The sequence below is a fragment of the Pleurodeles waltl genome, chromosome 7 (assembly GCF_031143425.1).
Source record: "Pleurodeles waltl isolate 20211129_DDA chromosome 7, aPleWal1.hap1.20221129, whole genome shotgun sequence".
Classification (NCBI taxonomy): domain Eukaryota; kingdom Metazoa; phylum Chordata; class Amphibia; order Caudata; family Salamandridae; genus Pleurodeles; species Pleurodeles waltl.
The window spans coordinates 1,056,392,191-1,056,464,279 of NC_090446.1; the positions used below are offsets into that span (position 1 = coordinate 1,056,392,191).

The 72,089-nt window shown below is 44.6% G+C and overlaps 1 protein-coding gene across 7 annotated transcripts; it reads right to left on the minus strand.

Annotated features, from left to right (window-relative positions):
- Nucleotides 1–8,893: 8,893 nt before the first annotated feature.
- ZNF207 (zinc finger protein 207) lies at nucleotides 8,894–46,029 on the minus strand. Of its 7 annotated transcripts, XM_069199947.1 has the most exons (12): nucleotides 45,784–45,936; nucleotides 38,251–38,377; nucleotides 36,299–36,437; nucleotides 35,847–36,005; nucleotides 35,565–35,643; nucleotides 35,197–35,267; nucleotides 28,001–28,164; nucleotides 24,699–24,791; nucleotides 21,225–21,467; nucleotides 18,874–19,048; nucleotides 9,447–9,629; nucleotides 8,894–9,224 (listed from the first exon to the last, which is right to left on the minus strand). In XM_069199947.1, the coding sequence occupies exons 1-11, from the start codon at nucleotides 45,822–45,824 to the stop codon at nucleotides 9,469–9,471; spliced, it is 1,452 nt and encodes a 483-aa protein (XP_069056048.1). In that variant the 5' UTR covers nucleotides 45,825–45,936; the 3' UTR covers nucleotides 8,894–9,224; nucleotides 9,447–9,468. The 7 variants fall into 7 exon arrangements, with proteins under 7 accessions (XP_069056048.1, XP_069056044.1, XP_069056047.1 ...); XM_069199943.1 differs by lacking the exon at nucleotides 38,251–38,377 and having other exon boundaries at nucleotides 45,733–46,029; XM_069199946.1 differs by having other exon boundaries at nucleotides 8,894–9,629.
- Nucleotides 46,030–72,089: the final 26,060 nt, after the last annotated feature.

Sequence of the window (72,089 nt, forward strand, 5' to 3'; positions counted from 1 at the left end):
ATTTGGGGCAGAAACGGAACGGGGTCCGTTCCATCGGCGTTCTTCAGCACGCGGTCGGGCCGACCAGGCCCCGACGGAGGATCGAAAAATTACCCCGAAGGGCACCGGAGCTCTTCGATCTTCGATGCGGTGTTGAATGTAAGTATGCCGATCCCGAACGCAACAATACCGACGAAAATCTTCCGAAATTAACTATTTTTTCTGTTCCGAAACTCGGAGCGACAGGAACACGTCCGAACCCGATGGCGGAAAAAAAACAATCGAGGATGGAGTCGACGCCCATGCGCAATGGAAACAAAAGGAGGAGTCACTCGGTCCCGTGACTCGAAAGACTTCTTCGAAGAAAAACAACTTGTAACACTCCGGCCCAACACCAGATGGCGAGCTATTGCAGAACATGCGTATCTACAGCGACAGATGCCATCGAACACGGCCTTTTCAGGAAGGGTCCTCTCTTGCTGCAAATCCATTAATTTGGGAGGGTTCATTCCAGAAATATGGCCCATGTGGTTGTATTTGTCATCTATCTATTCAAGTGTGTTGGGTCAGTTTGTATGATCGCCCAAACTCAAGTTTCCCGACGCAATAAATACTTGTGCGCATTACTGGCAGGGTCTTGTTCCTCGTACTTTAAGTTGTAGCACTTGCGGTGGTGGTTTTATGGAGATTTAAGCTACCTTTTACTTTACTGACTGAAAGGTCTTTAGTACCTGCTCCACTGAAAAGTTGCAGTGGGGTGGGTACAAGTGGTCTTTGAGAGGGTCTTCTTTTAGGTGAGTCCTCTAGGACATTGCTTGTTACCCGTATTTCATTCATCATATTTGTGTCTTAAGGAGTGTGAACTTTATTTCTCAACAGTGTTCTGCCACAAATGCACTTCTTATGCAATTAGGAATAGGTTACTGAAAATAAACCTATTGTACAAAGTTAGTGGTCACACAGTACTACATTTGTGTCAAGCATTTCATTTGACTTCTATTAAGCATAGTAAATGTCCCACGGCACAAATTCCAAAAATAATTGTCTTAAGTTCATAAGGCAGTGGATTCCATTTTATACTACTGGTCTGTGTCACTATAGCAAGAAATGCTGCTAACTAGACAGTACATCAAATACTATTGTATGAATTTTATGAATAACTGTTCGTTATCCAGTGGAAGACTGGGATGAAAACATTGTGACAATTGTCACCTTTACGAGGTCTGTCTAGGTTAATACTTTAATGAAACCAAGGGATTGTTGAGGTTATCTACTCTTGAATTCACTAATCTGACTGCTGTACAATTTAAATACCTAATGTGCAAGGGCTCCATTTAGTGTCCAAAACGTATCCTAGTATCCCAAATCAAACCTGTGTGGGAGTCTACATGCAACTTCAGTCCCATGCTTTACAGCCTAACCAGACCTTCCACAGTTGACTAACCCAGCACAGCACCATCTCTACTTAACAGTATGGTCCCACTCCAGCTACTGCCCCCCCCAGTCTTATGGATGCGCTACTGCAGTTCTTACCTAGCCAAGCCCTGCATGTATGGCAAGTCTCTGCCACATACTGAGCGCTGTATGTAGGTCATTATGTAAGCCACACACAGTATCTGATCTTCATGAAGCTGCAATTTGAGTGCTTCTGGTTACAATCTCAATGCAGTTTAAGAACCACAGGGGACAACTCCAGATTGCCAAAACCACCACCGGACAGCACCACTGCACCCAAGCCCTTGTTGAAGTGGGCCAATGGTGCCATCCAGGTACCCAGTCTCTCCAGAGAAAGTCCATCATGGCTTCCACCACTGCAACCCTTGTGGCTGCAATCTTTGTGCCCACCTCCCCTCTATCCAATCCCAATATGACCAGTGGCACCAACCGCAACTGTCCTCTACAGATCTGCACCCAGACCAAACAGAAGAGGACCACTGGTGTCTGCATCTCCCAGGCTGGTGAGACTTGAGCCCACTTGTTGGTTCACCCAGGCTGCTCCCCCAGCCCATGCCTGCAGTCTGTTTCTGCAAACCTCCACTCCCGAGACTGCCACCGGTGACAAACACCCAAAGGTCCAAAAACCTTCTGCACCTGGGCGTGTCAGACCGAGGAGAAGAGGACCACTGGTGCCCCTACATCTCTGAGCATTGCAAGACCTGGGCCCACTCAGTGGCTCACCAAAACTCAACACCTATTCCTAAAATGCAGCCTCTTTTCAACCGGACTGATCCCTATTGACATATTGGGCATCCATCACCATACCACACCTCTGCACCCAGCCACCCCAGTGCTGCCCTGTGTGATCTGCTGGTGTGGACAACATTTTTACCAGAGGAGGATGACAGAAAGAATGTTCAACCATCACATGCAGACAATGGATCCACCAGCAGAGGGCTGCCTCCGTGAACTTTTCCTGACAGTCCCAGGCACTTGCCTTTACTATAAGGAAATGTCTTCCATCAGGGGCCACGTAATGAAAACACCATCAGGCAGGATTACATGAGGCCTGGCAGGCTTAGGTAATCACTTTAGCATTATATAATAGCATTTCTATAGTGCTTTCACACCTATTGCGAAGGTGTCAGAGTATTCTGCAATTGGACAATTAACTGATTATCCAGTGCATTGATGAAAAGGTGTTATTTGTGGTGTCTGTGTCATCCATTAGTGTAAACATTTGGTGTTGTGCATGATGCCCAGTGTGTTGTGGAAACATCATGCATAGTGTGCTGCTTCACCTGCAATAAGAGGAATGCAAACTAGTCACTGGAGATCTACGGACATTTAGGGGAAGCACAATGTTTCTGGCAAATATGAAAGCAGTAGGCTATTGGCAGTCTTTATGGCAACATGTTCCACGGTATGCAGATTTGAACATACTAGGTGCTTCTTTGAGGGATATATGGCCAGAATCCAACCAGGTGCAACAACAGCCTAACCTCCATTGACACTGTTAAACCACCAGTAAACTGCTACATGGACTTCAACCTAGAGGCACTTTTGTCATCTGTAAATTGGTGTATTGCATTCACCCAAGAGTGATGGGAACAAAACTACAGACACTGTAAAGCCATGAGTAAATTACAATACAGCATGCACCTATGAGTGATATGGGTCCCACCTTAAGAAGTACAGACGTTATGAGTAATCTAACAATTACTCTTTTAGTTGGGCATCTCCTCTAGGGGTAAGCCGCATAACAGTTGGAAGAAAGGAATGGGACAGGTATTCAGAAACAAGGTCACTAAGTCCTTGCCAGATCCTTAGCCTAGCACTCAGGTTGAAAATGCTGCTAGAACTGGTTAAATAGGATAGGCTGGACATGGAGGAAATGTGCAACTCCAGCACAGCCTATTGGAAGGATGCAGGTCAAACACAGCAATAGGCTGAAAAGTAATATCAGCTAATGAAGAATGCCATAGAGCCATACATTGCCACTAGCCAAATGTAAGCTGTTTTCCCAGTGCAGAGAGTCAACTATGGGATGCAAACAACATTAATCATAACAGCAAATTCCACATAAATACATCATGCATGTAATTGCCACAAATGTCATCAAAAGCTAAGTCAAAATCTGAGACACCGTAAGAATAATCAGCTATTCTTGAGTGCAGCCTATTAAAGCACCTTGCATCTTGGTGGGTTCTGAGGATGGCCATCACCTGAGGTGAGTCCGGGGGAACTTCTGGAAACTCCAAAGCCATGAAACAGTTGTGTGGACCATATTGCCTCCACAAGCAACAGTACCTTAACAAGTCAGTAATCCAAACAGGAAAAGACCTGGACAGAATGTCTGCAAAGATTAGCTTAATGAGAACAAACCAGCTAAACAGCTCTATGCCAGTGGTCATGAGCCAATAGAAACCTGGAGAACCTCCAATATTTCCTGGAGTATTGTGACATGAAAGCAGGCAGCGGCAGCAGTGTTTTTTGTTGTTGTTGAAGACACAGGGAATTACTTTCAAATAAAACTGCTCACTAAAAGCAGGTCTACTACACCAGGTGAGGCTACAGCTCCACGACGTAACCTCAATTCAGAGAAAGATGCCACACCAACTGGTCTCCCAGTCTTAGAAATACCAGCATTGGAGCAGTGGCTTGTCTAATTCCTTCATAAGGGGAAGTTTTTTAGTAGGATAGCATGTTCAGCACTCGTTTGTACCTGCAGAAGAAGTGTACACAACCTTGCATGACATCCGAGCACCTGCATTAGATGCACATGATTGACTTCTATCACCATCCAGTGGACCTTTTAGCAGCTTGTTTGGAGACTAGTCCACTCCCTCACATGTTTTTTCTTGGCTAGTCCATCCAAGGGGCCAGAACTCTTCACAACTTTGAACACGAAGAGCTATAAAAGCTACATTACTATACAAAACATTCAGTATCATCAGAACAGTGGCAGTACACGTCACTAGCAAATCATCTTTAGAACCATCACCTCCTTGCATAAAAACATTGGATAATACCAAGACACTAAATCACAGCTAAGAGATTTCTGTGGGCACAAACTGTTAGTCCAACAAAAGGAAGTGACAGAGTGAGGAATCCTTGCAGTTCAGCAAGGTATGGGTAGAACTAGACCACTGAAAGGGTATGATTAAAGGCTTAACATATTTGAATGGGTTTTTCTTTCAGCACTGAATTTTTAACAGATCAAATGCTGGGGAAGCTATGTTTCTGAGCCATAATGTTCCCTATCAGGCCCACACTAGAGTAGGCATGCATCTTCCAGCAGCTCCAACTGTTTATAACGTATGTAAAAAAAATAAGATTGACTTTTCAAAATTCAGTACTTCTGGCAACATTAATAAGTAATTTAAACATTTTCACGTAACGCTCTCCTCAAACTTATCCAGTTCAATCTGCTCCACAGGACATGGCTTACCCCCAAAGAGACTCCAGGCCATATACAGTGGGGAGCCACCAGCCTGCCCTAGGTGCCAGGTGCAAGACACAGACTTTGGGCATATGTTGTGGGGGTAGCCCTAATCTGGCAAACTACTGGGCTGGGGTGGTGGCTCACCTTAATCACACCCTAGATAGATCACTGCCAGGGACACTGGAGGTCTGCCTATTAAGTCTCCTGATAAGAAACTCTCCCAAGAAAGTGGGGAGCAGGTTTATAGACCTGGCACGGCATAGGATAGCATTAACTTGGAAAAAACCCGAGGGACCTCGACTTACCACATATGGGCACACAAAGTCACACACCGGGCTGGGGGTGGAAGAGAGGACTTTAAGGGAAGAAGAATCACAGGGGCTTCGATGCCAACCCATAGCACATCTCTGCGCAGAGATCAGGGCAGAATGGGAGGCAACTGACCTCCCCGACGACTCGCATGCAGGACCTGGCACTGAAGACGGCCAGGAGTAGGACCCCTATCATAAATGAGACATATCGGAGGCCGCTGAGCATCCCGGATTTAGCCTGTGGCTCCTATACCAACAGCGACTGATAGTGTACTATTACCCAAGTATTGTTGTAGAATAGGAGGTGGTCACAAGATACGGTTAACCACTTGGTAAAGATGGCTGAACATTAAGAAAAAAGGACAGTGCAGATGGGCAACACACTGTAAAAGATTAATCATACTAAAGTTTGAGGGCTGAGCCTGCACGTGCATGCGCTAGCACATGCGTCTCAGTTACACAAGACTGTTGTGTTCAGTATAGGGCTTGGAGCCTGCCTGTTGCTTTGTTGGTTTGTGTGGCACTTTTTGCAACCTTGTAATTCGTCAAGGCACACCTAGCATCTCTTCCGTTTCTCTGTGTGGAGCAGGGATCAAGCACTAATTAATTTGTCCCATCCGCTGCTCCCTATATGATTGAGGTACTATTTGTTGTTTGTAACCTTGAGCATCCTGCAAACAGAAGGCTTGTGACTGGCAAAAACATACCCAATGACAAAATTGAAAAGTTTTATTTTTATAAAGCGAACCTTGTTAGCTTGCTAAATAGTCTTTTTTCAGTTTCTTTCATGATTTTGGCTCATGGGTGCAGTTGTCAGAAGATGACAATTCACAATTTTTCGAAAGATGCAAGACTTATTGCAATGCAAATGCTTGCTACAATAAGGCAGTATTTATTTGCATATTGTTTTAATCAATAGTTATGCTGCAGTAATAGCTGTTAAAAGCACAACATATGAAGATAAGAAAGGCACTACACAAATCACGAAGTCACTATTGTAAAACAATCAAAACTGTACCACCAAAATATCATCAGTTTAATTAGAATCTACAGCGTTCTGCAGAGTACTATATACTGACATTTCCCTGGATAGTATCATGTGGATACATTTTTCAGTAATGACTGCAAGGCAAACCTCAAGACTTAATATATACAGATTTATATATACGCACACACAAAAGAAATTGGCAATTCAAGCACCAACTCATTTTATTGCAAGATTAGTAGATATTGGCCACAAATGACAGGATTCAGTTTATTTGAGAATGGGAAAATGTTTAATAGAACATTGCATCCTGTTCAATGTGACAGGAATCTAAAGATTCACAAAAGTGACAATTTAAAAAAAGGCAATACTTTCAAAAGCATAAGTTAAATGCTACCAAGTTGTCATGTCACATTTGCCGTAATCATTTTGTGAAAGGGTTGTCAATTTACAAATGCAGTCATTAGAAAAGTTAGTCTGTGGTGAGGCAATTTAAAAAACAAATATGGGATGCCTAATGAAGACTTGCATTTAGTAGGTAATGATTAGATATTAAAACAAATTGGAAGTGCTTCTAGGTCTGTGCAATTACCAAGTTTAAAAGTTGCAGCAACTGAAATGTACCTCCAAAAACAAATTACAATTATCCATAATACCTGCAGGTAAGACATTACTTTGAAGAAAAAAAAAGGGGGGTGAAGAGGCATTAGAACCACCTTTGAACATTTCAGAGCGTCAAGATTTCCTTCAATCTCAAGTTTACACTACATGAATGACAGCACTGTAGACCGAACGCAAGTGCCAGCCGCCAAAGAAAGAAAAAAAATCACAACTCATGTTTTTTTCATATTTTAAAATGCCCAAAGGACTTTGAAGAGGCAACACATCTAAATGTACAATGTATTCAGACTAAAGCACATTTTGAAATAAAAGATAAGTGACTGTGTAGAAGGTGAAATGGTGATGTTATAACTAATTTCAGCACATTCAAGAAGGGCACTTAAATCCAGGTCAAGCAAATTCATTGTTCAACCAACACCTGCTAAATCTCACTCCAAAATCTATAGTTTATGCTGGTTATGTTGGCTCTACATTAATTTGTTCAGATGTGACAAAATGCTGCATAAAAAAGGGTAACTTTTCCAGCAATATTTTACGTTTAATGCCCCAAGTATACAAGTAAGATACTAGTTAATCAAATTAAAGACCTAATAAAACGAAAAATTTCAAACTATTGACACAGAAATAAAACAGTGGAAACAACCGAGTAAGCTAGTCGAATGGTTCTACAAATTATGCCTGCAAAAGATTATAAAATTCAATTCATCTGCCCCCTTGGTAGAATTTTTTCGGGCAAGCAAAACTGGGTCCATATGAAGGTTTACAGTATGCCTACGCTCACACCATAAAGTAGGCCAAGAGGGAACCCAAAGAACTAAGAAAAGATTAAAAGCACTGATGTTGCACAGTTAAACTGTCGTTCAGGCCCCTCCCATATCCAAATACGTAAAATAAATGACACAGATGAACATTAATGCAGAGCCAAATCTACCAAAAGATAAAAAGAAATCCTACTTTAAATTAAAGAGGGAGGCTTTCACCAAACTTGCTGCAAGTTTGGGGACATAAATATCCAACAGCCATAAAGCTGTGAAAGCCTCCAGAATTAATAAAATAAATCCCACTTGCCTCAGACTGAACAGGGCAACACTGAGACTCAGCCTCAGCCTGTCCTAGGGCAGTGCTATAGGAAGAAGAAAAATGTTTATTTTAGATCATCTCTAGATCGTTCTCAACTGAATGATACATTTCAAAAGAACACATTCCCCACCGATGAAGCAGACAGAACTACTTAATTACACCATCACCATCCTAACTAATCAACAGTCACCTATGCGCACATGAAAAATGTACTGCAATCACATTTGGCTACTAAACTGTTCCCACAGCTAACACCATGGCATCCAAACTCAACAGAAATTAATAAGTTGATAGTGCAATTTTAGATAATTGCCTTTTAAGATAACATATGAATGGCAATTTACAAAATGTTACATGGCTTTAAAATGTTTAGACTGTAAAATTAGCAACATGGTTTGGTTTAGTTATCGCATTTCCATTATCTGGCGCAGGGTGGCAACAGATCCCACTTTCTTTGTACATCTGAAAATGTATTCACTTTTGCTCAATTTTCCAAGGATCCTGAAAAGAAAGTTTAAATTGCGCACTATACTTAAGAGTACTGCAGGTGGCCTGCCCTCCTCCCAGTCCTGCCCAATTGTTAGTGAGATCTCGCCCAGGTAAAGAAATACTTATTTGCTTGAGGCCAGATTTGGATCACTACTACTTTCTGTAGATTTAACATAATATGCCATGAGAATATTGGATCACGCTTAAAGTTTAGCATCGTATTTAAACAAGTAGTTTACCAGGTTAAATTTATGATGTCATGAGCACCAATTAGGAAGTCTATTTACAAAGCGATTTGAATAGAAAGGATAACAGAAAATATCCAATATGGAGTGTACTTTGTTTGGAAAAATGTTTCCTGGAGTTAAATATACAGGTCCAGATCCACTTGTTCAAATACACAATCATGCAACTAAAAGAACAATTGTTGATCAGACAATGCCCAGAATAGTTATGAATGCATCAATAAATCACTAGGTGGCATGCATTTGTACAAACCTTTTAGGTACTGGAGCTACATCTAGTCATGAATAAAAAGGCATCATATGTTTTCGCTCATTTTATTACAATGATATTCAGTACAGTACAGAAGTCACACGACCTTAGGTCAGTATTTAAACCCTGCAACAGGAGAAATCTAAATACATTAAATATTGGTACACGTTTAGCCTTAATGTACAAGAGTTGCAAACAGCAAAAGCCCTCACCAAACTCCGTTGGGGACATGAAGTCCAACAGCACCTGATGTGCTGTGAGGGCATCATTTTACAAATAGCAACATAACATTACAGAACTTGCCTTCAAGATGGTATGTTCATGTAACTCTGCGCCTTCACAATTTAACGAACCATATTTACTATACTTCACGTCTAAAAACCTAGATGAAACATGAAAAAGAAGCCATACAGTATAAATTGCAATACCAGGAAAAGTTCCTGTTCAAAATAAAAATATTGCCCACCCACCCCGCCCAGTAAAATATGAATGTCCAATAGTTCCAAGTAACTTGGGAACATACTGTTTAATGTCACAATGGAGCTTAAATTGAAGGAAGCTTGGGTATATTAACATCACAAGATAAAAGGTTTAATCTCCAAACCTATTCAGATAGTGAAGCGACCTCAATATCTGCCACCTTGCGACATTACAGGAGGTCTCATGCTCATCGGAGGTCGGGGAGGTCCACCTTGATATTGGGGCACCATTGGATGTCCTTGTCCATATGGAGGCATACCACCATGATGATATCCCTGCATGCCCTGGTGAGGGCCACCATACTGACCTACAAAAGAAAAATTACATTTTATGAGCAAGCAATCTGTTAAGACGAAAGTCCATACTCGGGGTACTTTAAGTGAATGAGGAGCTAGATCAAGGGAATGTTCAATTACTTATATCTGCAATACCCCTGCAAAAAAATCCCCCTCTCCAATGATTTCTATGAATAGGGACAACTGCTAGTGGCGTGTCGAACTGGTAAAAATAAACAATTAAGAGGGGTTTCAACTTAATATTTCACCTAGGCTGCCTCATATAGCACCAAATATAATGGGATTGTGAAAGCACACGTGAACACATTAATGTACAAGGTTCTCCATGGCCTTCAAACATATGCAAATACTTTTTTCCTTCAGTAATTCCACTGTGCTGGTTGGTGGCAAGGAGTGTTTCAATTACAGAAGGGTCTTTGGTAACCCATAGAGAGTAGATGCGGACTGATACACGAGTTTACTGATCAAGTCACTAGAGGGTTTGTCCACCTTATGTGACTATCTCACCTCACCTGTAAACCGGGGTTTCCAGAACAATCTGCAGCAATCATGCTTCTTGCCTACAGAGACAATTGTCACCAACATACTTGCATTTTATATCTAATAACGTAGGAGCTTATGGCTACAATGAGATCCACACCTGATCTTCAGTGACCGAGAACGAAAACCCTTCAATAACACTTTCAGTAGCCTGCCATTCAAATTGTGATCCTTCGACTGAATCGGAAAGTAAATTTAGGTGTGAAGTGGTGCTTTCACGCCCCTCTCTGCAACCACTTGAGATTCATGCTAAGGACTGTTGTAATAAGTGCTTACTATCCTGTCGAGGTGGCCCTTCCACTGCTTCACCTATTTGAGCTTAGGTACTTTACCTTACAAAACCCTGTCGAGCTACTTGCTTCCTAGCAGGTCGGGAGGATCCACCACCCAATGGATTTTCAGCCCTGATAAATACTTAGCAGATGATACATGGGGCAGTGTCCTTCGCATTGCGCAATAAATGCTAGGCCAGCAGGAACAGCCTACCGGCTTGCAGCCATGGGAGTGGACAGTGGGAATAACGAGGAAAGATTGAAGTATTGGGAGCATTGGGCCTGTGCTAAGCCTCTGCCACAGACAGTTTGCTTGTCATGGGTATTAGTGTTTAGTGTTCTCCTTTCTCACCACCATTTTGAGGTTGACCTGCCTCCTCAACCTTCTATGATCTGGTATGTGACAAAATTACAAATCCGCTCACTCCTATGTGCACCGGATGGACTAGGTGTTCAGTCTTTGCTTGGGACTGCGGTGGACCTCTTGAGAAAGGGTCAGCAGCCTGCCCAGTCCAGCTCACAAACTAGCATTGGACAACAAAGTGCCACCTGGAAATGTATGCATTGAACAGCAATTTTTCAACACTGTCAAAGGTCTGCAAAACAACCTTGCAACTGAAGTTTGCACGGGTCTGTTGCCTTCTACCTGTAGCATCTCACGCTACTGATGTCGATCACCAATTTAGGGGCAGTAAAGCTACACTAAGACTCACTTGAATAGGTCGGTGGGAAGCAAGAACATCTCAGAGGAATTTAGAAGTATACTACATACTTGGCCAGTATACTTCATCTTGGTACTGCTTAATGTACAAATAGCCAACATCCAGGAGAGGACCTGGACGAACAAGAGGCTTGCACCACTACTCTCTGGAGTTGGCTGTCTGGAGAGAAACACTGGATCACCATGCGCCGTCCTATAGCGACGAGCCACCGCTCTGTTGACCGCAGCGGTGGACACAGGTTTCATACAGATGTCCTTATTGGGGTCCAACAGTGCCTCATTGAAGGGCAAAAGAGGTTCAGCAGAAGCTGGGTGCAAAACCTCGGTTAATAAATTTCTTTTGACTTTCGCAGTAGGAAGGGGAAGGTCCAAAAAGTCTGCAGCCTTCCGAATGACTGCGTGGAATGAAGCAGCTTCCTAAGTGATCTCTCCAGGGGAAGCTAGATCCCATTCCGGGGTAGTGTGCAAGCCACTGGCTGCATCCAGTCCCTGGAAGTCACCAGAGGGCTCCAAAACTTGACCTTCCTCCAGGTGAGGTCTCGCATACTCTTCCTCCTCCAAAAGTCGTAGAGCTAGACGTCGTGATCTAAGCCTTGACTCCAGACCTGGCGTCGATAAGGCGTCGGCCGACGCTGAAGATCTTCGTCGGCACCGAACCTCGGATCCGCCAGAAGCTGGAAGCTCCGGCTCCACAGGATTCTTAACCGTCGATCAGATCCGAGGTGAATCCAACGGCGCCGTAGCAGGTGTAGACTGCCTGGGCGAAGTCATGGGCATCGGCGCTGCTTCAGGTGCAGCAGATAAAACTGGGGTGAAAGGTACCGATTTATAAGACGCTGGTACGCCCAAATTGTAGGCCAGGCGGACCTGCTTGACTTCCACCCAGCGTCATGGAAGTAAAGATGTTAAACATTGCGTTTAAGAACGCTGCAGGATCCGTTCCCAGAGTCGGGAAAGCCGGGTATTATGGCTGCTGCTGCACTGCCGCCGGCATAGATGCCGAGGAAGGTCAAGGTAACTCCTGGCCAGGAGAACCTTCTGGCCTCTGGCGAGGCTCGACCTCAAAAACCGACCCGGGTGACGTCGGGGGTCGTAGGAGGCAGAGGGGTGACGGTCGGGCTAATCTCCCACGTCGGACGGCACCAAGCTGACAGAGAAGCAGATCTTGACCTAGACCGTCCCTTGCTCGATCGGCGCCGTCATGGACCCATGACGGCACCGAGAGCCACTATGATGGTGATGAGACCGAGGATCGCAAAGAAGACTCCCTCCGATGACACCTCTCCTTTTTCTTGGATTGAGCCAAGAACAATTTCGCCTCCCTCTCTTTAAGTGCCTTAGGGTTCATGCGCTGACAAGAGCTGCATGACTGCCTCATGGTCGGAACAAAAGGCACCAGAGGCAATTCTCATGGGGGTCGGTAACCGATACCCGACCCCCGCACTGGTTACATGGTTTAAAGCTGGATTTTCTTGGCTGCGACATCGTAACTGTCGTTTGGAAACAGTAGCTCCCTGTGAGCTTTGAAGAATTAACCGTTACTCGGGCACGGAAAAAAGGGAAATGCACGTTGGTGAGGGCTTCTTATTGCCTGGATGACGTGTCACAGTGTCGCGTGGAGTCGGGCGATTGTGACGTTGACGTGCAGAGCTAGAAGAAATTGCCATCGAAGCTGGCGCGAGGGGAGAATTCTTTTGGTGAGGAATCCACAGGTAGGTGTATCCATCAGAAATATCAATTTGGGCACAAACACTAACAAGATTCAGTGTTTTGCAGCAAGAAAGTTACCCCCTCATTCTGACCTGCAGAAGGCCTAATGTAAGGTGATACTGTCCCCTGGAAATACCACACAATGTGCTAATGGTATTTCTCCTTCACCCATAAAACTCTCCTGCCAATGGGAGCAAGGACCAAAGTGACACCGATCTACTCAAATTCTCTCTAGACAAGTACTTTCACATTTCTATGCATTGTGGTCTTGGGGCATCTAAATATCCCATTGATCTACCTTAGGGCACAGGTGTTCTGATTCATTGATTTATACTAATGTATTTCCCCCCCAGACCTAAACACACCCTTAAATTTAGTATTTAAGGGCTCCCCAGCACCTAGGAAACTAGATTCCTGCAACCTAAGAAGAAGAGGACTGCTAAGCTGAAAAGCCCTGCAGAGAAGACAGAGACACCAACTGCTTTGGCCCCAGCTCTACCGGCCTGTCTCCCCACTTCTAAAGACACTGCTCCAGCGACGCTTTCCACTGGGACCAGCGACCTCTGAATCCTCAGAGGACTGCCCTGCTCTAGAAGGACTAAGAAACTCCAGAGGACAGCGGCCCTGTTCACCCAAGACTGCAACTTTGTAACAAAGGAGCAACTTTAAAACAACTTGCGTTTCCCGCCGGAAGCGCAAGACTTGCTACTCTGCACCCGACGCCCCCGGCTCGACTTGTGGAGAACTATCACTTCAGGGAGGACTCCCCCGGCGACTGCGAGACCGTGAGTAGCCAGAGTTGCCCCCCCCCCCCCGAACCCCCACAGCGACGCCTGCAGAGGGAATCCCGAGGCTCCCCCTGACTGCGACTGCCTACTTCCCAGATCCCAACGCCTGGTAAAGACACTGCACCCGCAGCCCCCAGGACCTGAAAGATCGGAACTCCAGTGCAGGAGTGACCCCCAGGAGGCCCTCTCCCTTGCCCAGGTGGTGGCTACCCCGAGGAGCCTCCCCCCGCATCGCTGAAGAGACCTCTTGGTCTCTCATTGATTTCTACTGGAAACCCGACGTGTGTTTGCACACTGCACCTGGCCGCCCCTGTGCTGCTGAGGGTGTACTTTGTGTGGACTTGTGTCCTCCCCCGGTGCCCTACCAAACCCCCCTGGTCTGCCCTCCGAAGACGCGGGTACTTACCTGCTGGCAGACTGGGACCGGGGCACCCCCTTCTCCATTGAAGCCTATGCGTTTTGGGCACCACTTTGACCTCTGCACCTGACTGGCACTGAGCTGCTGGTGTGGTAACTTTGGGGTTGCTCTGAACCCCCAACGGTGGGCTACCATGGACCCAAACTTGAACCCCGTAGGTGGTTTACTTACCTGCAAGAACTAACAAACTCTTACTCCCCCTAGGAACTGTGAAAATTGCACTAAGTGTCTAGTTTTAAAATAGCTATATGTGATTTATGTGAAAAGTATATATGCTATTTTGATTATTCAAAGTTCCTAAAGTACCTACCTGCAATACCTTTCATTTAAAGTATTACATTTGAACCTGTGGTTCTTAAAATAAACTAAGAAAATAAATGTTTCTATACAAAAACCTATTGGCCTGGAATTGTCTGAGTGTGTGTTCCTCATTTATTGCCTGTGTGTGTACAACAAATGCTTAACACTATTCCTTTGATAAGCCTACTGCTCGACCACACTACCACAAAATAGAGCATTAGTATTATCTCTTTTTGCCACTATCTTACCTCTAAGGGGAACCCTTGGACACTGTGTATACACTATTTCAAAGTAAGGAATAGAAGGCAGAGCCAACTTCCTACAAGAGGCACCCCTTGTTTCAATAGGTCAGACAAATTTTCAGATTTGCTCCATTTTGGCAAGAGGGCAAGGTTTAAACTCAGTTTTATTTTATCTGTGGTTGGATTTCTAAACAGAACTGTACTCAAACATTAGAAAGGAAGACAAATACCTGGGGGACGTTTAGCACGAGTGGCAGATTAAAATCAATCAACACTACCGAAACAGACTAAGATAAGATAACCACCAAGATACACACATACAAGATTTAATACTGTAGTTCATGTACTTTAGATTGTAAAGCTACACATTTTACATTGACTGGAATAAAGAAATATTTTCAAAAGTACAGTGAGGCGCAATGCTAATCCCTGCATCTCTAAAGATTTTTTTATTTTTATTTACTGCACCAAGTATAGTACAAGAACACAGGTCACAGCAAGAAAAGAAAAAAATAATCTTGCTTTATTATTCACCGGCCTTAAGTAGATAGGACTGCTCTTTGTCCAAATCAATACAACAACAGGGATACATTTTCACCTTCAACATTCGTGCTTGTCATGGGGTACCTGTAAAGAAATGCTTTTTTTGTGTGCTCACTGCCACTTTAACTGATGCTGCTTGTTTTTTTTTTTTTAATGCTAACCAGTGCCTGGACACTAAAGTGCACATCAAATCGGCTATACCAGATTGGAAATGGTTAACTTACATTTAGGTTCAGTAAACTGTACCCATGGCATGTATTTTAGAGAGATACCCAGTGGGGACACACACCTTTTTTAAATAGAGGGTATTCTGCCCCACGGTTGAGGTAAATTGGATGGCACAGGGAGCAGAAGGGAAAGCTATTACCAAACAGATTTTCGCAAAGGTCTGTAGCCATGAGGCTGCCACCCCATGGTTTATTTTTTGGGGTTATTTTTGGGTGTTGGGGGGTGGTGGGGGGGGGGGGGGGGCTGCCCTGCAACACTGTGGGACCAGCAAAGAGGCTTCCCCAAGTACTGCACCCAGTGGCTAGCAAACAAGGACTCAGCCTGCCATATCCTGCTCATAGAGAGGATGTCTCCATAGCCCAGTCAAGGTAGGAGAACTCCATGGGGGCAAAGAATGGCCTGTTCACAGCTTAGGGACACAAGAGCCAAAGAACCCTGCTGGGGCAAGTTGTTAGACTACATCTTTAAGCCACTATGACTGTGTTGGGTCTTTTTTCTTTGTGTTCTATGGCAGCAGAGTTCGCGGAGCCCGGAAGTTGAGTCAGTTTTGGTGGGACCCTCAGAAGGCATGCTGTTGACCCAGGAAAGATTGGGCTGTGACTAGTGACAGGCAGTCCAGGTGTGACTGGACTTCGGGCAGAGGAAGACTACCCTGCCATAAAAGATACCCCTACCCCATCATCTTCGGGGACAGAGGAATTCCTGCAGGACTCCTGTCAACCAAATTGTATCCACAGCATCCTTCATCTCTTGCATCAGGACCAGTCCATAGGAATCCATTGCAAAGCATAAAAGGGTCTGGGTCTGCTGAAGGACTCCTTTCTCTGAAGGTAACTGTTCCAAAGGACCTTGCTGGCCACGCCCGACTAGCTCCTGCATGCTGTTGGTCCCTCCAAATACTTTTAATGGACAATACTGACACTTACGTTTTCTATAGCGGTAGAGTGAAATTGCACCAAATTGCTTGTAAAATCATTCCAGTGTCCACATTTTTATAAAAATAAAACTTATTTTAATAAACTGGTGTTGGATTTTATGAGTTTCATATTGATCTTTATAATGGGTTTGGTGCTGTTAAAATGCTCAATGGTTGTTCCTCTGTTTAAACCTTGCTACTCATTGCACTGCTAACCAGGACGGAGCTGAGGGTTCGACAGTTTCTGGAAGCGAGTGATGCCCTTGGTTATCAAATCCCACTGGTAGCGTTTTCTGGAATTCTAGGATTGTGGCAGAGGTGAGCGTAGCAGTTGTGAATCAATCACAAAATAATAAAGTGAAGAGCAAGATGAGACACCCATCTGATGCAGAAAATCATCAGGAGGATGCGCAATAAAGGTTCTCCATGGCAACACTTAACGAGCATCACATCCTCCAAGGTTGTAATCTGTCCCTGTCACAAACAATCACCACAGATATCCCCACCTATTGTTTCACAAGTTCCATAGTTTATAATGGATCTTGTAATACGGTGGACATGTCACGTTTGTGACTGAGTATCCAGAGGGGTCTAGAGTTTTTTTTTCTTCTTTTCAAATCTTCCTAGATGTAAAAGATACTTGAAAGGAGACTTCTGTGCAGGCGCTCCCTTCAAAAGCAACTTGGAGCGTGCCAGAAGCCTCGTTGTTTGCCTGAAGAGGTAGTCTGGCGAGATGAAGAAGCCTTGTGCCTTCTTAAGAAAATGCAGTAGTCTCCTTTCTCGGTCTCACAGGGTTTTAGATCAGTGGTCTCCAAAAACTTTTTTCAATATCATCCCCCCCCCCCCCCCATCCATCCATCCAGTTGAAAAATAAAAATCGTTGGGCCCCACCTCAATTTTTCACAATTATTTTATAAAGATGGCAGTGTTTAAATATGTTCAGAAGTAAACATTGCAGGTAAGTACTGTTATCTTTTTAAAAGTGCAATAACATGTTTCTGCTTGAAAAAATACACTTATCTGTGTAATGCTTCTTTTAGCCGGAGCCTGGCGCCCCCCCCTCCCCCGGGATCACTTGATGCTCCCCTAGACCCTCCCTCCCCAGTTTGAAGACCACTGTTTTAGATGGTAAGGTCTTAAACACCACAAGAGGCAGCCACCAAGAACCACTTAAAGTTGCTATAAACTATGCAAGGGAGAGGGAGGTAGAGGTCTATCCAATCAAACTGAAACCACAAAAGCGAACACCCAAGATGCTACCAGGCTAGAAAATACATGGAGGCAGTAGGCAGAGCTTTAAAACCAAACATCCCCCTCACCACCCCACCCAGCCATTTCTAGGAGTTGGATGACAAATGGGGCAACCTTTAAACTTGATTAAAAAAAGGACATTAGTCCCAGCAATTCACATCTGAGTAGGCATGATCTAGACAGACAATAGCAATATGGTTTCTCCAAACAGAAACCTATAAATACTTGCCTTAGAGAGCCTGGCATTTAGAATTCCAAGGCTTAAGACCCTAATCCTATGAACGGTACCCACATCAAGTAGGCAACGGCTGTTTGATGAAGCAAAAATTCAAAGCTCATGCCCAAAAACCCAAAGAAGCAGCCTTTAAGGACTTTTGGGGATCTCTAGACTTCCCTGAATAAGTTTATTTAATAAAAAGTAAAAGTTCAAGCTCAGTCTGGTGAATCTGCAATAAAAGCTAAAAGTTAGCCATGTTAGAGTAGGGTGCATTGTGTTCTGTGATAAAAGGGCACAAGGCGATCTGTTTTGGGTAGGGATTACTGTATGTGGGTGCAGTTGAAAAAACTAGCTTAGGTTAGTTTAATATTGTCTGTCCTCTGAAGAAGGACGCCCCCCGGTCTTCCTTTTTTTTTTTTTTTTAATAGGAAATGTAACCACAGGACCCAAGATCTTGATACTTGGGCTTTCCAGTAGAATCTCTCCTTCCACAGTTGGACAATGGAGTAAAGTAAACCAGCCTATGAACATTTTAAGAAGGCAGAGCAGCTAATGGTAATGTTTGGTAGCAAAGGCCTTCTCCCTACCAAAAAAAATAAAAAAAAATAAACGGTCATTAAGAATTCCATATGCTGCATTAACTGATCCTTATTACCCCTAAGCAGTGTTGTCAGCAGCATCTGAATTTCAGCACAACAGAGGCGTGAAAGGCAGGTGCAGTCTTGCCATAGAATATTCACAGAGGGCAGAGTAGAAGCAACCCAAAGCAGACGATCTGCTCAGAAAGGGGAAAGAAGGATTACAAATGCTAATGGTTAAAAGTGTTCAAGTGTATAACAGGATCAAAATGAGGAAGGCAGCCAAAATATCTGATCACCCTTCTGGCTACCAGTTCAAAAGAAGTGAAAACTGTACAAGTCCCTTTGGTCAGGTGAGGCAAGTCATACCGCAGAGACAAGCATAATGGGAAAGCTGACACACAGATGCAGTGATACTTACCACATATGCGTTAGATAACAGTCTGTCTAGTGACAGCTATCCACTTCAGGACTTTGATATCAGGACTCTGGCGTAAAGAACGTCAACCAAGCTAACAGACACCAACTTACCATGTTGTGGTGGTATTGGATGCCTCATCCCTTGCTGGGAGGATATTCCTTGTTGTTGTGGTGGCATCATCCCCCCCATTGGTCCAACTGTTTGATTACCCATGTTCCCTAATGGTGCTGGAGCAGGACGAGGAAGATTCCGTTGATATTTAGGCAATTGTGCCCTTCTTTCTTCCTGGAATATAAGAATGCACGAATTTCATTTAAGAATTTACAATTAGATCTTTAAGACCAACAAATTAAATAACAGTTACACGTTTATATTTAGTAGCACAGAGGTACATTTATTGAAGGTTAGTGCTCTGCTCTAGTTTCGTAATTTTCACGCAAAACTGAAAGCAGTAAAAACAGTTTAATAAAGCCTCAAAAGGAAAATACTACTCACTTGAGGTGCATGCTTTAAACAGTTCGAAGATCATTAAAAATATAAAAATCACTGAGGCACAGAAAAACTGCAACACCTTACTCAAATGCTTTCGAGTGGCATGGACAGCATGGCACTAAAGAGTTTTCTTTTTTGCTTTAAAGGCAAACATGTTAGTTATGTCGTGCAGGCATTCATTTACACAGCATTTACTATTAACTGGCTCTATTCTTGCCATGCTTTTAGCTCAATAAGAACATTAGCATTTATCAGAATACATCGAAGTTTGTTTGTGTCTAGCTAGGACTACAGATCCAATTAAAAATATCCGACTCCAAAATGATTTAGTCATAGTTTAAGGTGTGCATTAGGGGTAGGGGAGGCTGTTTGTGCCATGCAAGAGCTCTTTGGGTCCGAATGTGTTCCTTATGTGATCAGGTCAAGCCCTTTCTTAGATCTCCCTCATTCACGAAGTAGAGATAAAGTGCTACAGAACGTGAGGGTCGACCATGATCCCCGTAGATTCAACTGGGCTGTGTCAAAATCCAGTTCAGAAAGCTATTTCACCTGCTGATGAACCCTTTCTCCTTCGAAGACAGGAGGGCAAAATCTTGTACTAGGGTATTGATCTAATACTTCAACAGTCACTCCGTTTAAAAGTACAGGTATTGTAGAGCAAGAAAACCTTCATCTTTACCTTTTGTAGAAGGTCAAGAAAGTATTTTGCTCGTTAAGTGGAGTGTAAGGATACACCTACCTGATGCTTCTGCTAGTAGTTCTGCGTGTGTTTAAAGTTGTCTGCCATGCTTGAAAAATTCCAACTTGTGAAAGTCACACCCCCAGCTGGGAATAAGTAATCCATGCAAATTCTGGCTAAAGCTAAGGTTTTGGCTCATTTTTCTCCACATTCTCATTTTTTTGGCTATTGTGCCACATTCAGTGCAAATGGTTTATATAATTATATTAATAGACTTACTTGCCCCAGTATGTGCAGTACACGCTGGCACGGTCTTGTCAAGTTAAAGAACCTCACTGTAAAGCAGTCATGGTGGTTATGCTCACTGTCTTAAGTTGATGGCTGAACATTAGAAATTGCGATATAATCATCCAAGGAGTTATCAGGTCTCATCTTGTTTAAGATAAGCCAAATACTGAATCACCTGTGAGCTATGCGTATTGTAAAGCTTACTAGTGCTGCTTTCACAATGAGCAATTTTAAGTTTTGTCATTAATATAGTCCTACGTACTGGGCCATGTACACCCAAACATGTCTTTCTGAATGGTCTGGCCGAAAAAAAAAAAAAAAAAAGGAATTTTGCAGTGAACTAACAAAACAAACTGCATCGCAGACTAGACAACTGCCAATCCGTTCTTTTGGTCATGTCATTAACTGAGCTCTCACGTAGTATTCCTCCACCATATAAAGGAGGCACTGAATGAAGAAAATATCAAAACCAAAGAGAATTTAAGTGAGGAGTTGATGGGAGTTAGATGAAGGGTTTAGAGCAACAACGGTAAGGGGGCAGAAGTAATCAGGTATTGGCTTGCAGACAGCCACCTCAACCCTTTTAAGAGACCAGTCCACACAGACCTAAATCGCATTCCGCTCAATATAAATGTCAACAGAACGGTAATCAATCTCAAATAATGGGAACAAAAACATACAAAGGATAAGGGAGCAAATACTGCTTTTTAAAGAAGCCTACAGAACAGACTGCAAATTTAAAGGTACTTCAGAAGAAAGTAAGAAAGAAAAGCTGGTGTAGGCACATTATGGTACAAGTGCATTTCTTTGATTAAAATCTCTAACTAGAACAATAATTTTTAATCTGCAATCACAATAAGCCAAGACAAAGTGCAATCACTTGTGTAAAACAGACGCTTTCCTGGCTCACATATTAAAGCATAGGTTTAATTGAGAAGAGTATGTCAAAGACAGACAATCCTGTTCTTGTCAGGACTTAAACATACAATTGGAAAAACTTACCAGTGATATATCCTCATCGGGGTGGATCAACTTACTAGTTGCACCGATTGTTGTAAGTGTAGCGGGCTTATTTGTAATAGAAGCCACAGGTTTGACTGCAGTGCTATTTGTTGTGCTAGTGGTTGAAACAGCTGGTTGTGTATAAGCAGGGAATGTGGGTTTGGGAGGTTCTGTAGGTGCTGACTGAACACTATGCAAAGGTTTGAAGTCCGTGCCAACAGGTCCTGCAACAGATGGCTGCGCCTACAAAAATAAAACAAATCCTTTTACAAAACAAATGAGACAGTCAATCAACACAAAATAAGTATTTATAATTATGCAAGAAAGGCACAAATGAGAAAAAGTAAGCACACCTGCACACATACTAATGCTAATCACCAAGAACCAAAAGCATTAAAATGTCAAACATTGTGAAATGTTAGTAGCTTATTCAAAATCAGGTATTTAAAAAAAAAAAAAAGTCAAAGAATGTTAAATAAAAGTGTTGCGGGGTCAGAAAACGCTATGAACTTTACAAAAAAAGCTTTGTAATTCAGGTTGCAAGCAAGCCTGACCAAAATTAATCATGGTAATGGAATTTATTTCAGTCAAATAGAAGGGATTTCAAATGGTTTGATACAGTCGCAAACTGATTTCACAATGCTTTTAGACTACCTAGATTTATTTTCAATGTTAAAAATGTTTTGCAGTGCGTTTTCACAAAACGACTTTATACATTACGTTAACGATCAGTACAGAACAGCATGCATCAAGCCAAGCACGTCCTACTAAAATACAAGCTGCATGCATGCACTTAACCCTTTGGAATACGCCAAGTTATTTTAAAATATGAATGCCTTGCATGACAACCAATAAGACTAAACTAAGGAAAATTACCTTCATAGTGATTTCCGTACACCTAGTCTTTGCACTCCCACCATCACAAAAGGTTGGGAACTACCTGTGCCACAGACAGGACTGAAAAAAATAAAAACCTAAAAAAAGGCCGTCACTTTACATACTTTGATGGAATCTATAGCATTAATCTGCACAGACTCCCGTCCCCGCCAGTTATTTTTTTTATTTTGAGTGCTCAGCAGTTTTGTTTTGGAACAAGGCTCTCCTCTAACATATGAAGACAAAGGGTAAAAAAAAATCTGTCCTGCTCGATGACCGACAATCTGTTGAAGTATCAGGTTACTCCTGTGCTGATGGTGGGTTAAATTCTGCGGGATAACTGGTTATTCTTAACACCAGAAAACTTTAGACACCGGTCTGATTTTAGACAGTACACATTGGTGACAAAAAGAAGCAAAGAAAGCCCCAGTCCTTGCAAAGAGCCAGTAGCACACAGACCCCTGAATCTCCGCAAAAGGGATCTTACTGCACATTTTCAGAAGTCTGTTCAAACATTAACTGTACATAAAGAGCTACTCACTGTTCAAGCTTCTTTGAGCCAAATTTGTATTCATTTGCAGCTTCTCCAAAGAATTCTCCTTAATTAAAGTCGCAAGAAGAAAAAAATGTAACCCTTCAGCTGCTGGAGTAAGATTTAGCAAATATGTTGAGATAGTTTAAATGTTGAAGATTACAGAACACGTGCTTTAGAGTGGATCTGCTGGTAATGGTGTAGTGGTTTGTGAAAACCGGTTCCATTTTTTATCTTCCGGTCCTTATTTGTTCAAAATAGGAGGTTGCAATAAGTGCAAAACCTGTGGCCTCATCTAATGCTACCATAACCAAAACACTGCACACGGTATTAAACAGTCGATTGAGTTAAATAAACAACGGTTCCCTCTAGGAACAGCATGCTGAATATTGACCCAACAGAGCTGGAAATCAGCATTTAAAAAAAAAAAATGCACCAGGAGGCTAGTTAAAAAATACACCATCATTTCTCTATAGCAGTCAGCACGACAGACAGAACTGTGCGATAGAACAAAGGCTCACGCGACAATGTCTGAGCACGATAGGAGAATCAGAATCTTAACTTGAAACAATCCATCCTCTAGGTTTCCCAAGAAAACAATGTTGGCTGAGGTTCTAGTAGAATACTTTTATACAATGATCATAACCGAACATGGGATCACAACCTGGTAATGGCTGATCTAGATGTGATAATTCTGGATTAAAAACTTTGATATGAGCAATATGAACTTAAGACAAAGGAAATTAGATCCATGAGGAGCTGTAGCATCTCGTTAGAACCTACAGATTAAACTCCGCTTTTGAAATGTTAGCGTTTGAAAGAGAAATTGTTGCTAGGCACATTGGGAACAGGAAGAGACATGTATAAGTATCAATGCTGGGTCAGATGTACAAGAATCAGAGTTCCAGATCAAAGCAACGAATTTTCAACGACTGAAATTAGCCTTTGATATCCAACTGGCACCGGTGTGCTAAAAAAGGTAGACATGCCTCAGTGGCATCTTCAACCCTTACTGTCTTCGAAGATTTTCAGGTGACAGGATGAAGGAATAAGAAAGTATGAGGAAATGAGAACCCTAGAGGAACTCCCACTTCATTGGATGGCTACAGTTAAGCCAAGATGCTGGCAGCCAATTACAGAAATGTTTTTCCTGTGAAAAAAAAAACCTTTGTAACAAAATTAGAGTGAGCACATATATGCAGTTATCTTCAACTGTTCGAAGAAAAGCCCTTTTGGAATGGCTTGAAAACCCATTCAAAGATGGCTACTTGAGTGTGTGCACAACCGTGACCAGAGTGGAATGGAAACCCATTTTAAAACCTGGCATCTGCAAGGAGTTGGCACACACACCGCATGCAGGACCAAGTAGCAACTTTTAGGGAGCCGACAGACCTTCAGAAAGTTTATGTAAATATAGCCTATTAAAAAACAGAGGTGTGTGACCCCGAAAGGGACTACTTTCTCTGTGGGTAATATTTTAATTGAATAAAACTGTCACTCCTAAAAATTAAATCAGTGGATCAAGTCGGATGATCCACTAGCCATGTTGTAAGCTTTGGTGGACGGAAGCAAATGTGTGTTTGAAGTGAACTAATCAATGCAAAAAGAGGGCTGGCTGAAAATCTTTTTTTTATATATATTTAAAAGAAGAAAAAAATGTTTAAAAAAATAAGTAAAAAAGGTCTTGGTTGCCAACAGACCGAAAGAAAAAAAAAATGGATCAAATGCAGGCTGTAGGTAGTTAGCTGCAAACATAGCCTTCTCTATTTGGGCAGTGAAAACTGGGGAGCAGGGGTGAGTGATTCTAAGTTTAGATTTTGGTGCACAGTTATGGAGGTGGTAAAAATGTAGAGCTACTCAGATTTGGTGATCATCTCAGAAAGAAAAGTGACAAGTTTAATAAGCATTTTTCCAGTCCTCTCCAGCACAGACAATTGCCAGCCAGTAGTTAAGGCAGAGCAGGGCACCACTAAGCTGTTTTCCTTCTAAACAATATTGGACAACATTCTTTAAATTGCGAGTCCAAATGGGTTAATGTATAGCAATAACTGCAACTTCCTGCATACTTGTCCTGCACTAGGAAACAGAGCTTTGGAAGGTACAGCTGGGTTTTCTGAATTGGATGTGGTTGTACTCGAGCTTGTGACAGTTGGCCCCATCTGTAGCATAAGAGAAAGTTAATGAAATTCTTGAAATTATCCAAATTAATCTGTGGAAATGGCTGAGTTTAACTTATCAAATCATTTGAAATGTAAGATTCGGTCAGTTACCTGACAAAATCTGGTACAACGTTTTCTCTTTAAAAGGAACCGAATGAATGAATGAGTGACCCCCCCTCCTTTTCATACGTTTAATTTAACAATTATATCGGTTTATAGTCAAGTAAATTGTTGAAGGTACAGAATGCTACAAGGTACAGCAGTAGAATTCTAGACAAAGTACTAGACAATTAGATTATAAAGTGGGTGAGAGCAAGAGAAGTGTCCCTAGTATACTGACTGAGTAAAAGTCTAAACTTAGCATGTGTTTTCTAATGGTAAATCGATGTTGGGATCTACTGGCTTTGCCAACGGGCTTTAGTCATCCTGCATAGTATCCCTGATGTAGCACGAATAAAGATTATTTTTTTTAACGGTCAGTCATTTTGTAGGCCTAAAATAAATTTAAGAAGTGATGTAAGTTTATAATTTTTAGTTACCAAACCAGGTTGGATTAGTAACTAAAAAGAAAAACTGCACAGGTTAGGCAGAGAAGCAAGCGAAACCAGGAGAGACAAGGTAAGAAACATGATGGAGAACAAAAGCACACTGCAAAACAGCAATACGAGATGGTGCAGCAGAAATGCACACACAGCAACATGGACTGGGACCAGTTTTGGGGTGGGTCAGTGAAGCACACAAGGGAGACAGCTGGAGAAGACACTTTCATAGAACGATCATAAAAAATAAAAAAAAAAGACAAAAGAAAAAAAAAGTAGCATCGGAAAAAAAAAGAATGGGCAAGTAAGCAATAAGGTGTCAATGTGCATGGGGGAAGAACAAACTCATGACGGGGGCAAAGCTCATAGATGCCAAATAATAAACCAATTGGAAGGGCAATGAGGCCAGCGAATGTTAAACAATTGACAGATTGATTTTGTAACATACACTGTCACACAAGGCAGCGCATGAGCTGCTAGCGAGACCTAAAAAGGCAACAATTGAATGCTGGCTCCCATCCAGGGTACTTAAGCAAGCCTGTGCTACCAGAACCACCACACATTACAAGTTAAGCTGTTTCACTATTAAGGGTTTTCTGGGGTTATGGAGCTAAAACAACAAGCACAGGCAATAGGTTGCAAATTTGGGAACCTCAAGAAAACAGCTTATGATCAGTTAAATCCAACTTAATTATTTTTTTTTTTAAACCGACTTCTTTAGGTGGGGGAAGGCAATAAACGCAGATGGTGGTGGTGGTGGGGTTAGACCAATTCAAACAGGCAAGAGAGCAACACGAAGCACAAGGGGAAACAAATGGCGAGTAAGCAATGGTGGGGAGGAGGGGGGGGAAGCTCATGAACGTGAGTATCACAGCAGGAGGTGCTGAAGAAGTCTGGGGGCGAGAAAGCACCACTGAGAAAGGGCTTAAGACAAAATAAATTAGGTCCCTTAAATTGAGCCACAGAAAGACACGTATATTGGAAATCAGACAAGATGGACAAGGCAAGCCATTAAAGAAGCAGGGAAATGACTGATAGTATAGTCAACCAAAAGGTAAGCAATGGACAGGATACAAGCCTGTGCTATTTGGTCGGCTCGACCTAAAAATAACCCTTCATTTACTATTTGATAGGTTTTTGATATGAGGTCTTGACATATGACACGAAGATGAGAATGGGATGATAGTCTGGGTCCCCAGTCTCAAAGGATCTGTCTGGTGTCTACGTGAATACACTTGACAATCATTTCTTGCAGAATTCAAAATGTTTGCCTTTTAGTGGTTCTGTTCTGACAGGGACAAACTGCAACCTAAGATGTTTCAACACCATGACTACTGCACTGCTTTTTTTGTACACTGGGATTTGAATGTGGTGCAGTCTGGAGGCCAAATATGAGTTACTTTCTAAAACTAGGGAAAACAGATGATTGTAAACAAATGTCTAGAAACCAAAGCTCGTATTTCGCGCTTATGTACTTATTCATATACTCGAACAGCGGAATTCCTCTCCACCCAATAACAGCAAATTTACTTCCATACAACAGGTGACTTAGCTGCCTTTGGGAATAAGTGACAGGTGAAATTTTAATGTGCCCTCAGAAGAAATCATGTATCAGCTACATAGTCAGGGCAGTCAACATACACCACGGGTGTGACAGCAGTGAGCCCCAGCTAACAAGTTAGGTTCTTCTTATTGGGCATCCCTTGTTTCGAAACCTCACTTAAGATCAGTAGGCTGATCTGAAAGTTTGCAGACCTCTCTTGGACAGGCATTTCTAAATTTGACAATGCACCATTATTAACTTTACTAAAAACAGAAAGAGGCAGGTTAGAGATGTAGTTAACGCAGCTGGTGCAGAGGCTTACAACGAAAAGTCACTGCTGCGCTGATCAGAAAATAGGCCTTGCAGCAACAAAACAAAAAAAAGTTGTATAATGCAGAGCTTTGGTAAGCCATCACACACATGTAAGAATAATTTCCGTATTACCTACAGACTCTGTTTCACTACAGATTTGTAACAACGAGCGATTACTAAATTACGTAGAAAAAAAAGCCGTTTTGGTAAAATGGTCATGGTTCTAACTAAAAGATGGGAGTTGGCACGGGCAAGGAATGCAGACTGTTCCTGAAAGAAAACTCTGCAAAGCCTGTTCTAGTATAAGCGTTTTTTGGCCATAAGCAAAGACTGACAATGGTGACAAAAATGCTCACGGGGGGGAGGAAGGAGTTTGAGTGAGGACTCTCTTCATTCGGTTCATGGGCTTTTGAACTATTCAATACCAGAACCTGAACCAATGTTATTTGAAAGAGACAGAAAAAGGAGTCAAAGGTCACAAATTGTGGATTGAAAGGTGGAGCCACCACAAAACAAAGGTGTGAATTCTTTAGATTGATCATAGAGAAAGCGTGGATGAAAAGCAAAAACTACCATCTTCAAGTATATATGGCACAAAGATGGTTTCCACCACGTCAAGAACCAGAACACATACAGAATAAAACTTTCATCCAGCTTTGATCAAGAGCAAGTTAAATAGAAAAAAATCTGAACGTTTTATCTAATCATTAATGTAATGAAGTATAACAAAAATGCCATGACTTTACAACAGAAACAACAAAAGCATGTGAAAAAGATTTTTCAAACTACAAAGGTCATTGTTTTGTTCAGCTTACTTGTCCTGCACTGGGGAAGAGTGGCTTAGTAACTGGAGGCTGAGGGTTTGGGACAGCTACACCAGGAGCTTGAAGTCTGCTAATACTCTGAGCACTCATTTGTTGTGCCTGTGTCATTGGAGGCATGCTGGATCCAGGTCGAGGGCCAACGGGTGGTGGAATACCTAGGAAAAGAATTAAGATTACTTAATTTTAGACATACAGAACACAATCCAGTTGAAAACATCAGTTCAAAAAGACAGTTACATTTGTCTTTTGTATACCTTTGCACTGCATTTTTCTAGGATGCACCACATACAAAAGCAGCTTTGAGCAAGGAGGGAGCTGTAGAACAAGGATGCAGCTAGTCTTGCATCCATGTTCAGATACTTTCAAGGGAAACTTAAGCACTGACTCCTTTTACCAGGATTTTCTCTTCCACATACAACCACCAACATGTTTACTTTATCCCAATTGACCTTGCAGGTAGGGGTTGGTTGGGGGGGGGGGGGGGGGGGGGGGGTGCAACACAACATGGCTGGCCCTTTTATACCTTGCCAGGAAAGTACACTCCCTAGTCTTCTGTAACTAACAGAACTCAATTGTAAACCCAACATCAGTGGGAATGAGTGTCAACTTGAAAATGCACTGCCACCTTTGACCACTGTTCCATAGCATGTCCTATTTGACTCATGAGCTTTAAAATCAACTCAAACCCTGCGCACTACTTTTTTTTTGTTTTTAAAACAGTGATTTGTCAGCAGAAGTAGGTTCTGAATAAAGGGGTCACTCAGGCAACTTCCAACTCGAGTAAGGGTACCTGCTAGCTCCCTCAGCTGAGGCTTTGATGACTATGATGGTGGCAGGAATGAGCACTAGGCTGACCCAAAGTCAACAACAAGCATATACAATGTCACGCCAAGCCAAAGCTGTCAGTAGCAGAGACCTAAAAAAATTAAAAAAGGACTAGTCTTCAGGAAAATAGGAACAAATAAAAGTGGAGGTGCAGCTCAATGATAGACAAAGCCAGCATCTCTCAAACAATTTTGAAGGACATTTCTTTTAACAAAGTGTGAGCAGTTCACCTTGCAGCACAGTGTCAGTAGTTGGGATGAACAGGGATTTGGCATTAGGCCTTCGTGAGGAAGCTTAGTGTTAGAATTGTGCAAAATGTGATACCACCATGAAACTTTGCACAGGACTTAAGGTAAACAATTGAGTGATAAACCCCAAAATTCGTATGGCTACTTTAACCGTATAACATCAAAAGAAATGGCCATTATTTGTATAGCGATTATTAATTCAATGTTAGGCATTCATCACATTTCACACGTTTTTCTGGCTGGTAATGCCAAAAGGAACAAATAAAAGTAGAGGTAAAGCTCAATGATAGACAAAGCCTGCATTTCTCTAACAATTTTGAGGTAGTTACTGATAAGTCCTCCTTCCATATTACATACTCCATGAAGTCTTGAAAGGAGGTTTCATGAGCGATGCCATGATTAGGGCTACAGAGCACCAGGGAGACATTTCTAAGGCTTAGCATAGATCGTACTCGTCAAGCACAACCAGCTGCAAAATACCATAGCCACTAACAATAGTTCTACACCCTTGCAGGGTGTCAAAGAAGCCAAACAGCTTGAGCAAGGTCAGCTTTTCCTTCACTATCTGCCTCACCTCTTCAAAAGCAGAGTATACACTTCGAGGCAATCAAATTGCCTATGTGCACTGTACAAATGTCTGTACTATAGTAGCAACCACTACATTGCGCTTAGGTACTGTGAAGGTAAAATGTATACTGGTTTTAAGTGCTGCCAATCTGTCTCCACTGAATATAATTTTTCTAGGATGCGTCATATACAAAAGCAGCTTTGAGCGCTACAGAACAAGAATCCCAGAAATGTTACTACTGTACCACTTTGCAAGTGACCTTTTTCTGCAAGCCGCTGTTAGTCACATTACTGATCATTTGCAAAAAGGGTTCATTTCCCTTCTTTGACTCAATTATGAAGCTTAAAATTATTGTGGTTTGAGAAAGGACTAGGCAGGAATTTTAAGAGTGGAGTAACAAGTCATGCGCTTGGACAGCGATTAGGACAATGAACAAATTTTAGTTTAGGGCTTGTACTGACAATGCCAGTCCCCCAGATGAAAGTATATTTGCATCCAACAAAGCCCTACACCTTTTAAAAATACTAAAGGATTATTTTAAGCTGAAGGACATTTCTTTTAACCAAGTGTGAGCAGTTCACCTTGCAGCGTAGACTGTCAGTAGTTGGGCTGAACAGGGATTTGGCATTAGGCCTTCGTGAGGAAGCTTAGTGTTAGAATCGTGCAAAACGTGGATACCACCATGAAACTTTGCACAGGACTTAAGGTAAACAAATGAGTGAGACCCCCAAAAATCGTATGGCTACTTTACCCGTATAACAAACGAAATGGCCAATATTTGTATAACGATTATTAATCTAATGTTAGGCATCCATCACATTTTTCTGTCTGGGAATGCCAAAAGTGGTACAAATTCTGCATTTTATCTGAACCCTGACAAAGCACGAGATTTTTTTTTTTTTTTTTTTTTTAAATGGATCCAATAAGTAAACGCCTCTTAATGTAAATAAGAGGTATGTTGTACTGCTCTTGTAAACTAATTTTTTTGTTAAAGATTTCTGAAATTGTGAAAAAATTATCTGCTTTCAATGAGTAACAATGTCTACCAAAAGACGTGAATTTGTAAATATTGATGAAGAGTTCATATCTAGTACACAAAATGTTAGAACGGAGACAGACTGGATCTGTGTGTATGTCAAAAGCTTGTGTGTCCAGCTAATAGTAAACATTCTGCTGAAAGAATCTGGTATAACAGTTGACGATCTGCTAGCTTTTGACAAAATGAAAGGACTTGCTTCAAGATAATAAATATATATATATATAAAAAAAAGAAGAGTTATTTGGACAACTGCTATATAAACAGTGGAAAAATCCATAAAATGTGTAGGAACAAATCTGACAAACTTGCAAGGATATTAAAACAAGCCTAAACTAATTCAAGGCTTTTCAAGAGTACTTCAAGGTGTACACGTGCTTCATTTATAGTTGGTGAATTAAAAGATACATGTTTCTTTCTGGGACAGAGTCAAGGGCAGAGCTTATAAATGTGCATACACTTGAATTGAGTTATCTAGTTCGGGATACTGCAGTTGCATTGTGAGACTCAAAAGTACTTAAGTGGTGGTGATACGGCTGTAACCAGAGCGAAGTACCAGAAAAAGTTCCTTGTTCATTTTTATTTCCGGCTTCAGCAAATAAAGAAAAGGAAAAAGTAAAGATAACAAATTGACATTAACCTATGGCATGGTATTAGGTGACATTGTAAACTATTTTGAGGATACTTCAAAATTCTGAAGAATCACCAGTATTTACTTCATCTAACATCAAATTACTCGTAGCTTATCTTCTGACAGAATTAGGTGTAGAAAGTTCAGACTAATATGTACACAGCACACAATAAAAGAAGAGATACTTGCATTCATACCAGAACTTACAGCTGAACCAAAAGGTAGAGATAGTCTAATACGATCTATACCAAAAAGAAAAAAAAAAAAAATTATTATTCACATGACTACCCAACACCGAGCTAAGTGCCATATTAATATCACATTTGGCACGAGTCTGGTGGTTTTTGGCTCTCTGCTACCTCTGGAAGCAGTGGGGGAGGCAGTTGCTGTGGTCGTAAATACTTTGCAGAACCACCACATCCACTCATCAAGGGACAAACATGTATAACTATCAACCCGTATGCCTTTCTCTTATTGAGAGAGACACAAAATCCCCTCTCCTCCCTGGACCACGGGACCCCTTTGGTACTTTTAGAAACATTGCCAAAATACCTTGTAATACCTCTTTACACAACCAGACCCATTCTTTATATACGAGTGGTATATCCCTCACAAACACAAGCCTTTCAGAAAATATATAGTATGTGTATACTTCTTGCCTGATACCGATGCTGACTAGACTGAGAAGTGTGCTGGGACCCTGCTAACCAGGCCCCAGCACCAGTGTTCTTTCACCTAAAATCTACCATTGTTTCCACAATTGGCACAACCCTGGCACCTAGGTAAGTCCCTTGTAACTGGTACCAAGGGCCCTGATGCCAGGGAAGGTCTCGAAGGGCTGCAGCATGTCTTATGCCACCCTAGGGACCCCTCACTCAGCACAGACACACTGCTTACCAGCTTGTGTGCGCTGGTGGGGAGAAAATGACTAAGTCGACATGGCACTCCCCTCAGGGTGCCATGCCAACCTCACACTGCCTATGGCATAGGTAAGTCACCCCTCTAACAGGCGTTACAACCCTAAGGCAGGGTGCACTATGCCCCTACAGTGTCTAAGCAAAACCTTAGACATTGTAAGTGCAGGGTAGCCATAAGAGTATATGGGCTGGGAGTCTGTCAAAAACGAACTCCACAGCTCCATAATGTCTACACTGAATACTGGGAAGTTTGGTATCAAACTTCTCAGAATAATAAACCCACACTGATGCCAGTGTTGGATTTATTAAATAATGCACACAGAGGGCATCTTAGAGATGCCCCCTGTATTTTACCCAATTGTTCAGTGCAGGACTGACTGGTCTGTGCCAGCCTGCTGCTGAGAGACGAGTTTCTGACCCCATGCGGTGAGAGCCTTTGTGCCTTGAGGACAGAAACAAAGCCTGCTCTGGGTGGAGGGGCTTCACACCTCCCCACCCTGCAGGAACTGTAACACCTAGCAGTGAGCTTCAAAGGATCAAGCTTTGTGTTACAATGCCCCCTGGACCCAGCCCCCACTTTTGGCGGCAAGTCCAGGAGAGATAATGAGAAAAACAAGGAGGAGTCACTGGCCAGTCAGGACAGCCCCTAAGGTGTCCTGAGCTCAGGTGACTCTAACTTTTAGAAATCCTCCATCTTGTAGAAGGAGGATTCCCCCAATAGGAATAGGGATGTGCCCCCCTCCCCTCAGGGAGGAGGCACAAAGAGGGTGTACCCACCCTCAAGGATAGTAGCCATTGGCTACTAACCTCCCAGACCTAAACACACCCCTAAATTCAGTATTTAGGGGCTCCCCAGAACCAAGGAACTCCGATTCCTGCAACCTAAGAAGAAGAGGACTGCTAAGCTGAAAAACCCTGCAGAGAAGACGGAGACACCAACTGCTTTGGTCCCAGCTCTACCGGCCTGTCTCCCCACTTCTAAAAGACACTGCTCCAGCGACGCTTTCCCCAGGACCAGCGACCTCTGAATCCTCAGAGGACTGCCCTGCTCTAGAAGGACCAAGAAACTCCCGAGGACAGCGGCCCTGTTCACCCAAGACTGCAACTTTGTAACAAAGGAGCTACTTTAAAACAACTTGCGTTTCCCGCCGGAAGCGCAAGACTTGCTACTCTGCACCCGACGCCCCCGGCTCGACTTGTGGAGAACTATCACTTCAGGGAGGACTCCACCGGCGACTGCGAGACCGTGAGTAGCCAGAGTTGCCCCCCCCCGACCCCCCACAGCGACACCTGCAGAGGGAATCCCGAGGCTCCCCCTGACCGCGACTGCCTGACTCCCAGATCCCGACGCCTGGAGAAGACCCTGCACCCGCAGCCCCCACAGGACCTGAAGGATCGGAACTCCAGTGCAGGAGTGACCCCCAGGAGGCCCTCTCCCTTGCCCAGGTGGTGGCTACCCCGAGGAGCCCCCCCCCTTGCCTACATCGCTGAAGAGACCCCTTGGTCTCCCATTGATTTCAACGACAAACCCGACGTGTGTTTGCACACTGCACCCGACCGCCCCCGTGCTGCTGAGGGTGTACTTTCTGTGCTAACTTGTGTCCCCCCCGGTGCCCTACAAAACCACCCTGGTCTGCCCTCCGAAGACGCGGGTACTTACCTGCTGGCAGACTGGAACCGGGGCACCCCCTTCTCCATTGAAGCCTATGCGTTTTGGGCACCACTTTGAACTCTGCACCTGACCGGCCCCAAGCTGCTGGTGTGGTAACTTTGGGGTTGCTCTGAACCCCCAACGGTGGGCTACCTTGGACCCAAACTTGAACCCCGTAGGTGGTTTACTTACCTACAAAAACTAACAAATACTTACCTCCCCCAGGAACTGTTGAAAATTGCACTGTCTAGTTTTAAAATAGCTATATGTGTTTTATTTGAAAAGTATATATGCTATTGTGATTATTCAAAGTTCCTAAAGTACTTACCTGCAATACCTTTCATTTGAGATATTACATGTAAAATTTGAACCTGTGGTTCTTAAAATAAACTAAGAAAAGTTATTTTTCTATACAAAAACCTATTGGCCTGGAATTGTCTTTGAGTGTGTGTTCCTCATTTATTGCTTGTGTATGTACAACAAATGCTTAACACTACTCCTTTGATAAGCCTACTGCTCGACCACACTACCACAAAATAGAGCATTAGTATTATCTCTTTTTGCCACTATCTTACCTCTAAGGGGAACACTTGGACTCTGTGCATACTATTCTTTACTTTGAAATAGTGCATACAGAGCCAACTTCCTACAGTATGTTATACTACAAAGGTTTTTCATTAAGGAGTGATCGATATATGGACCCTCTTGTACACTGGATAAAAGGGTGTATGCTGTTTTTGGCAAGGTTCTGTGTGGCTACAAAGGAAATTTATTGATCCATATTTTAACAGATAAGTCTGTCTCCCATTAACCATTCCCCCTGCTTACAGTCAGTTCACTGTGCATCGATTAAATTTATATTGGGGGGAGATGAGGGGGCTGTCAGACATTAAGACTTCCCACTAAGATTTACTTCCCACTGACAATCTTTTTTTTTTTTTATGTTTGGCAGGTACTTTGAAAAAACGTAGAAAAGCAAGTAAGCCCAGGATAAACAGGTGCTGTACCATGTAGAAAACCACAAACTTCGTAAGCAACACACAGGTGGCCATGTCAGCTATTGTGCTGACAAAGTAGACTCACTGCAATGTACGAGGAAACCAATATGTTAAAGCATACATTGTTTGTGAATGTCACATCTACAATAGCAACAAATAACTTTAGCCATGGCAGGCTATGCGACAAATTACTACTTGGCGAGGAGAAACCTTCCTAGTGGTACAAATCCACAGCCACCGTTTGTTCAAAAGGAAAATTGTATGTTCACAAGTTTGGCAATTGCATGCAACTTCAGCTTCTAGATAAACTTACCTGGTGGCAAGCCAGGCATCATAGGGGGAATTCCTGGTCTGTGGTGCATCATCCCACCCATCTGCATCATGCTAGTGAGACAAATTTTCATGAAATTAACCACCATGCCAACAGAAACCAAATTCAGCATGGGAGAAGCATGAAATAAAGCTAATATTAGCATTTAGAACATCCAGAAGGACCTATAAATTCTATTAGCGGGCGATAGGGTCTCAAATCAATGTAAACAGTACCACCGCCCCCTCCTTAATGGGATGGTCATTTATTTTCTACAACTACATCACAAGATATGTGAATGAGAAAATATTTAGTGGCATATTCCTGCACTCTGAAATCAATACTGAGTGAGCTTCATTATTTTTACCTACCCAGGATGATGCATGCCCTGCATCACTGGTGGCATTCCAGACATCAATTGTGGAACACCACCCATCAAAGGGGGCAAACCTTGAAATTGAAGAAACAGACAAGTCACTTTGATTAGCAAATTACTTTCAAATGGAAATTTGCAAGAATTCTCTCTACATTTATCACTTAAGAGCTTGCAGTAGCCTGCAAAGAATAAATTAACATGTTGCTCCATACATGTACAATTAATGAACCAAATGGCCCAATTTAGTAAACTAATTTAAAAAAGACCGAAATTAAACCTGGAGGCATTCCTGGAGTTCCTCCAGGCGGTAATCCTGGCTGTGCCATTGGTGGTATGTAAGACTGTTGTGCTTGCAAGGGTTGCTGATACGACGTTGAAGCAGGCGATTCATCATCATCATACTCATCAGAGTCATCTTGTTTCTTTTTCTGGTTATCTTTTAGAAATACAAAACATATTGCTGTTAAGAATTGTGAAGCATTAATCCTCACTTTTAAGGAGTCTCTGCAATAATTAATGTGACCCACAGGGGAACAAAATGGAGGCCTCTATTAAAATATGTATTCAAGAGAGTAAGTACAGTATCTTCTAAAATAATCGTGTAACGGCCTCAAATTCAAAGTCTCAACATGCACTAATTAACCTAATTTCACTGTATTTCTAAAAACGCCCCAGGGAGGAAAGGCTAAGCCAGAGCAACGAAGAAAAAAAAGAAAAAAAAAACACTACCTTGAGTCTTCTGATCAAGTAACCGCCTTCTTTCATCCATATCCTTTTCAGGAATGCCTTCCATTCCATAGATTTCCAGTTCGATATCAGTCCTCCCAGGAATTGCATTTGGTACAGCATCTATAGTTTCTTTGTGAACCTAAAGACAGAAATACAGACCTAATATTTGTATTTGGGATAGCTGCAGTTGTATAGTTCAAAACAAGATTAAAAAAATAAAAACTCTTGTACAAAGTGTACTCTAGAAAATGATGCAGATGTACACACCTGCTCCAAAGCATATTCTGCAAAATGAAAAGTAATCTGCAACATGATCTGTGGCCAAAGAACTAGCTACCTTGTCAAAAGAACTGCCCTGGCAAAGCCCCCATTCCTTTAAACAAGTACTGTTGTACATCCCTCATGGCCTAGATGAACTGGTTACGCCTAAGCATTGTTTTCCACATGAAGTTAGTCCAGGTGGAATGGACGATCCTCAAGTCTTAGACGTTGGGTTCTGGAAATGAATAAATGCCATTCCCACGAGGCGTTATACCAGGGAGAAAACTTTACTGTCCGCATGATAGTCTGCTACCCACCTTAGAAAGCTGTTCTGCCCCAACCCTTAAGTTTTTCTGGTTAGCCCTATATTCTTCTCCTCCCCAGCACTTCTCACCACCTGTCAAGAGTCCGGTCCCCACAGCACTTCTATTCGGGATGCTTGGGAGATAAACATAAAGGGCAGTTTGGCTTGTTTGATAATAAATCAAATGTGGAGAATGGAAACACCCACCTGCTCCAACCCATTACGAAATCAACAAATCTTTAAAACAGATCGGGGTCAGTCTCAAATTCTAAAGAGACTAATTTCTAAAAATCCAAGCAGATCTGAGTTAAAAAAAAAATAATAATAATAATAATATGGATACGGACGCCGGCCTGCCTCTGGTAAAAAGAAAACGATTAAGTCACTGTTCAGCCTAAAAACGGGAGATCTGTAACCAAGGCTTTTAGGCTTCCTACTGAGATGGGTTCTACACAGAATACTCACACGTCTTCTCTCCCAATGAAACTCCACTGCCAAATCCACACTCTTGCAAAGTGTGAGCAACGAATAAGCACTTGTACCTGCATTATTATCCAAATGCAACATCAAGTCGGGGGGATAAACAATGTCTGGAAGTGTTATGTGCAAAGAGCAAGTAATAGAAAAGAAAATGCATCACCCAACTTAAAAAATAAAAAAAAAAATGCAAACCCACTTGTATGTCACAGGCTGGGTTATCAGAAAGGTTGAAATCTGACAAATTAGTCAAGTGCGACACACATCATTACATGTAAATCCATGATATGGCCCCATTATTTGAATTAAGAATTACAGGAGCCATTTCGGGATTAACATTTTGGTATTACAATACACGTAATTATAGAAAGGACAGCTGTGCTGAAGAATTGAATGCCTAAACCATATAAGTTACATAACAAGGGCATGTTCTATAAAGTAAATCGGCGTTCAACCGCATTACTTCATGACAAAAAAAGTAAAAGAAAAGAAGATCTACTGTGAGCAAAAAGCTAATTTTGCAAAATTGTTTTGCAAACGTACAGGTGCCACGAACACACAGGTAGTAAAACACGCTGTTAATAATTTGTACACAATGTAGATTACACATCACTGATTGCCAATATAGGTCACGCCACATCCATGCCAGGCTTTAGAATACCTACTGAATGAAAATGAGTGCCATCGAAATACAATGCATGTAAAATGTATGTGCATAGCATTAACATGTGGCATGGTCGGATCACTGAGCTACCTCTCTCCTGAACAGCCAGACATCAAAAGTAAACACAACCAAACTTAAATTAAGAGGTGCCAGCAAATGGCATCTATTTATGGTTTTTGATTTAGAACGTATTTTTCCCCAAGGCACTGCTTGATCATCTTCACGTTTAATTTCATTACCACTTACCTGCATACAATGGATTGCCAAACCGGGCCCAGTGTACAATTTTTTATGACATATGTGGCATTTGAAGTGCTTTGCTTTTTGATGCTGTATAAGAATTTTCTCGTCATCGAAATCTCTATTGCAGTACCTATATTGTGAGCGTTAAGGATAGCAAATTAATTACAAAGTAGAAATCACTGATTTAGATGCACGGGGGTCACTGACAAAGCAAACGAGGGATCTTACAGATTCAGCAAGCACTGGCAGAGTCTACGGGTCTCATCTTAATGGGAGGTTCGAGTTTTTGGCTTTGTAATTGTTTGTAAAATACTGCCCAAAAAATAAAATTGAGATCCCGTAAGATGTTTGCTTTTTCTCAGGTATTTCGAAGTTCTACATGCAATTCGCAACGTTCTCGTTTAATGGCATGATTAAACAGAGGGAAATTAAAAGGAATAAGAAGTGTCAGAATGAAGAGGGAAAGGTTTGCTGAGTCCCAATTCATTTTCCCCAGGATTCAGCCATTTGGTCCTTCGTAGTGGCCAAAGGTCAAACGTATGGCCCTCCAAGAGAACTGCCATGCTAAGTACACTTTCTGCCTCCAGCATGCAAAGGCTTTTGGGAACGGGTCTTATGCTCCACTCACTAGCCGGCATCAAAGAATGTGCTTTGATGCAATATGGAACCCAGGTATTAAAACAAAAACCTTAGTGTCCGCTCTTCAGTCATACCCCAGCAAAAATAATCCCTGCTGCTGTGCTTTTAGAAACAAGCTGGAGGAGGGGGTAGGGAGGCACGGTGGGCGAGATAGAGAGCGCTAAAAAAACGAATAAGAAGAGGAAAGCAAGCGAGTTACAAAGGTAAGCAATAGACGGGCAATGAGGCTACTTAGTCCACAATAGGTCGTTAGCTACCTAGAAAATACCTAAAATGTGCTAAGGTTCACAGCAAAACAAGACAAGCTAAATTAGCGTGAAATACAACTTTAATATGAATAAATAATGATAGCAGATACGCCAGAACCATTATAAAATATTGCAATGACAAACTTGCTGACATCTTCTGAAAGTGCAAGTTCTACATTCATCAGGGTAGTCCGCACGCTTGTTACAATGTATTCAGTCTAGAAAAGTTATTTTCGGTGAACGATTTCTGCCAAGGCTAGGCAAAAAGATGGACACCACCTTTACATGTCGCCGGCTGATGCTCATTGGTTCATGAGAACTGAACAACAAAGCCACATACTTTGCACTCTCGAGTTACACAGGTAAAGCAAATAAATGTTGGCACAATCAGTGCAAGAGAGCCAGCAGATGAAGCACAGCCTGATCCACTGACTACATCCATGATGTATGCAAAACGTGTTTTGCACTCTCCTTCCACCCACCACAGTCAACTTCAGCCACTCATCATAGTGAACACCCATCGCGGGCCTAGTACTCCGAACCCCATGAGTTGTACTAAGATATGCACTAAGAGTAGCAGTGCATTGCGTGGACACTACTAGTGCAAGTTACAATAGAGCACATTTCTACCCGCCACCAAAAGTTTATAAAATAGATGTAAAGTGTCTCTGGCTACAGTAACTCGCCAGATGAGAGTCCATACCAGTCAGACAATTGTTTTACAGAAAGAAACATCTCTTAGTTCCTGGTAAAAAAGTATATCACTGCTCGAGTTTACTAATACAGAAGCACCGTAACAGAAAGGTAAATTGTGCATGAGCAGAGATTGCACCGGTCGCCATTAACACTGGCTGATGACAACACCAACATTAACAGAAGTACTCATTCACTACATTGGCAGCACAAGCAAGTTGCAGGTCAGGCTGAGCAGTGAGCACCTCAGTAAGGCGGATTAGCAGGGAGCTGCCGACAACTGGAGGCTCCCGCTACAGACGAATAATACATTTAAAAAATAAAAAAAACACGAGAGGGGGTGTCCTCTTAAGTGTACAAACGCACAAATAAATGAGGAATGCGGCATGGCAAAAGGGGAGACTGACGAGACGGGAATAAGGGACATGAGAAACATGCACCGTGCTTGCATGTATCAAATTGACTTTCTCAATATTCATGAATACTGAAAATAATAGTTTACACTTTCTCCTGTCACAACTTAGTTATCCAACCGTCATACCATACGCTTGTTTCCTGCACATAAACCCTGTAACTACTCAATCCAGCATTTAATTATCATGCCCTCAATTAATCTCCATTAACTGATTTATTTCACAAATGCCTCTTCTGAGCTAGCAAAACATTTCTCTCTGGACGAGTAGAATACAGCTTGCTTTGTTGTGCCTACGCTCAACATAAGCTGCTTACTCCTCTACTATTCATTTCGGATTCCTTTATGGAAAATGTGTAGCCTTCAAACTAACTTACATGTTAAATAGTCTTGTTCTGCCGCCTCTTAGTACAACAACTCATGCTAATTTTGTTCACACTAAAGAAATATATATATTCATCTTAATAAACCTATATGAAAATACTTTTGTAGATTCACGCTTTGGACTGCTTATTTCGGTGGGCAGTCGCTTGCGGTGCAATTGCACTACAAGAGACGTGTTATGGGAGTATTCTATTAATAAAGGGGGGGGGGCTCTTTGGTGCTGTGCAAAGTAACTGAAGATGTAAAGTCAGACCTGCAACGTTTGATGGTAGAGCTGTGTGGGATACAAAACCGTTTACTATGTGGCGTTAGTATGACCAGACTAACATTCCGTTGGTGCTTTGAGGGATGGTGGTACGAGTAGATGCTCGCCATTGAGTGGGCAGGAGCCGTTTTTAAACTGAATACTCTGGTGTAAATTATGTGACAGAATTTGGCAATGTCTGAAATGTTCTGAAACTGTTGGAGCAAGTGATGATAGTGTGTGGACTGGGACAAGCTGTTGGTTCGGTTTCGCCTACCTTAATTGTTTTGCGATTCCGTACGCATAAATGGTAGTTTACATCAACAATGAGCCAATCCACCAATTCCCCCGCACCTCCGGTTTTGTAGTGCTGAACAGGCTACAAAGACTAGTCAGGCTGTGGCAGTTGTCCTTCCGCAGACGACACCCCAATTATTCGCGATCTTACTGTGAAATTTGAATAGGCACATAATGTACGGTACTTTTAACTAATTTGGCGCGATAAATCCCTGTTTTATTACTGTAAACGACCACCTGCCCTAAGACAGCTAAATCACCGTCGGCCAGCCTGGCAGACAGCAGCAGAGTGGCACCATTTCCACCTCCATGCCGCAGTAATTATTTTGGTGTGAGGAGTCAAATATGTCCCTTACAGATACAGCTAGGAATCCACGCCTCTCTGATCAGTGAAGTATCGAGCGTTGGCCCTAATTCCTGGCGAATCAAGGGTTAGAATATGAAAATATATATAGTGTGTGCATTAACCTTTAATGTATAGCAGGGGACAGATCCCCTTATAAAGGCTGAAATGCACACAAAAAAACGAGAAATAGGGACCCATTCCAGCCCCCCCCAACCCCCCCTTCTTTGACCACAGTGAGTGGTCTTATGCCAATGTTTTATTTCACCACAAATTACAGCACCTTGAAATACACAACGTTCAGTATGTACGCAGTAGAAAAACCTCTGGCGTTTGTGCCAATAGGTCATAGTGTTGCTCAATGTTTTAAAGGAATACGTGCCACATAAAGGTTAAACAGGACAGATAACTTGGCCCTGTTCACTAGTATCATTCGGGTGGGAGAGTCAAGTAAGCAATGTTAAATTTAAAAGTTATAACTTATAATAGGTGCCTGCACCAAGTTAAAGTTTTTTCTTACACTTCTTAATCTTATTTTTCCATGATGCTTAATAATGTTTGCTGCATAATTTACATGTCAAACAAGTCTGTAGCTGCGTTTGTGCACAGGTGGCTAGAGACATGTCAGACCCCTTGTTTGGGGACAAATGTAACTGTATCCGAGATAAGGCCTATTTGAGAAACAAAATGATCGGATTCTGTAGGACCGTTGCATGTGTGTAGCAACAAGTAGTAGTTAATGCCGAGGCAAAAAGATCAATAAGTTTGGTTCCTCTGGGTGTACAGAAACGTGTGCTCATGAATATGTCCTTCTGAAGCCTCTTTGTGACTGTCATTAGGGTTCCCATAACTATAAAACGTAAGGATCTGATCATTCTTTGCTTCTCCAGTAGGCAATCTGTTAATACGGATAGATTTTCCAATTGTTAAAACGATTGGTTACGTTTTAACTCTTGCCCCCCCCCCCCCCCCGGCCAACTGTGCGTGTACCGTGTGTGTGTGTGTGACAAGAACTTAAACTCATGGCCTAAAGTTACTTAGTGGCACAAGTCAGTTTTAACCCCCAGATACGTTTCACTATAACTGTCGAATTTCTATGGATTTATGTGGGTAAAACGTGAACCCAACTATAACGTTTTCTCTTTTCCTAGTGAATTTCTAGTTTTTTTTTAACGCAAAGTAACACATAATAAACACATGTTAATACAACCAGAGCGGCGCACAGCCTTAGGCTGTGTGCAGCAGGAGTTTGCTTCAGGGTCAGGCTTGCGGCCATTAACACCCCCCACCTCACCCCCAAACCAAACTCCACGCTTCGCACAGCATTCTGCCTTCCAAAACAAAATTATGCAAAACTGATGAACAGCAATCACATAACAAGTCACAAAAATGCTGCTTACAATATTGTGCCGCAAAATGTCCTCGTCTATGCCACAATATACTGCGTCTGCTTTATAGTGCAAAGGCAATCTAAGACTGGGACAGCTAGTGCCCGCTGGAAACGGAAGGGACACCTGTTAAAGCAGATATTCTTCTTTATCATAACGCGGCCAACTAAAATATTACTGATAGGATCCTAAATAACTGTGCATGCTCACCAAGATTATTTGGGGACTAGTTTGAGTGGGACAGACGATGTGGTCTGAAACGGAAGGACAGCAAACAAAAGTTACAGGAAGAGTAAGTTGCCGGGAAGAGTGTACAGGCTGGGTTAGGGATTGTTGGTGGAAGATGACAGTGGGCCATTTTAAGATGTTCCCGCACTTCCTAGTTTCACACACACTCGTGTTAACTGTCCAGGTATCCAACATGTTCTGTGTTTAACGTGGTGCAGAACTGAAAAACTGCTCCTCTAGCTCCCAGTCTCAGGTCTACGTCAACCGTTGTTTTCCACTACTGTTAAAAAACACTAAAGAAAGCCATATCTTTCCGAGTGCCCCTTATATCTCAAGAGAGCCGAGCAAGGAAAATGAATGGCACCTGATGTTCTACCATCTAATATGGGAGGCAATGAATACGGGTAGCTCGCAAAAACATACCAATCTATATATCTAGTCATGAAGGAGCAGGTCTGCTAAGACCCCCGCAGGTGAAACAAAACTGCAGGCCTTGCTAACGCAGTACTCTGCAACAATAAGTGTATCCATGTTTGAAGAATGAGGGCAGGAGGAACACTAGGTATCACTTTTTTTCGGTCTCAGCTACAGCGAGCTTTAGCTGTCTGGCAAAAGCTTATGTCATCACACCTTATAACCAACATGCATTCGGACATCAACAGCATTATAAACAGACCATCTCCAAGAAGGAATAACCAGAGCTAAAGAAACGCCACCAGTATACATATGACACCCGACTACTTTCCATTTAGGACATGCAGTTATGTCAAACGTGACTTTTACGGCAAAATTAAGTTCTCTGGGACACTAGATAAGACCCCTAAATTACAAAGATTTCATGTTACTAGTGACATATTCACGAACAAAAAAAATACCTACCTCCATTGCGCTAGTAAATGTTAATCTAACCACAGAAAAAAAAGCGTTCCTGGTGAGCAGTTACATGATAGCTGAACGTAATACACGTGACAAAGATGTATTCTATAATGAGTGCACATGGTCAATGAAAACGTTGAGGGAAGGCTGGTACACAGGGACACTGGAATGGTACAATTCTGAGAATACCCTATTATTACGGATGGGCTTCCTTTACCGCACAATTCACCATCTGCTGCACAATTTGCAGACTTTACCGCAAACATGTTGATTCTATCTCAACCGTTCCTTAAAAAGCACCTGCAAATGTTAATGGGAATTGGACGGTTGTTTTTTTATATATAAATACCGACTGGTCACCTTCTTTTGCTAATTGCTGTACTTGGACGTAAAACCGTTGTCCAGGCAATGTTAACGTGAAAATGACAAAATCAATCAAGTAAGACCATCACAAAATGCACCGCATTGTGCTGCATAATGGGCCTTGTCGTGCACCATAACTTAGTCAACCCAGTCTCTTAATTCGGTCCCTCCTTGCTGCACAATTCCAGTGACCAAGCAGGTACAATAACTGCACCATCAATGGAGGAGCATCAACTACCCCAAATGTATTGCAACTAAGTAACTTCCACTGCCATTCCTACGTAAATATATAATCGACTAAAGAAGCTAACGGGCAAACAAGACAGCGAACGTGGATGGATTTCAGGCCCAGGTTTTAATAATCACGAAGCTACATGCACTATGTACAGCTGCCCCACAAGTACTACTCGCACGGAAGAATACTCGCCTCCTGGACAACACCCCCCCCACCCACAACGGACAGCCCCCTACACCTGAAGGTACGCCCAGCTTTGCACCGTGCGAGGCCCTTCTGGGCCCTCCCTATCCTCCCCCACTCCTGCATTGCACCGAGAAGCATTTAACACACACAAACTCCGCAGTCTGCCCCTAAACCTTTGCCTTCTACACACTATATCAGGTCCGCTCCTTGCACCAAACGAACACATACCCTCCTTGGCAAAATAAAACGGAGAAATGCCGTACTAAATTGTGCGTGCAGTAAAAAACAAAAACACAATATAAAAGTTTCTGATGCGAGGAAGGGCTCAGCCCATAAGTCGGCAAAAAGGGTTAAGTGAAAGCCGCTAAGGGTTAGGCAGTCTCTGTGGAAAACATGATACCTGCAAGGGATATACTAGAGCACCCGAAAGAGAGCATTCCACTGATAAGAGTACCATGGAAGTGAACGATACTAGCATGGGTAGAACTCACTTTCATAGTGAAACTTTAGGATAGCTGAGAATCAAAAGAAATAGTGTTAGGAGAAAACATGGCCCAGTACCCTATCTAGAGATCAACATCTTGGACCAACAATATCAATTCCAACACACAAAGTTCAATCTACAAAGCTCCAGGGGGACCACAACCTACTCCACCCGGAAACGTTCTTACACAGCTCCTACTCCATTCGCCAAATAAAACATACATTAAGCTCTCACCTCAACACCCACACGTTCCTGCAATCACGAAGAACCTAAACATTTATACTTTAAGCTCCTTAACCGTTACCAGTAAGTAAACCTAGCTTACACTAAGCAGTCTGCTAAACGAACGCAACAATCCTCGTCCTTTTAACAAAGAGACCTTCCCTCACCAAACACCGTACCTCCATTCCGCACCGTTACCCTCACACACAAGTAAAGTCCCTCCCTAAAATCTACGTCCCCCACCGTGACCAACTCCGCGTGCCCCCTGCGGCCGGGCACAAGGACAAAGGATACCAGCACCAAGGCTTGAGCTGCTTCTTCTTCTTTCGACCCATGCCGTCCACGCGCTGAAGGCCGAGTGCTGCAGAGAAGGGCTAAACACAGACCAGGGAAGAAGCAGCCGACAGCAAATAGCCACAAAATGGCCGCACGCGATCGCACACTCCCAGATTGCACCGCGGTCCGAGGAAGGGCGGGACGTCTAGAGTGAGAAAAAAAAACGAAAGGGTGTGACGTACATGCCATTCATTGCGGAATATTCTGAACGACTAGAGCGCGCGTAGTAAAGGTGCGGTGGAAGTGGACAGGAAATCAAAACAGTCAAGTCATTGAAACTTTGAAAGTTAAAGGATGTATGTTCCGGCAAGCACTGGACGGGTGTGTGGAGTCCTTGAACGTATGAACAAAGGAAGCAGTGCTCTAGTGTTCTAACGCGCAGCAACAGTCAACGAAGTTGTCAAATCGTCCCCATTACCTCTATAAACAAGGCCTTTGTACTATGGCGGATTAATACCTTTTTTTAAAAACGTTTTATTTAGTTTTACTAAGGGCACGCGACGAGAATTACGCCCCTATTTCTTTACTGACTTTTAGAACAGTAGCCGATAAAACTGTCCACAACATTGAACTATGTACACCATGATTATATGTGTTTCACATCACCAGTCCATTCACCAATCACAATATACGATAACAGCCCCAAAACTGAGACATCCCATCCTGCTGCTTCTTACTCTGCAACATTTTTAAACATTTGTCCATTAAACTAGACTGCAACTTTCCCACATCTGAGCACTGTTCCTGCTTGAACTCTGTTTAATGTCCATCATACTGGGTGCAAGCTATAACTGAATCTCAGGAGATTCTATGTTAGGACTGGAGGCTTCGGATTATGCTTTCTCCTTCTTTACTAGCAAACACAGCAGCCAATGAAAACAAATAACACTTTACTCCATTTCCCACGAGGCATGAACAACCTCCATAGAACCCACCAATAAGGGCTCACCACATACTATATAGTCCTTTACACACATAGTCTGCCTCATTATCTTTACTTCGCTAATTACACTTTATCATTTGTTGCTCATGGGGCGTGGCTTATTGCCTGCAAGCACCTACTCTTGTTAATGCAATTCAACAAATCTCAGTGCCTTTCCAGTATGAGACAGAGTGCCGTCTTTGCTAAAATTGATGTGCCGGTGGGAAGCGGACTGCAGGGAGGTCGCGCAGCTGAAGGAGACAGTCCTCTTTCTACGGCGGGCCTCGCGCTTGTGCACATCTCCATTTTTAGGGTCGAGCCTGCGTTGCATGCGCTCGCGCATGCGTATCGCAGTGAGACGCTTTAGGGCTCGGAGCCCTGTCGACGTCACGTCAGTGTTTTTCATTGGTTCGTGGGCTTGCCTAATAAAATCTGCTTGCTTTCATTAGTCGAAGGCATGCATACGTCATGCCTTTTCCGGTGGCTAGCCCTCCTCGAGCGCATCGACCAAGTACAGAAAACATGCGAGGCCTCGCTGTTTTCTGTCCGGCTCGTGGACTACTTTTTCTCTAATTTACTAGCACGATTTCGCTTGGCAGAAGTCGAGCGCTTTACATAGTTAATTGCACTTTTTCGGGTTCCGTACATAAATGCACTTTTGCCGATAGGTGAAAAGTCGGGTTAGGAGTTTACAACGCTATCAGCTCTAACATGAGCAAATGCGAGACCCGTTGCATTGTAAATGCTTGTTTATGTTGTGTGTGTGTGTGTGCGCGCACCTCCAGTGGTTCAAGCGGCGCTCTGACTCTCTATGTTCCCTTCGATACACCAGAGGGGGTTGAAACAATACCAGAGGGCCTGGCTCTACGGGGATTTGGTGCTCCCTCCTGCTGTCTTCATTATGCGGCAAGGGCCTTTAGAAGTGCGCTGTTAGCACCTGGGTGTCCCCTCCTGCCATAAGTATACTTGCTAGACCTCCACATTGACCTCTGAGAGTAAAATACCTGTCTTAGAGAAAATGGCCCAACAATTCCCAGAGGATGAACAGTAAAAAAAAATTCTAGCTTTCGCGCTAAGAATTTTTCAATTCTATTAAGGACACGGAGGCGAGGATTATGCTTCTCTTTCCATGCTTTATTTATACACAGCAGCCAATGAACATCATGGAAAAACAAAAAAACTACATGACCCAACATTAGTCATGACACGTGATGAACCATAGAGGAGGAAGCCTATAAAATGTTGAATCACACCAAGTCACTCCTCTTTCTTTGTCCAATTCAAAATTCAAACCAAAACTAAAATACGCAACAAAAGCAACAAAAGTCTCAATCCAAAACTTATGAACGACATCCCGAAAAGCAGACGAACTGGCATCTCACTTGACTGGAAGAACGAAATCGCTTCTGATTTCCTTACTTCTCATCATTTCCTAGAATAAATGAAAAAATTCAGGCCATAATAACTGAATAACATAAGAAATACTTATATTACCAAACAAAAGGGTGGGAAAGCACTATCGTACAGTAATTTGCACATCATATCAACAGATATCATAACATTCCAACATTATGTATATACCGTGCAGTGGGATAATCCTCGCCTCCGTGTCCTTAATAGAATTGAAAAATTCTTAGCGCGAAAGCTAGAATTTTTTTTTATTCTATGTCAGGAACGGAGGCTCAGATTATGCTTGTTCAAAGCTGATTCACAACTACAGAGGCTATATCAACAATAGGTTTATGATAAAAAGTTTTAAACGTAGAAGGTGAAGACCAATCTGCTGCCTTTAAAATGTCCTCCAAACGAGAACCTAAAGCCAAAGACTTTGATGCCATCGCCCCTCTGGCCGAATGTGCACCAAACCTAGAAATATCAATGCCTTCTTCACTCAGCAACCAACGCATCCACCTAGCGAGAGTGGCTGATGAAACAGGATGATATGGTTTAACCAGAGAAATGAGTAATTGACCCCCCATATCAGAACGAAACTCTTCTGTACTTACCTCGTAAGCTTTGAGACATTGAACCACACAAAGCTTGGGGTTGTCCACAAAACATGGATAAGTCACAGATTTTAAATTGCATTTAGTTCTACGGGAGATGGAAAAAAGAACTCCATCAGGAGAAAAAACTCTCCCCGCCAAATCTAGAGCCCTAACATCTGACACCCTCTTACATGAAATTAAATACAATAACATGGTAAGTTTAGCTGATAACTGTTTTCTAGACAAAAATCTATTAGCAGGCCAGGATTCTAAAAACCTAAGAACCACATTAACATCCCAAAGGGACGAATAACGTGGTCGCGGGGGGTTAGCTAATCTGATACCCCTCATTAATTTACACACAAGAGGGGATTCACCAATGGGTTTACCTTCTACTGGTAAATGGCCTGCAGAAATAGCGGACCTGTATTTATTAATAGAACGGTACGCCAACCCTGACGCTGCTAAGGAGGAGAGGAAATTTAGGACCAGACAGCTACCCGCTGAAGAAGGATCTGCACTCCTAGAACTGCACGAAGCACTCCATCGCTTCCACGCCGAAGCGTATCTTTTGTGAGTGCTGGCGGACCAGGAACCTGCAATGAAATCGGAAGACTCCTACGAAAGTCCTGGGATGATCCATCTCTGCCTGAAAGACGCCATGCCATCAGGGACAACTTGCCTGCCAGAATCAACGGATGAAACAAGCCCTGAGGGTCCTGGAGGAGATTCTCTCGGAAGGGAAGTAGGATTGGATGATCGCAACTGAGTTCCATTGCTATCGGGAACCACGCTTGCGATCTCCAAAGGGGCGTCACTAACACTAATTCCGCTTGCTGACGTCTGATCTGGGCCAAAACCCTGGGAATCATCAGGAAAGGAGGAAATGCATAACTCAGCTCCTGCGACCAGTCCTGAAGAAACGCATCCGTCCTTGATGCCTCCGGATCTGGTCTCCAACTGAAAAAACGTTTCATCTGCCGATTGAGGCGAGATGCAAACAGATCTATCGAAAAAGGACCCCATTTCGCAGACAGTGTCCGGAAAACTCTGGGATGTAACCTCCAATCGCTGAAATCTCTCAGGTGACGAGAGTTCCAGTCTGCCACTAAGTTGCTGGTCCCCGGGAGGTACTCCGCCACCACAGAAATCCTGTGCTGAAGGCAAAAGTGCCAGAATTCCTTGGCTATTTCTGCTAGAATGCGGGAACGAGTTCCCCCCAGCTTGTTGACATATCTCACTGCCGAGATATTGTCCATGCGAAGAAGAATGCAACAATTCGCTCTGATGGGAGAAAGACTCTTGATTGCGAATGCGCCTGCTAGGAGTTCCAAGCAATTTATGTGGAGATTCAACTCCGAGCTGGACCATCTGCCTCCCGTGGACACTGCACCGCACCGGGCTCCCCAGCCCCAACGACTGGCGTCGGATTCTATCACTAAATCCGGGAGAGAGCTGAATATGGCTCTGCCGTTCCAGGCTTCCATATGATCTAGCCACCAATGCATCTCTGCACGTGATTCCTCCGACAGAGGAACCTGATCTGCATAGCTGAGACCCTTCTGAAGATGAGAAATCTTCAAACGCTGAAGGGCTCGGTAATGCAAAGGACCCGGAAAAATCGCCTGAATCGAAGAAGATAGCAGGCCCACCATGCGAGCAATCGCTCTCAAGGAAACAGTCTGTCTGGATAATAGAGACTTCAATTCTCTCTTGATTGACCGGATCTTCCCTGAAGGAAGAATCAGAAGAGACCGCAAAGAGTCTATCTGGAAACCCAGAAAGTCTATCTGATGCGAGGGGATCAAGACAGATTTCTGGGCATTGATTATGAAACCCAGACTCTGAAGCAGAGACACCGACCAATTGAGGTGATCCAACAGAAGATCTCGATCTTGAGCCATGATTAGGATGTTGTCTAGGTAGACGATAAGCCTGACCCCTTGGGAGCGAAGAAATTCTACTACTGGCCGCATGACCTTTGTGAAACACCACGGGGCAGATGACAGGCCAAAAGGGAGGACCTTGTACTCGTAACATTCTGTTCCCCAAAAGAACTGAAGGAACCTCCGATGTGGAGGAAAAATAGGAATGGTCAAGTAAGCATCCTTTAGATCTAGGCGAACCAACCAGTCTTCCTCCTGGAGAACATCTCTTAGTAAATGGATCCCTTCCATTTTGAAATGACGATATAGCAAAAAAACGTTGAAGTCTTTTAAATTTAGAACTAGGCGAGATCCGCCCCCTTTCTTTTCTACCAGAAAGACTGGACTGACAAACCCTGAAGGGTGAAGGGGAGCTTTGATAACAGCACCCTTCTTGAGCAGGGCTGTAATCTCTGCGGAAATAAGATTGTGCTCTAGATGGGAAAAACACCCCTGCCTGGGAAGGCATGTTTGATGAGGAGTCTCGTAAAATTCTAGTTTGAACCCCTGAACGGTCTCTAGGACCCAGGCATCTGAAGAGATAAGATGCCAATTCTCTAGAAAACTCTGAGTTCTGCCCCCAATATTACTTTTGAACTCAAAATCAAGCTCACCTGTGGCTCCCGAGTCCTGGGAGAAAGATTGTTGTCCTTTCGCTCTTCCTCTGCGGAATCTGCCTCGACCATACCTAGGTCTTGATGGGTAAAAGGTGGATGAGGAATCGTAGCCCTGGAAACCCCCTCTTCCATGTTGGAAGGAACCACGATAGGGGCTTTGCTGATTGAAACGGCCGAAGGCACGCCCTCTGTAGCGTCCGGCCCCTCGAAAAAGTGGACGCAGCACTCTCCGAATGGATCCTTGTGCCTTATCCAGACTGGCGTAGGTGGATACGAACTTAGCCAGTTCCTTCATGAAAGGAGAACCAAAAAGTAAGCCCTGAGCCACGGGCCCAGATTCTGATGCAGCTAAGTCTGCCAGTTTGGGGTCTAGTTTCATCAAGACCGATCTGCGCCGTTCAGACGAAATAGCGCAATTAGCATTGCCCAAGAAACATAGCCCCCTCTGAGCCCAACCAACTAGAATGTCCGGGTTAATGGGATCACCCGATTCCTTGGCTTGGAAGGCCAATTCCAGAATCTTAGTTAACGGACCAGACACGTCTAAAAGTTTGTCCTGACATCCACGCCAGGCACGATCGATACCCTTTTTCGGATCCTTGGCTGATTTTTTGAGGAACGTAACAAGGGTAGGATCTAATTCTGGAGTCTCTGTGACTTTGGAGGGAAAGTCAGGTCTGGGGCACTCAGATCTTAGTCTAGATCGGATATCTTTATCAAAGCCGTGCCTGATGTGGGCTTCTACATAGTCCGCCACCTCAGGGGGTGGCAACCACAGAGAGGATCTGGGGTGCACAATGTCTTCCGGCTCGAAAGTCAACACCTTCGGAGTAGGAGCCTCTTGGTGGTGGGCTTTCTTCTTGCGCTTACGTGGAGGGGCGTCCTCCTGCTCTGAAGAATGACCGGATGAAGCGGAAGAAGATGCTGGAGCATCCACAGCCTTCTTTAGCGATCCCGCATTGTAATCATGCTCTCTAGCCATATTCCTAAGAAGGGATTGGAAATCTGCAGCATGCGGATTAGGTGTTTGTTTTGCAGATTGTGTGTCTGCCGACAAAGAAGGGTCTGCCAGGGAGGGGGTGCCCGCGGGCGCTGACCAGGCTTGCTGGTCGACCCAACCCAAGAGATGGTGCTTAAAGGGTTGAATGGCCTGAACTAAGGCCTGATTGACTGAATGACGCATCCCTGCGTCTAAAGCATACACCAAATCCTGGTCAAAAGAGCCAGTATTATCATCAAAATAGTACAAGTCCTCCGCTTGATCATCATAACCAGCCATACTGACAACAGTAAAAGGGTAGCCCCCGAGGAGCAGTATGATCAAACAAATAACAAATCAAGGCAATACAATTTTTGTTAATTTTTTAAAACTTTTTTAGATGTGGAGGGAGTTGCCCTGATGGGACTTAATGTCCTTGAAACCAGGCCCAGCCTGAATAGAAATTATTTCAACCCCAGCGTCCAAGCACTGGGGCGTAGAGGGAGCTGAGCCGATGGAGATGAATAAGATCTGGGCTTAAGTGCAGTAGCACTTGATAAACAGAAGGCAGAGCCTCTCAAATAATAACCTCTAGAAGAGGGGTTAACTGGCGCAGATGCGCTGATTGCAGATGAGGCTGGGCCTCTATAAAGCCCTCAAAAGGGGACGACAGAAAAACTAAAATAAATTAACTGAAAACGCGCTCTGGTAAGAGCGCTGTGGAAACCGGAACCGGAGCGAGGGAAATTAAATGTTCAATGCTCAAAGGAGCGTGAACAAATCAATAGAAAACGCTCCGAACGAGCGTTAATAAATTTTGAGGCCCCGAGGGAAAGAAAAATCCGACCGAAACCAGCGCTCGGCAAGATGTGAAAGCCGGCACTGAAATCAAGAAGGAATATAGATTTTTTCACGCTCAGCCGAGCGTGAAAAAAAAAAACTAGATTAAACAAAACTCTCCAAGCGTTCAATAATACTCCACTGAGCCGGCAAGCGCGTGCGGGAAGAGACAAAGCGAGGTCTCGCACGCGCGAATAGAAGAAAGAAGTTCAGGCAGATCGACGTGGGGCCATAAAACGCGCTCACGGCGAGCGCGGATCGTAAAACGAAAACTATTTAAAACTAGAAGGGAAACATCTCCACGGCCGTAACTAGGACCGCGCAAAGCGCGAGTCCTGCTCCCTTACTCCCACTCCACTTAATAAAAGCGCTCCGAAGCGCGCTTATAAGGAGGGGAAAGGCCCGCTCCAAACATTATTTAACATACAAATAGTAAGACAAAATCACACTTATCTGGCTGCGAAGCAGCAAAGAAAGAGGAGTGACTTGGTGTGATTCAACATTTTATAGGCTTCCTCCTCTATGGTTCATCACGTGTCATGACTAATGTTGGGTCATGTAGTTTTTTTGTTTTTCCATGATGTTCATTGGCTGCTGTGTATAAATAAAGCATGTAAAGAGAAGCATAATCTGAGCCTCCGGTCCTGACATAGAATATGGGGAATATGCTGAGGGACAATATTATCAGCACATGGACAAGCACCCAGGGGATGCTTTAGACTTCCATGTACAATATTTGTTAACAAAGCACTGGTAAAAGCCTTGTGCCTTTTTGCACAACATATTTTTAATTTTGGCTTTAGGCTTTAGGCGCTTTGGCGCAGGCTCGGGGTCCCCTGCCCCAATAGAAGTTAATATTCATGAGCCTGGCCGGTCTAACACCGACCAGTTCGAACAAGACACTGAATTGGTCCTAAGGGAACATAGATATGGCTCCTCCCTGAGTCAAGAGACCTCCTCCTATCAGGTGTCTCAAAAGACAGATGAATCCACCTCTTCTGACTCTGGTGACAATACTGCTTCCGAGCAACAAAGGGGCAAGGGTAAACACAAGTCGCACCATGGCGAAACGTCTTTGTCTCCTCCCCTAGCAAGAACTTACAATTTAATCCTGACAATATTGTGCACTCTAGGTCCACGGAGTAGACCCCTTGTCGAGAGGTCAAAGTCCAATCAAATTGTGTTTTTAAAGCACAGCTACTCACCCATAAGGGTCTCAAGGCACTGGGGGGATTTGCCCTCTGAGCTTCAGTTGAAGAGCCAGGTTTTGAGGTCCTTCCTGAACTGATGCAGCGATGTTGACTGCCTGAGGTCCAGGGACAGGGTGTTCCAGGTCTTTGCTGCAAGGAAGACAAAGGATCTTTGTAAGGAAATGCCTCCTTGGCATGGTTACCCCCTGACTTTTTGCCTTTGCTGATGCTAAGTTTGATTTGAAAGTGTGCTGAGGCCTGCTAATCAGGCCCCAGCACCAGTGTTCTTTCCCTAACCTGTACTTTTGTTTCCACAATTGGCACACCCTGGCATCCAGGTAAGTACCTTGTAACTGGTACCCCTGGTACCAAGGGCCCTGATGCCAGGGAAAGTCTCTAAGGGCTGCAGCATGTCTTATGCCACCCTGGGGTCCCTTCACTCAGCACAGACACACTGCCTGCCAGCTTGTGTGTGCTAATGGGGATAAAATGACTAAGTCGACATGGCACTCCCCTCAGGGTGCCATGCCAACCTCACACTGCCTATGTAGTATAGATAAGTCACCCCTCTAGCAGGCCTTACAGCCCTAAGGCAGGGTGCACTATACCATAGGTGAGGGCATAAGTGCATGAGCACTATGCCCCTACAGTGTCTAAGCAAAACCTTAGACATTGTAAGTGCAGGGTAGCCATAAGAGTATATGGTCTGGGAGTCTGTCATGCACGAACTCCACAGCACCATAATGGCTACACTCTAAACTGTGAAGTTTGGTATCAAACTTCTCAGCACCATAAATGCACACTGATGCCAGTGTACATTTTACTGTAACATACACCCCAGAGGGCACCTTAGAGGTGCCCCCTGAAACCTTAACCGACTACCCGTGTAGGCTGACTGGTTTTAGCAGACTGCCACACACCAGGCATGTTGCTGGCCACATGGGGAGAGTGCCTTTGTCACTCTGTGGCTAGTAACAAAGCCTGTACTGGGTGGAGATGCTTATCACCTTCCCCTGCAGGAACTGTAACACCTGGCGGTGAGCCTCAAAGGCTCACCCCCTTTGTTACAGCACCCCAGGGCACTCCAGCTAGTGGAGTTGCCCGCCCCCTTCGGCCACGGCCCCACTTTTGGCGGCAAGGCCGGAGGAGATAATGAGAAAAACAAGGAGGAGTCACTGGCCAGTCAGGACAGCCCCTAAGGTGTCCTGAGCTGAGGTGACTCTAACTTTTAGAAATCCTCCATCTTGCAGATGGAGGATTCCCCCAATAGGATTAGGGATGTGCCCCCCTCCCTTCAGGGAGGAGGCACAAAGAGGGTGTAGCCACCCTCAGGGCTAGTAACCATTGGCTACTAACCCTCCAGACCTAAACACACCCCTAAATTCAGTATTTAGGGGCTCCCCAGAACCTAGGAACTCAGATTCCTGCAACCTAAGAAGAGGAGGCCTGCTGAGCAGGAAAAACCCTGCAGAGAAGACGGAGACACCAACTGCTTTGGCCCCAGCTCTACCGGGCTGTCTTCCCCCTTCTAAAGACACTGCTCCAGCAACGCTTTCCACAGGGACCAGCGACCTCTGAAGCCTCAGAGGACTGCCCTGCATCTAGAAGGACCAAGAACTCCCGAGGACAGCAGCTCTGTTCACCAAAGACTGCAACTTTGCAACAAAGGAGCAACTTTGAAACAATACGCGTCTCCCGCCGGAAGCATGAGACTTGGCACTCTGCACCCAACGCCTCCGGCTCGACATGTGGAGAACAACCACTTCAGGGAGGACTCCCCGGCGACTGCCAGACCGTGAGTAGCCAGAGTTGACCCCCCTGAGCCCCCACAGCGACGCCTGCAGAGGGAATCCCGAGGCTCCCCCTGAACGCGACTGCCTGCTTCAAAGACCCGACACCTAGTAAAGGCACTGCATCTGCAGCCCCCAGGACCTGAAGGATCCAACCTCCAGTGCAGGAGTGACCCCCAGGAGGCCCTCTCCCTTGCCCAGGTGGTGGCTACCCCGAGGAGCCCCCCCTTGCCTGCCTGCATCGCTGAAGAGACCCCTTGGTCTCCCATTGCTTTCTATTGAAAACCCGACGCTTGTTTGCACACTGCACCCGGCCGCCCCCGTGCCGCTGAGGGTGTACTTTCTGTGTGGACTTGTGTCCCCCCCGGTGCCCTACAAAACCCCCCTGGTCTGCCCTCCGAAGACGCGGGTACTTACCTGCTGGCAGACTGGAACCGGGGCACCCCCCTTCTCCATTGAAGCCTATGCGTTTTGGGCACCACTTTCACCTCTGCACCTGACCGGCCCTGAGCTGCTGGTGTGGTAACTTTGGGGTTGCTCTGAACCCCCAACGGTGGGCTACCTTGGACCCAAACTCGAACCCCGTAGGTGGTTTACTTACCTGCAAAAACTAACAAACACTTACCTCCCCCAGGAAATGTTGAAAATTGCACTGTCTAGTTTTAAAATAGCTATATGTCATTTATGTGAAAACTGTATATGCTATTTTGCTAATTCAAAGTTCCTAAAGTACCTACCTGAAATACCTTTCATTTGAAGTATTACTTGTAAATCTTGAACCTGTGAGTCTTAAAATAAACTAAGAAAAGATATTTTTCTATACAAAAACCTATTGGCCTGGAATTGTCTCTGAGTGTGTGTTCCTCATTTATTGCCTGTGTGTGTACAACAAATGCTTAACACTACCCTCTGATAAGCCTACTGCTCGACCACACTACCACAAAATAGAGCATTAGAATTATCTCTTTTTGCCACTATCTTATCTCTAAGGGGAACCCTTGGACTCTGTGCATGCTATTCCTTACTTTGAAATAGTGCATACAGAGCCACCTTCCTACAATCTTCCACTAGCCAAGGTCTTCCGTATGCAGGGTATGGTGAATAGTGCTTGTTGAGCAGAGACGTCTGGTTGGGGAGTAGGCAGGTCCTTGGTCTTGGAGGGCCTTGTATGCATGTATGCGGAGTTTGAAGTTAATCCTTTTTTCATTAGGAACCCAGTGGAGATTTCTTAGGTGATTGGAGATATGTTTGCTACAGGGAATGTCCAGGATGAGTCTGGTGTTTGGAATGTGCTGAAGTTTCTTCAGGTTCTTCTGGGTGGTGTCGGCGTAGAGGGCGTTGCCATAGTCAAGTCTGCTGGTAACCAGGGCATGGGTCACAGTTCTGCAGCAGTCGTTTGGAGGGTGTGAAAATAGGAAGATGCGACTGAGTCAACTTGGCGGGTCATGGTGAGCGATGAGTCAAGGATGAAGTAGAGGTTCCATGCGTGGTCTGTAGGGGAGGAGTCACATCATCAGGAGTCATTCCAGGAGGCTGATGTGGAGGGTCCCCGGATGAGGATCTTGTCAGAGTTTAGTTTGAGGCAGCTCTCCTTCATCAAGGCGGCAATGGCTTCCATCCCATTGTGGAAATTCGAGTTGGCAGTTGTGAGCAGTTTTCGGTCAGAGAGATGATCAGCTTGGTATTGTCAGCGTAGGAGACGATGTTCAGCCCGTGGTTCCTAATGATGGATGCGATCGGGCCATGTATATGTTGAAGAGTGTGGGACTCAGCGTGGAGCCTTGTGGAACTCCACAGCTGATCTACGTAGGTTCTGCCAGGTAAGGAGTGAGTCTGACTTTCTGGGTTCTGCCAGACAGAAAGGAATGTATCCATTGTAGGGCCTTTCCACTGACGTCGGTTACGTGGAGTCTGTCGCAGAGGGTGAGGTGTGATACTTTGTCAAAGGCGGCCAATAGGTCCAGTAGGATGAGGGCTGCTGTGTGGCCACAGTTGAGGAGTGAGCAGATGTCATCTGCGGTGGCGAGGAAGGCAGTCTCCATCCTATGGATGCTCCTGAAGCCTGATTGGGAGATGTCCAGGATGTAATTATCCTCGATGTGCTTGCAGAGCTGTGTGTTGATGGCCTTTTAGATGACCTTGGCTGGGAAAGGCAGCAGGAAGATGGGGCGATAATTCCTGAGGTCCAGAGGGTCGGCCATGGGTTTCTTCAGGAGCACGTGGATCTCAGTGGAAGGTGGCTGTATCTTTGGAGCAGTCGAGGGTGTGGCAGAGCTCAGGTGCGATGGAGGTGTTGGCTTTGTTGAAAATGTGGTTAGGACAGGGGTGCGTAGGGGCGCCGGAGAGGATGCTGCTCATGATGGTAAGGATCTTGTCCATAGTGAGGTGGCATTGTATGTCCAATCACAAATTCGGAAGGGCTTTGAGAAAGATAAATGCAATACATTGCACTCAGAATGCCCTCATCCTTCTCTATCCAGGAAGGTGGCTGAGACTCTGGAGTTGGAGCCACATATGATTGTCTTCCTTAAAAAATATGCAAGCGTTCCTAAAAATTACAGGCAGTGCCAGTGCAGTTGCCTGGACAAGCTGCAAGACTTATAAGGTTTGCTCACCAAAATCCTGGACTTAGCAGTCCAAGCCAAGGAGGCACGAGAAGCAATTGACCCAGACATCCTGTTGGAGTGGACTCACAGGGTAGTTTGCCTTTTCAGCAATGACAACTACCAAGCAGGAAAATTCTTTACTGATTTGCATTGATCCCAAATTAGCAGGAATAACGCCTTCTGATGCAGGTCCGTTGGCTAACTGACTTTTATTTCGGGACAAGTTTGACAAAGACTAAACCAAATATGTGGCTACTTTCTCTGGATCAGATAAAGCCCAGACATTGATTAAGAAAGTTTTTAGTAGTGGCCTTTTTTCACAGGGTCTGGCGCTACAGAGGTCGAGCAGCAGCCTGTGGCAGCCCCCAGACCTCCAGATCATATTACACAGACAGAGGAGACCTTAATTACCCAGGAAATTCTAACCTCTACCCATCTTGAGGCAGAGGAAACAGAGGCCGCAATTTCAGAGGGTACCACCAAGGAGGACAATCCGGTCAAGGCACTTCTCAAGCAGGTAACAATTATTCCTTCAAGGGAGGTTGTGCTCCGGGGCAGAGTGAGTTTGTGCAAAACTGGCATCTGATTACGCAAGATGCTTGGGTTTTGGAGTCGATAGTCAGCTATCATCTGGCCTTTTAGGCAACTCCCTCCCAGATGTTTTCCCCTCCTCCCCTCATATTTTCCCATCAAGAGAGAACCTTTATAAATCAAGAAGTAACAACCCTTCTTCAAAAGAGGTGATCATTCTCATGCACCCACACAAGGGGATTCATCAGTACAATTTTTTGGTTCAAAGGAAAGGTGGGGGTTCTTAATTGGTGCTCAATCTATGCCAGTTCAACTCTTGGAATGCCTACTGACATTTCAAGATGGAGGGCATTCACCTCTTGTGAGATCTATTACAAGAAGGGGATTGGATGGTGCATCTGGACCTCAAAGATGCCTACCTGACCATTCCTATTTTTGCTCCTCATCACAGGTTCTTTCAATTCTTTTGGCACCAAAAGTGCTACAAATTCTCAGCACTACCATTCAGCCTCTCTTCCGCCCCTTAGTGTTGCACCAAGATCATGCACCCACAAATCCAATGGCTCAGGGAGAAGGGTGTCCGTTTATCTGGACGACTTCCTGATCAATAGAGCAGGAGCGATGCTTAGTTCTTCTTCATTTTTCCTGGACAGTTCAACTGCTTTAGGACTCGGGTTTCTTTAAAACAAGGAAAAATCCCGGTTGACTCTGACCCAGAATATGGACTTTCTGGCGTTCCAGACCGATTTAGGCTCGGCCCAACTCAAACTTCCTCTGACCAAGAGATTGGCCATGAAGAAAAGAATTGAAGAAAGCATTGTCAGCTCCTTCGATTTCACTGAGGGTACTTGCCCTATTGGTGGGCCTCCTGGCTTCTTCTATTCAGGCCATATTTCCGGGTCCCTTACACTATCAGGCCTTACAGCGGTTGAAGATTCTTCATCTCCGCAGAGGCCTCTCTTTCTCGGAACAGATGTAATTGTCTCAGAAAGCCCAAACGGAAATTCACTGGTGGTTGACTCGCATGGATGCCTGGAAAGGCAGAGCGGTTTTCACTTCAGTCCCAGAGGTGGTCATAGAGTCAGATGCCAGCAGATGGGACTAGGGGTTCAGCTGGAAACAGGGGGGCAGTGATCCCCAGAGGAGCTTCAGTTCTATATCAATTGCCTAGAGCTACTGGCAGGTTGATTCACCGTGAAGCCTCTATCCCCTATCAAAAGAAAATGTATCCTTCTGAAGATGGGCAACGTATCACCAGTATGGTATATCAACAAGTTGGAGGGAACTTGGTCCTGGATACTAGTGGAAATTGCAAAAGACTTTTGGTCTTTCTGCCTGGAACACCAGATTTCAGTAACTGCAGAATATATTCCAGGAAAGGTGAATGTAGCAGAGAACTGAAATTCTCAGTACCTCCGGGATCTCAGCGATTGGCAGTTGCATCCCTGTGTGTTCCACCTTCTGAATCATCTTTGAGGCCCATGATCCGTGGACCTTTTTTTTTTTTTTTAAATCTCTTTATTAATGTGGAGAACATAGTGTAGGAAAGTACCATCTTGCCTGGCATGTTACCCCCATATTTCACTGTATATATGTTGTTTTAGTCTATGTGTAACTGGGACCCTGCCAGGCAGAGCCCCAGTGCTCATAAGTAGGTGCCCTGTATGTGTTCCCTGTGTGATGCCTAACTGTCTCACTGAAGCTCTGCTAACCAGAACCTCAGTGGTTATGCTCTCTCTGCTTTCCAAATTTGTCACTAACAGGCTAGTGACTAAATTTACCAATTCACATTGGCATATTGGTACACCCATATAATTCCCTAGTATATGGTACTGAGGTACCCAGGGTATTGGGGTTCCAGGAGATCCCTAGGGGCTGCAGCATTTCTGTTGCCACCCATAGTGAGCTCTGACAATTATTACACAGGCCTGCCAGTGCAGCCTGAGTGAAATAACGTCCATGTTATTTCACAGCCATTTACCACTGCACCTAAGTAACTTATAAGTCACCTAAATGTCTAACCTTCACCTAGTGAAGGTTGGCTGCAAAGTTACTTAGTGTGTGGGCAACCTGGCACTAGCCAAGGTGCCCCCTCATCGTTCAGGGCAAATTCCCCAGACTTTGTGAGTGCGGGGACACCATTACACGCGTGCACTGTACATAGGTCACTACCTATGTACAGCGTCACAATTATAACTCCGAACATGGCCATGTAACATTTCTAAGATCATGGAATTGTCACCCCAATGCCATTCTGGCATTGGGGGAACAATTCCATGATCCCCCCGGTCTCTAGCACAGAACCCGGGTACTGCCAAACTGCCTTTCCGGGGTCTCCACTGCAGCTGCTGCTGCTGCCAACCCCTCAGACAGGTTTCTGCCCTCCTGGGGTCCAGGCTGCCCTGGCCCAGGAAGGAAGAACAAAGGACTTCCTCTGAGAGAGGGTGTAACACCCTCTCCCTTTGGAAATAGGTGTGAAGGCTGGGGAGGAGTAGCTTCCCCCAGCCTCTGGAAATGCTTTGATGGGCACAGATGGTGCCCATCTCTGCATAAGCCAGTCTACACCGGTTCAGGGATCCCCCAGCCCTGCTCTGGCGCGAAACTGGACAAAGGAAAGGTAAGTGACCACTCCCCTGACCTGCACCTCCCAGGGGAGGTGCCCAGAGCTCCTCCAGTGTGTCCCAGACCTCTGCCATCTTGGAAACAGAGGTGTTTGTGGCACACTGGACTGCTCTGAGTGGCCAGTGCCAGCAGGTGACGTCAGAGGCTCCTTCTAATAGGCTCTTACCTCTTAGTAGCCAATCCTCCTTCCTAGGTAGCCAAACCTCCTTTTCTGGCTACTTAGGGTCTCTGCTTTGGGGATCTCACCATATAACGAATGCAAGAGCTCACCAGAGTTCCTCTGCATCTCCCTCTTCACCTTCTGCCAAAGGATCGACCGCTGACTGCTCAGGACGCCTGCAAAACTGCAACAAAGTAGCAAGACGACTACTAGCAACCTTGTATCGCTTCATCCTGCCGGCTTTCTCGACTGTTTCCAGGTGGTGCATGCTCTGGGGGTAGCCTGCCTCCTCTCTGCACCAGGAGCTCTGAAGAAATCTCCCGTGGGTCGACGGAATCTTCCTCCTGCAACCGCAGGCAACAAAAGACTGTATCACCGGTCCTCTGGGTCCCCTCTCAGCACGACGAGCGTGGTTCCTGGAACTCAGCAACTCTGTCCAAGTGACTCCCACAGTCCAGTGACTCTTCAGTCCAAGTTTGGTGGAGGTAAGTCCTTGCCTCCCCGCGCTAGACTGCATTCCTGGGTACTGCATGATTTGCAGCTGCTCCGGCTCCTGTGCACTCTTCCAGGATTTCCTTTGCGCACAGCCAAGCCTTGGTCCCCGACACTCTTACCTGCAGTGCACAATCTTCTGAGTTGTCCTCCTGCGTTGTGGGACTCCCTTTTGTGACTTCGGGTGGACTCCGGTTCACTTTTCTTCTAAGTGCCTGTTCAGGTACTTCTGCGGGTGCTGCCTGCTTCTGTGAGGGCTCCATGACTTGCTGGGCACCCCCCCTGTCTCCTCATCCGAGTGGCGACACCCTGGTCCCTCCCGGGCCACAGCAGCATCCAAAAACTCTAACTGCGACCCTTGCAGCTAGCAAGGCTTGTTTGCGGTCTTTCTGCATGGGAACACCTCTGCAAGCTTCTTCACGATGTGGGACATCCATCCTCCAAAGGGAAAGTTCCTAATCCTCTTCGTTCTTGCAGAACACCAAGCTTCTTCCAACAGGTGGCAGCTTCCTTGCACCCTCAGCTGGCATTTCTTGGGCTCCTGCCCACTCTCGACACTGTCGCGACTCTTGGACTTGGTCCCCTTGTCTTACACGTACTCAGGTCCGGAAATCCACTGTTGTTGCATTGTTGGTGTTTGTTCTTCCTGCTGAATCTCCCTATCACGACTTCTGTGCTCTCTGGGGGTAGTAGGTGCACTTTACACCTACCTTTCAGGGTCTTGGGGTGCGCTATTTTTCTAACCCTCACTGTTTTCTTACCGTCCCAGCGACCCTCTACAAGCTCACATAGGTTTGGGGTCCATTCGTGGTTCGCATTCCACTTTTGGAGTATATGGTTTGTGTTGCCCCTATACCTATGTTCTCCTATTGCAATCTACTGTAATTTTACATTGCTTGCATTACTTCCTTTTGCTATTATCTGCATAATTTTGGTTTGTGTACATATATCTTGTGTATATAACTTATCCTCATACTGAGGGTACTCACTGATATACTTTTGGCATATTGTCATAAAAATAAAGTACCTTTATTTTTAGTAATTCTGTGTATTGTGTTTTCTTATGATATTGTGCATATGCCACCAGTGGTATTGTAGGAGCTTTACATGTCTCCTAAGCTGCCTTGCCATAGCTACCTTCTATCAGCCTAAGCTGCTAGAAACACCTCTTCTACACTAATAAGGGATAACTGGACCTGGCACAAGGTGTAAGCACCTCTGGTACCCACTACAAGCCAGGCCAGCCTTCTGCATTTGTTGTGCAGCGGTGGAATAAGTACTTGTAACTACTTACCACTTTGTCATTGTGTACTTTTCATAAGAGAATAATGTACAAAACAAGTTCAGTGTATGTACACCTAACCAAAAAGTTTTGCTTTTCTCCTCTTACACTTTCTAAATGCTGAAAAGTACTCTGAAACTTTTAAAAGTTTCCAAAAAATTAGAAAAAGTTTTTTTCTATGTTCTCTAAAAAGTTCTGAAACATTTTCTTTCTTCTCACTGTCTCTAAACCTTCTTTTATCATGTCTGATGTAGAGTCTGCTCTTAAAATGGTCAATACTACCTATGACAATTTGAATTACAAGAGCCTAAGGAGTCTCTGCGTAGATAGAGGTTTAGTGATAGGAAAGAACCCCACAAAAGAGTTTCTATATAACATGCTGATTGGGAATGATGAGTCCCAAGCAGGCACTTCAAATGAGAAGTTAATAGATGGCTCCCATTCTGACTCAGGGGATCACCTTGAGGGAGGTGGGGAGGGTTCTGTTCCAAATCTGCCCCTTAGCAGACCACATAGCAATACTGGTAGTAATAGGAGCTCCCATCATAGTAGGGATGTTTTTATTCCTGGAGGCCAGGTTGTTAGAGTCCAGTCAGTTAGTGACAGATCTCCCTCTGTTGTTTCCAATTTATCTTCTGTGTCCAAGCATTCCCAACCCACCCACCCTGAAGACAACATGTTAGAAAGGGAACTCAAAAAGTTGAGAGTGGAAGAGACCAGACTGAAGCTTAAACAGCAACAGCTGGCTCTAGACAGGGAATCCCTAGACCTGGAGAAGGAGAGACAGAGATTGGGGTTTGGACCCTATGGTGGCAGCAATAGCAGTATTCCTGATAGTAATCCTGTTAGAGAGCATGATTCCAGGAATCTTCACAAGATAGTCCCCCCTTACAAGGAGGGGGATGACATCAACAAGTGGTTTTCTGCACTTGAGAGGGCCTGTATGGTACAGGGGGTCCCTCAAAGACAGTGGGCTGCTATATTGTGGCTATCTTTCAATGGAAAGGGTGGGGATAGGCTCCTTACTGTTAGAGAAAGTGATGCTAACAATTTTGCAGTTTTGAAGGATGCACTCTTGGATGGATTTGGCTTAACCACTGGACAATACAGGATTAAGTTCAGAGACACCAGAAAAGAGTCCTCACAAGACTGGACAGACTTTGTTGACTGTTCAGTGAAGGCCTTGGAGGGGTGGTTACATGGCAGTAAAGTTTCTGACTATGAAAGCCTGTATAATCTTATTCTGAGAGAGCATATTCTGAAAAACTGTGTGTCTGACTTGTTATACCAATATCTAGTGGACTCAGATCAGACCTTCCCCCAAGAATTGGGAAAGAAGGCAGACAAATGGGTCAGAACAAGAGTGAACAGAAAAGTTCATACAGGGGGTGACAAGGATGGCAAGAAGAAGGAAGGTAAGTCTTCTGATAAACGGTGGGGACAAAAGTAAACTTGAGTCTTCATCAGGCCCACAAAAATCCTCTGGTGGGCGTGGTGGGTCCAAATCCTCTTCAAATCAAGTTAAAAAGCCTTGGTGTTATTTGTGTAAAGTCAAAGGCCATTGGACAACTGATGCCAGTTGTCCAAAGATAAACACCAAACCTCCGACTACCACAACCCCTACTGCAAATTCTAGTGCCCCTAGTAATAGCAGTGGTAGTAGGAGCAAACCTACTAATAGCCAATCCAAGGGAGTAGCTGGGCTCACTTTTGGTAATTTAGTTGGGGTTGGTCTTGTTAGGGAGACCACAGAGGCTGTGTTAGTCTCTAAAGGTGCCATTGATTTGGCCACCTTGGTTGCTTGTCCCCTTAATATGGATAAGTACAAGCAACGTCCCCTAATAAATGGTGTTGAGGTTCAGGCCTACAGGGACACAGGTGCCAGTGTTACCACGGTAATAGAGAAACTGGTGCACCCTGAACAACTCCTACTTGGTCAGCAGTACCAAGTGACAGACACTCATAACAACACTCTTAGCCACCCCATGGCTGTTGTGAATCTCAACTGGGGGGGGGGGGCGAGAGTTTACTGGTCCAAAGAAAGTTGTGGTTGCTTCAGATTTACCTGTAGACCGTCTACTAGGAAATTATTTAGAGACATCAGCTTGGGCAGAAGTGGAGTTGGAGGCTCATGCAGCAATGCTGGGCATTCCTGGGCATATTTTTGCTTTGACAAGGGCTCAGGCCAAAAAGAAAAAAGGACAGGGTAACTTGGATCCTGGAACAATGGACCAAGTGCTCCCTAAAGCTAGAGGTAGCAAGGTTAAATCCCTACCCGCTATCCCTCCCTCTACAGATGATTCTCCTTCTGAGGAAGAAAAATTTCCTCCCTGGGCAGAACCTTCACCAGATGAGCTGGAAGCAGACACTGCTGAGCTTTTGGGTGGAGGGGGGCCTGCCAGGGAAGAGCTGAGTGTGGCACAGCAATCCTGTCCCACATTAGAGGGTCTCAGACAGCAAGCTGTCAAGCAGCAAAATGGGGATGTCAGTGATTCACAGAGAGTTTACTGGGAGGACAACCTCCTGTACACAGAGGCAAGAGACCCAAAACCTGGAGCAGCCAAGAGATTGGTCATTCCCCTGCAGTACAGAGAGTTCCTCCTAACTCTGGCACATGACATTCCTTTGGCTGGGCATTTGGGCCAGATCAAAACATGGGAAAGGCTTGTCCCCCTGTTTCATTGGCCTAGGATGTCAGAGGACACTAAAGAGTTTTGCAAGTCTTGTGTGGCCTGCCAAGCCAGTGGTCAGACTGGTGGCACACCAAAGGCTCCCCTTATTCCACTACCTGTGGTTGGGGTCCCCTTTGAAAGGGTAGGGGTTGACATAGTTAGCCCCCTTGACCCTCCTACTGCTTCAGGCAATAGGTTTATCTTGGTATTTGTGGACCATGCCACAAGATATCCTGAAGCAATTCCTCTAAGGACCACTACAGCTCCTGCAGTGGCAAAAGCCCTCCTGGGAATCTTTTCCAGGGTGGGTTTCCCAAAAGAGGTTGTATCAGACAGGGGTAGCAACTTTATGTCTGCATACTTGAAAGCTATATGGAAGGAATGTGGTGTAACCCTCAAATTGACCACACCTTATCATCCACAGACTAATGGACTGGTAGAGAGGTTTATTAAAACTCTCAAAGGAATGTTAATGGGACTCCCTGAAAAACTCAGGAGGAGATGGGATGTCCTGTTACCTTGCCTCCTTTTTGCTTACAGGGAGGTACCCCAGAAAGGAGTGGGCTTCAGCCCCGTTGAACTCCTCTTTGGACACCCTGTAAGAGGTCCACTAACACTTGTGAAGGAGGGTTGGGAACAACCTTTAAAAGCTCCCAAACAGAACATGGTGGACTATGTACGTGGCCTAAGATCCAGAATGGCTGAGTACATGAAAAAGGCCAGTAAAAACCTTCAGGCCAGCCAAGAGCTCCAGAAGCAATGGCATGACCATACAGCTGTTCTGATCCAGTACCAACCAGGACAGAAGGTGTGGGTATTGGAGCCTGTGGCTCCAAGAGCACTCCAGGACAAACGGAGTGGACCCCATCTAATTGTTGAAAAAAAGGGCGAGGTCACCTACTTGGTTGACCTGGGCACTGGCAGGAATCCCCTTAGGGTGATTCATGTCAACCGCCTAAAACCCTACTATGACAGGGCTAATCTCACCCTGCTCATGGCAACAGATGAAGGACAGGAAGAAGAGAGTGACCCTCTCCCTGATCTCTTCTCCTCCACTGAAGAGGATGCTCTAGTGGAGGGAGTAGTGTTAGCAGATTGTCTGACTGCATAAACTCCTTGGACAGTTTTCTGAACTCTTTTCAACTGTACCTGGCACCACATCTTGGTGTGAACACACAATTGATACTGGAGACAGCTTGCCTGTCAAAAGTAAAATCTATAGGCAGCCTGACCATGTCAGGGACTGCATAAAACATGAGGTTCAGAAAATGCTTGATCTAGGAGTGGTTGAACCTTCTGAAAGCCCATGGGCGAGTCCTGTGATGCTTGTACCAAAGCCTCACTCAAAAGATGGAGAAAGGGAGATGAGGTTTTGTGTAGACCACAGAGGTCTCAACCAGGTAACAAAAACTGATGCTCACCCTATACCCAGGGCAGATGAGCTCATAGATACACTGGCATCTGCCAAGTATCTAAGTACCTTTGATTTGACTGCAGGGTATTGGCAGATCAAATTGGCTGAGGATGCTAAACCTAAAACTGCATTTTCAACTATAGGAGGGCACTACCAATTTACAGTGATGCCCTTTGGTTTGAAAAATGCACCTGCCACTTTTCAGAAGTTGGTGAACACAGTCCTGCAAGGGTTGGAGGCTTTTAGTGCAGCATATCTAGACGATATAGCTGTCTTTAGCTCCACCTGGGATGAGCACCTGTTTCACCTTTGGAAAGTTTTGGAGGCCCTGCTAAAGGCAGGCCTCACTATCAAGGCCTCAAAGTGCCAGATAGGGCAGGGAAAGGTGGTTTATCTGGGACACCTGGTAGGTGGAGAACAGATTGCACCACTTCAGGGGAAAATCCAGACAATCATGGATTGGGTTCCCCCTACAACACAGACCCAGGTGAGAGCCTTTGTAGGCCTCACTGGGTATTACAGGAGATCCATTAAAAAACTATGGCTCCATAGCAGCCCCACTTAATGATCTCACCAGCAAAAAGATGCCTAAAAAGGTATTGTGGACAGCTAGCTGTCAGAAAGCTTTTGAGGAGCTCAAACAGGCCATGTGCACTGCACCTGTCCTAAAAAGCCCATGTTACTCCAAGAAATTCATTGTTCAAACTGATGCATCTGAATTAGGGGTAGGGGCAGTCTTATCACAACTGAATTCTGAGGGCCAGGATCAACCAGTTGCTTTTATCAGCAGAAGGTTGACCCCTAGAGAAAAGCGTTGGTCTGCCATAGAGAGGGAGGCCTTTGCTGTGGTCTGGGCACTGAAGAAGTTGAGGCCATACTTGTTTGACACTCACTTTATTGTTCAGACAGACCACAAACCTCTACTTTGGCTAAAACAAATGAAAGGTGGAAACCCTAAATTGTTGAGGTGGCCCATATCTCTACAGGGAATGGACTATACAGTGGAACATAGACCTGAGAGTACCCACTCCAATGCAGATGGACTCTCCAGATATTTCCACTTAGACAATGAAGACTCATCAGGTCATGGCTAGTCTTATTGTCCTTCGTTTGGGAGGGGGGGTTGTGTAGGAAAGTACCATCTTGCCTGGCATGTTACCCCCATATTTCACTGTATATATGTTGTTTTAGTCTATGTGTCACTGGGACCCTGCCAGGCAGGGCCCCAGTGCTCATAAGCATGTGCCCTGTATGTGTTCCCTGTGTGATGCCTAACTGTCTCACTGAGGCTCTGCTAACCAGAACCTCAGTGGTTATGCTCTCTCTGCTTTCCAAATTTGTCACTAACAGGCTAGTGACTACATTTACCAATTCACATTGGCATACTGGTACACCCATATAATTCCCTTGTATATGGTACTGAGGTACCCAGGGTATTGGGGTTCCAGGAGAACCCTATGGGCTGCAGCATTTCTTTTGCCACCCATCGGGAAATCAGACAATTCTTACACAGGCCTGCCACTGCAGCCTGAGTGAAATAACGTCCACGTTATTTCACAGCCATTTTTCACTGCACATAAGTAACTTATAAGTCACCTATATGTCTAACCTTCACCTGGTGAAGGTTGGGTGCCAAGTTACTTAGTGTGTGGGCACCATGGCACTAGCCAAGGTGCCCCCACATCGTTCAGGGCAAATTCCCCAGACTTTGTGAGTGCGGGGACACCATTACACGCATGCACTATACAAGGTCACTACCTATGTATAGCGTCACTATGGTAACGCCGAACATGGCCATGTAACATGTCTAAGATCATGGAATTGTCACCCCAATACCATTGTGGTATTGGGGGGACAATTCAATGATCCCCTGGGTCTCTAACACAGAACCCGGGTACTGCCAAACTGCCTTTCTGGGATTTCCACTGCAGCTGCTGCTGCTGCCAACCCCTCAGACAGGATTCTGCCCTCCTGGGGTCCAGGCAGCCCTGGCTCAGGAAGGCAGAAAAAAGGATTTCCTCTGAGAGAGGGTGTTACACCCTCTCCCTTTGGAAATAGGTGTGAAGGGCTGAGGAGGAGTAGCCTCCCCCAGCCTCTGTAAATGCTTTGATGGGCACAGATGGTGCCTATCTCTGCATAAGCCAGTCTACACCGGTTCAGGGATCCCCCAGCCCTGCTCTGGTGCGAAACTGGACAAAGGAAAGGGGATTGACCACTCCCCTGACCAGTATCACCCAGGGGAGGTGCCCAGAGCTCCTCCAGTGTGTCCCAGACCTCTGCCATCTTGAAAACAGAGGTGTTGGGAGGCACACTGGACTGCTCTGAGTGGCCAGTGCCAGCAGGTGATGTCAGAGACCCCCTCTGATAGGCTCCTACCTCTCTTGGTAGCCAATCCCCCTTTCTTGGAAGCCAAACCTCCTTTTCTGGCTATTTAGGGTCTCTCCTCTGGGGAATTCTTCAGATAACGAATGCAAGAGCTCACCAGAGTTCCTCTGCACTTCCCTCTTCGACTTCTGCCAAGGATCGAACGCTGACTGCTCCAGGACGCCTGCAAAACCACAACAAAGTAGCAAGACGACTACCAGCAACATTGTATCGCCTCATCCTGCTGGCTTTCTCGACTGTTTCCTGGTGGTGTATGCTCTGGGGGTCACCTGCCTTCACCCTGCACTGGAAGCCAAGAAGAAATCTCCCGTGGGTCGACGGAATCTTCCCCCTGCTAACGTGGGCACCAAAAGACTGCATCACCGGTCCTCTGGGTCCCCTCTCATCCTGACGAGCGTGGCCCCTGGAACCCAGGAACTCTATCCAAGTGACTCCCACAGTCCAGTGATCCTTCAGTCCAAGTTTGGTGGAGGTAAGTCCTTGCATCCCCACGCTAGACTGCAAACCTGTGTACTGCATGATTTGCAGCTGCTCCAGCTCCTGTGCACTCTTCCAGGATTTCCTTCGTGCACAGCCTAGCCTGGGTCCCCAGCACTCCGTCCTGCAGTGCTGAACCCTCTGAGTTGACCTCTGGCATCGTGGGACCCTCCTTTGTGACTGTGAGCCAGCTCTGGTTCACAAATCTTCCAAGTGCCTGTTCGGGTACTTCTGCGGGTGCTGCCTGCTTCTGTGGGGGCTCCCTGAGTTGCTGAGCGCCCCCTCTGTCTCCTCCTCCAAGGGGCGACATCCTGGTCCCCAGTAGCACCCAAAAACCTCTACTGCAACCCTTGCAGCTAGCAAGGCTTGTTTGTGGTATTTCTGCGTGGGAACACTTCTGCAACCCTCATCGCGACGTGGGACATCTTCCATCCAAAGGAGAAGTTCCTAGTCCTCTTCGTTGTTGCAGAATTCCAAGCTTCTTCCATCCGGAGGCAGCTTCTTTTCAACTTCATCCGGGGTTTCCTGGGCTCCTGTCTCCCCCCCCCCCCGGACAAAACTGTGACTCTTGGACTTGGTCCCCTTGCCTTGCAGGTCCTCAGGTCCAGGAATCCATCTTCAGTGCTTTGCTGGTGTTTGTGGTTCTTGCAGAATCCCCCTATCACGACTATTGTGTTCTTTTGGGGTAGTAGGCGTACTTTACTCCTACTTTTCAGGGTCTTGGGGTGGGGTATCTTGGACACCCTGGCTGTTTTCTTCCAGTCCCAGCCACCCTCTACAAGCTCCCATAGGTCTGGGGCCCATTCGTGATTCGCATTCCACTTTTGGAGCATAAGGTTTGTGTTGCCCCTAGACCTATGTTTACCTATTGCAACCTATTATAATTCTACACTGTTTGCATTACTTTTCTGACTCTTACTTACCTGTTTTGGGTTTGTGTACATATAACTTGTGTATATTACTTACCTTCTTACTGAGGGTACTCACTGAGATACTTGTGGCATATTGTCATAAAAATAAAGTACCTTTATTTTTAGTAACTCTGTGTATTGTGTTTTCTTATGATATTGTGCATATGAAATAAGTGGTATAGTAGGAGCTTTGCATGTCTCCTAGTTCAGCCTAAGCTGCTTTGCCATAGCTACCTTCTATCAGCCTAAGCTGCTAGAAACACCTCTATTCTACTAATAAGGGATAACTGGACCTGGCACAGGGTGTAAGTACCACAAGGTACCCACTATAAGCCAGGCCAGCCTCCTACAATTTTCCTGTGTGATCCTTATGCCATGTTCTCAAACACATCCTCCATTTTTACGTTGAGCATACTATAGCATGCACTGCCTTTTGCAAGGCATATTGTGGCTTACCCAGA

Excerpts from the sequence above, each read along its gene's own strand:
- ZNF207 (XM_069199943.1), bottom strand. The coding sequence starts at position 46,014 with ATGGCATGTACGTCACACCCTTTCGTTTTTTTTTCTCACTCTAGACGT. Across the intron at positions 36,006-36,298 it reads ACTTGATCAGAAGACTCAAG|ATAACCAGAAAAAGAAACAA; the intron begins GTAGTGTTTTTT and ends TATTTCTAAAAG. Across the intron at positions 9,630-18,873 it reads TCCAATACCACCACAACATG|GTCAGTATGGTGGCCCTCAC; the intron begins GTAAGTTGGTGT and ends TTTCTTTTGTAG.